This window comes from Oculina patagonica, chromosome 2 (assembly GCF_052425735.1).
Source record: "Oculina patagonica isolate OP01 chromosome 2, crgOcupat, whole genome shotgun sequence".
NCBI classification, from domain to species: domain Eukaryota; kingdom Metazoa; phylum Cnidaria; class Anthozoa; order Scleractinia; family Oculinidae; genus Oculina; species Oculina patagonica.
In genome coordinates, this window is record NC_135759.1 from 22815252 (window position 1) to 22868210 (window position 52959).

The 52959-nt window shown below is 38.5% G+C and overlaps 5 protein-coding genes across 7 annotated transcripts; 3 read left to right on the forward strand and 2 right to left on the reverse strand.

Moving 5' to 3' along the window:
• The first annotated feature begins 380 nt into the window (after positions 1–380).
• On the forward strand, positions 381–2199 carry LOC144643492 (histamine H2 receptor-like). Its single transcript, XM_078502757.1, has one exon. The coding sequence runs from the start codon at positions 433–435 to the stop codon at positions 1369–1371; it is 939 nt and encodes a 312-aa protein (XP_078358883.1). The 5' UTR covers positions 381–432; the 3' UTR covers positions 1372–2199.
• Positions 2200–6043: 3844 nt separating this feature from the next.
• Positions 6044–17491, forward strand: LOC144643520 (uncharacterized). Of its 3 annotated transcripts, XR_013568918.1 has the most exons (14): positions 6044–6201; positions 8441–8557; positions 10459–10539; positions 10664–10735; positions 11400–11621; positions 12067–12129; positions 12313–12422; positions 13146–13218; positions 13746–13821; positions 14068–14218; positions 15507–15583; positions 15957–16621; positions 16653–16682; positions 16714–17491. XR_013568918.1 is itself a non-coding variant. In XM_078502806.1 (12 exons), exons 1-12 carry the CDS (start codon positions 6154–6156, stop codon positions 16598–16600), a joined length of 1734 nt encoding a protein of 577 aa, XP_078358932.1. In that variant the 5' UTR covers positions 6044–6153; the 3' UTR covers positions 16601–17491. The 3 variants fall into 3 exon arrangements, 1 of the variants encoding a protein (XP_078358932.1); XR_013568917.1 differs by having other exon boundaries at positions 15957–16682; XM_078502806.1 differs by having other exon boundaries at positions 15957–17491.
• A 477-nt stretch (positions 17492–17968) lies between these two features.
• Positions 17969–30188, reverse strand: LOC144643586 (V-type proton ATPase subunit B). Its single transcript, XM_078502892.1, has 16 exons — positions 30090–30188; positions 29877–29932; positions 28723–28821; positions 26602–26695; positions 25985–26062; positions 25233–25314; positions 24967–25024; positions 24459–24560; positions 23833–23930; positions 22858–22981; positions 21900–21980; positions 21236–21305; positions 21057–21139; positions 20803–20907; positions 18827–18956; positions 17969–18748 (listed from the first exon to the last, which is right to left on the reverse strand). Exons 1-16 carry the CDS (start codon positions 30172–30174, stop codon positions 18603–18605), a joined length of 1491 nt encoding a protein of 496 aa, XP_078359018.1. The 5' UTR covers positions 30175–30188; the 3' UTR covers positions 17969–18602.
• A 5023-nt stretch (positions 30189–35211) lies between these two features.
• Positions 35212–36988, forward strand: LOC144643587 (uncharacterized). Its single transcript, XM_078502893.1, has 2 exons — positions 35212–35764; positions 36331–36988. Exons 1-2 carry the CDS (start codon positions 35446–35448, stop codon positions 36606–36608), a joined length of 597 nt encoding a protein of 198 aa, XP_078359019.1. The 5' UTR covers positions 35212–35445; the 3' UTR covers positions 36609–36988.
• Positions 36989–39484: 2496 nt separating this feature from the next.
• Positions 39485–50788, reverse strand: LOC144643589 (acyl-carrier-protein phosphodiesterase PptH-like). The gene is made up of 2 exons (XM_078502894.1): positions 50483–50788; positions 39485–42226 (listed from the first exon to the last, which is right to left on the reverse strand). The coding sequence occupies exons 1-2, from the start codon at positions 50721–50723 to the stop codon at positions 41505–41507; spliced, it is 963 nt and encodes a 320-aa protein (XP_078359020.1). The 5' UTR covers positions 50724–50788; the 3' UTR covers positions 39485–41504.
• Between the last annotated feature and the right edge of the window lie 2171 nt (positions 50789–52959).

The following is a 52959-nucleotide window of genomic DNA, read 5'->3' on the forward strand; positions in this document are numbered from 1 at the left end:
GAATGAAACTTTTTCGAACAGTGCTTTTTTAAGTCCTTTTCCTTGCAGTTAGTTCTTTTTCCATGCATTCAGTCACATGTATACACAGGCGTTTCTTTTAAACGAGACGAAATATGCCAAAAGCTACGAGCAAAGTTTGAACGGTTAGAAACAAAAAAAAAATAAGTTAACACAGCCGGTCTTTAATGAGCATCTGCCGGTAGAAGTGTCATGCTTTACCAGCGCACGATTGGTTACCTTCAACTCGTATTTTGCAATACCGCCACGGGCCATGCAAATTATCCAAAAGACGCGAAAAAATACTCTTTTTTCTCCCTTGGTCTTCGTGATCCACATATATTATAGTGTTTAGCAATCAGTTCATACCCAGTGGAAATTAAGTTATCTTTCCGGGTCTTTTTGTTTTTAAAAGCTTCTGTTTTGCAATTCATCATGGAACCTTTGCAGAACTCAAACTTGTCATACGAAAAGACTGACATTGTGTGTTTTAACATGAACACAGAGTACTTCAAAACTGGCGACTTCCTTGGCTGGTATATCGTAAACTGCGTGGTTAGCACGATTTTAGCAATCGCAGCAACAATGGCGAACCTGTGCATCCTTATAACCATTTGGAGAACGTCCCATCTACACACGCCTTCAAATGTTTCACTTTTTGGCCTTGCGATTTCAGATCTGGGAGTCGGCTTATTGACTCAGCCACTAGCTGTTATCAACACCGTGGCTAAAATCCAAGGATTTATCAGCACGGCTTGTATTACTGGGGCGGCCGTGGCTGTCTTATCGACTTATCTTTGTGGTGTTTCTTTGTTAAGCGTTACGGCTGTGAGTATTGATCGATATCTAGCGCTGTACCTTCACCTCAGGTATAAACAGTTAGTGACTAATAAGCGCGTTATAGCACTGCTCGTTTTGACATGGCTGTTCGTAGCTTTTGTTCTTCTAACGTGGTTATGGTATCCTCGGTTTATCTTAGGCGCAGGAATAGCTGTTGGTTCTATCTGTATTCTAATCACATCCGGCTGTTTCTTTCGCATCTACCTCATTCTGCGATATCACTTTAGGCAAATCCGAATTCAGACCCGACCTAAGATTGAGAATCAGGCATCGAATGAAGCACTCAACTCGACGCACTACAGGAAATCAGTCCTGGGAATGTTCATGGTTTATATCGTCTTACTACTTTGCTATCTCCCATACCTTAGCATAGCTTGTGTGGTTGTGGTTCAAGGCATAAACGCAACCAATCGGCTTTTATTCGAAGTGACAAGAACCTTAGTTTATGCCAATTCTGCTATCAACCCATTCATATACTGTTGGCGCCTCCACGAAATAAGAACAGCCGTGATGCAACGTTTACCTTGTGTTTAACCGGTGGATCTGATCGGCATAAGGAAGTACTATTTCAAAAACGAGTGCGAGTGTTTCATCACGATTTCCAAACACGAGAAAACAGATGAAAGCACGAGGCCGCTTCGGCCGAGTGCTTTCATCTGTTTTCGAGTGTTTGGAAATCGTGATGAAACACGATGCACGAGTTTTTGAAATGACTTCTCTAAAGAAACAATACAAAATTATGTAGTGTCGTATTTTTCCCCATTTTTCTTTAAAATGCCTTGTATGTGTGATTTGTTGTATTCAGTCGGCATTCATTGTATTTGTGAGCTTTTGTTTTTAATTATCCAATAGTTTCGCGTTGCACCAAATTTGTATTCTAAAAGCGTTGTGAACTTGAAGGGATTTACATATTGTTTTTGCCATGGCCGAAGGAAGGTTTCGCTCCCCGAAAACAATCGAGGAAGAAGAACTTTGCGTAGAGAGAGCAGTACCGAAGTCTACCAGATATAAAAATAAGTGGGCAATAGGGATTTTTGAGGATTGGCAACGAGTGCGAAGTGTCAATGTTCCAATACTCGAGGTTGGTGGAGTTTTTAAAGAGTATGAATTGCACAAAGTTCAGCCGCTTACACTAGGCTAGCTAGTAAGTGCGACAATTAGTGTCGATTCCAGCAGTGAGTCCGTGTCACGGAAGGTAGAAAAAGTTTCTCAGAATGTGGATATGGATACTATGCCAGTCTGTTTTGGCGACTTTAAGAAATGTACTGTAAACTTTAATTTCAAATGACTTAGGCTTGTCAGTTTGTAATTTGAAATGTTTTCCCTGGTCATTGTTTATTAAAAATTAATGATTCATGTAAAGCTGTGTTTGAGTAATATATGAATATGCAGATTAAGAACAATTTTTTCACTAGTGATGAAAACGTGATGAAACACTAGTGATGAAAACGTGATGAAACACTAGTGATTTTCAACTGGTGTTTCATTGAGTTTCCAACTCATCCACCTGACCCGAATGGGGCGCTCTGGTTGGCTTATAACGTCATGAATTATTAATGAGTTTGAGAAACTACTTTCCACTGGTATTCATGCACTACAATTCCCGTAATGGTGCAGTAAACATCAGTGTAATCGCTTTATACTTTACTCGGATGAACGGATCTACGGCCATTTGTCTAGCACTGTGCACCAACAGGTGTTTTCTAAATAATAATTCGAACAAGCTATTCTATTGCAGTTTTTTTTTCTGGCGTGGGAGGGAGTGGGGGGACCGTCAGTATATATCAGGAGTCTTTGGCGTGGGAGGGGGTGGGGGGACCGTCGGTACATGAGTCCTCGTTTCCCAGTCACCATCTCCCTCAAGGGTATGTTTGGAAGTTTCTTGATGTTACGGATAGGCGATGCGATCACTAAATGACGCAAAACAAACGACAAATAAGCAACACCCAAGCCACAACATGTAGTAGCTAACCAACAATAGTTTCCCCAACACCAAGATATACCCGTATGTTTGATTATATGCCCGCTCGGTGAAGAAATGAAAGATGATCCTTGGAAAATTCGACGCTAAAGGCCTATTAATTCACTATAAAAGTAAGTGGAATTGCACTGAAGTCAGTCAGAAAACAGGATCATCTGTCTAACAAAAGCGAAGCATTTTTCAGCACTTTATGTTAATAACTTTTACCAGTGTTTATCTTTTTTGCAAAGACGTTTGGCAGCTAGTCCCAGGAGGCAAGTTTGAAGTTCATTTATTTGCCACATATCTAACAATGTGCTTTAAACTGTTACATCATTCAGTAGCAGGAGATCTCTGCAAACTTTTCCAGAGATCTCCCTAGAATTTACAATTAACAATTAACTCAAAATGTCAGGCTGGGACATTTAATTAAAATTCGAAGTGCAAGAAATGCCTAAGACCCGGGGGGCTACTCAAAAAAGTTTTAAACGGGGAGGCTCCGCCCCAAGTTCTAACCCCTTACCCTTTTATATACCATTTCTCACAGAAATTGTACCCCTTTCGTATACCTTTAACTGAAAAAAGGTACCCGTTTCATATACCTAAGAGACATGGCGTGGACTTGAAATAGGACGTTTTCTTGTCATTTTTATGTAGCGCTTAATAAATTAAAATAATACAACCATAAATTGCGTCCGTTAAAAATATTTTAATTAAAGGCCCTTTTAAATAGCCAAATGACAGATTTCCATACCCTTTCGTATACTTAACCTCGTGAAATCCCTACCCTTTTATATACCTGAAGCCTGAAAAAGGTACCCCTTTCGGGCGGAGCCTCCCCGTATAGGCCATTATAGGGAGTACCCCCCCCCCCCCGGGGCCTAAGACAGGGTCGATCGATATTTAGGAACGTAGGTTCTAGCTCGTTTCAAGACTTCTAAGGTCGAAAAGGTTTCCGTATTTCTAACGAACGTAGGTCAATAATAAAGTGGATATTGGGCGTGAACAAGAACATTTTAAAGCTCTGGAAGCTAACATCGGCGCGAATTCACAGCTGCCAGTCGAGCAGTGCTCAATGGGTGTTTCTATAACTCTGTGAAAAGAAGGAATTAACGAGACTGTGAGGAGTTCTTATTTCTTTCGTGCAAATGACTGCATTCTCCAAATGGATCAGCGCTTGATGTCTTCTTCTCAATCCTGTGCATCGAACGAGCAGATATTTTATCTTTGTAGTCGGAGCTAGCCGTCAAGCAGGCTCGAGGCCTACTCGAAGATTGTTGGAACGCACGCAGTATCATGCGCTATTAGAGAGATTAAGCATGACGTTTATTTTTCCCGCGAACGGCAAAATTTCAACTTCTGCCACCTGCCGTTTGGCGTTCGTACGCGAAAATGAGTAGTTTTGTGTTTGTCGTGAATGTGGGATTTTTTCCCCTATTTTTATGAGGGATTTATTTTAGAATTTGATAAAAAAAGTAACAAAATGAAAGGCAAGTTCGCGTTTGCCGTTTGCCGTATAACGTCATGCTTAATCTCTCTATTATCGAATCTTTTGCGCTCTTCGCTGATCCGATTTGTGTCTATACAAACTTTAGCTAACTTTGAGTTTTCGCTCGCTTGACAAACAGATTATCAGTGTCAATCGCTTGTTTTCCGCTCGTGTTTACCCGATCACTGATAACTTTTGTCAGTTGAGAATTAAATAAAACTGTTTTTCCAACTCTTATCCTTTAATTCTAGACGACGACTATGGTTGTTTACATTTTCCTAAATTTTTAGAGTTCATTTAATTCAGAAGGCCTGCCACCGGGCGTTCTTTTTTTTCCGAGGCGACGAGAATAAAAAAAGCTTGACCACCGGTTAAAAATTCAGCTGTGGCCGTTTGTATAGAAGTAAACCTCTTCTTCCACGCTCGCTTTGCCAAAGAATAAATAAAATGCTGTAGATTACAGCCATGCACCCTTCATTCCTAAACGGTTTTTAAGTGTTTACCAAAAATATTAGTGCAACTTTTGTTTTAAACTGATAGGAAAAACAACTAAAATTATGCAGGTGTGGAGGTGGTTATCATCTTCATGTCAGTATACCTAAATACATGATTTAGTAAAATGACAGGAAATATGGACTTACCTCCATTGCATGGGATACCTCAAGATACCGATGTCTTATGAGCCGTTTAACTGACTATTTCGGGAGATACTAAGGCCTTAATAAGCTTTCAGTTGCACAGTTGAAGTAGTAATTGAATCCCGGGGGGGGGGGGGGTTACTCCCTATAATGGCCTATACGGGGAGGCTCCGCCCGAAAGGAGTACCTTTTTCAGGCTTCAGGTATATGAAAGGGTAGGGATTTCACAAGTTTAGGTATACGAAAGGGTATGGAAATCAGTCATTAAGGTTTTTGAAAGGGCCTTTTAATAAAAATATTTCGAGCAGATGCAATTTATGGGTGTATAATTTCAGTTTATGAAGCGCTACTTGAGTCTTGATACCATGACTTTCAGGTATATGAAAGGGGTACCTTTTTTCATGAAAAGGTATACGAAAGGGGTACAATTTCTGGCAAAATGGTATATAAAAGGGTAAGGGGTAGGAGCTCGGGGCGGAGCCTCCCCGTACAAAACTTTGTTGAGTACCCCCCCCCCCCCGGGAATTGAATTCATGCATTTACAATTTTGCCTACTTCATTGTTTTATAAGAAAAGCGCAATAAAAGCCTAACAACGTGTCTTGTCAGCCTGTATACAGCTGTCGATTTTGAAAAGTTATTACGAAGCTGATACTTGACAAGAAACAGAAGAAATACGTATAATTTAAATAATTATTGTTAATTCCAGCGACGGGATCATTCAATATGGCTCTTTTCATATCTCAAAGTTTTCTGTTTGTAGCTAGCCTTACTGTAATATTTCTACGGCCGTGTTTGTATTATGGGGAAAGAAGACCTGTTATCGGTGGTAATCTTGCGTCTCGTAAGTGGGTGAAGGTTATTTCAGGATTATTTTCGGAAACTTTTTTTTCTTTTTTGTGTTTTCAGGTGACTTTGTAGTTTCTGAATTCTAGTTTGGCCTCGAGGTTCAGGCGGGATGTCAGTTGCAATGAAGGAAGCCCCGCCCCCGCGAGAAAGGCCTCCGCGTAACTGCGGTACTCCGCGCGCCTTCCCGCGCGTTGATCCCGCGAAAGATCGAGTGCAAGGGGGACTGAGTGCTAGAGCTCAGGCTCTCATCAGCTATTCAAACAAACAAAAATTGCCACGCACCGGAGATCAGAGACCGATGATCCATCTTGTTTTTTGCTGAATGTTTTATGTCTTTTGCAATATATTTTGCTTTTTTGAGCCTCAACTGGCTTAGATGGAATGACTTTAGCGAGGAGTGAGAGAGAATGGGCCATTCTGGTGAACGAAGTAAGTGCTTTTTGTTGCAAATCAGCTGATCCATAAAGTAATGTATTTTTAGTCGATCGTTCGGCGCAAAAATTTGTGCCTCAAGAAGGGAAGAAAAATCTCGTTTAACTACTTTGCTTTACTCAGAGTTTTTTCTAACCTAAATTTGAAGCCAAGTACATTCATGCCTTTGAAAAAACGGAATTGTAATATTATTAGTTGGTGAGAAAATACCATTTTCATGGCCATGAATTCCGAACGACTGTTAAAATTCCCTGAATTGCTTGTTCGTGTTGAATAATTTGGGTTTGGGCGTTCATATTTATTTTACGGTTCATTAAATTCATCCACGCTAAGGTGGATTCCACAGTTAAAGCTGCTCTGAGAGAGTCCCTAAAAATGTAACGTGAATAAGTGTATAATTTTGTACGCTCATGTCTATGCATATGTAAGCTTACATTTCCTAATTCATTATTTACAGTAAAGTTTAGTTCACGCTGAAATACAATGGATGACATTGTTTGTATCAACAGCTGTTTGTGACCACAAACTTAATATTTTACCTTTTAAATCATTACAAATGAAAATTGCAAGGAACTTTTAATACAGCTTAATTCAAATGCTATGTGTGTATTGCCTGTCATTTTCATACCTTTTCATACTTTTTGCCTAATGGGATAATAATTACATTATTCAAGCTTAACGTAAAAAAGATATAATAAATAATTTCCTTAATCATAACTATAACAAAATTCTCAAATCTGATTGGTTCTTAGCACACCTATTTTTCACCAAATTGGAGTGCGCACAGCTAACGTGTCCAATAACAAAGTGTCCATTTACAAGATGTCCAGTAACAAGGTGTCCAGTAACAAAGTTTCTTGTGCTGCACATGTGCACGCTCTTTATTTAGTTCCTTATTGTGACGGAATACCCCTTGATATTCCTAAAACCTTCAGTTTAAAAAATGGCTGTTTTTGTCATAGTGAGGATAAATCCTCGACAGGATAAGCTTGTCTAATTTATTTTTCCCTGAATTTTGTTAAAACAGTCACATGTACATGTAACATCCATGCACATACCATGTATAATGCTGTGTGATGCCAGCAGCAGGGATGTTTGTCCAGATATGAGTATTTTTATTCCCAGGGCCCTAAATTAAATTGAAATTGCAACACAAGCAGTAGGGTCTACAGTCAACTCTCTCTTAACGGACACCTCTATAAGACGGACACCTCCATAAGACGGACACCTGGTTATGGTCCCTGCCGTTTTTCAGTCATTTTACTGTAAGAAAACTCTCTGTAAGACGGACACCTCTCTAAGACGGACAACGGACACTTTGAAACCGCCAACAGCCAGGCACTAAAAGTTATTTTTTCGTGAATAATACTTCAAAACTTGTTATCGACATATAGCATAGCAGGTCAGCGCCTTTAGAATACCAAATTTACCAAAAACAATCTGCTAAAATGCATTTCTTCTCTGCTTAAACTTGTAGATTTAGTTTTCTACTTACAGTATCACCGTTTGTTATTAACAAACAAGTCGAATCTCTGATATTATTTTTGTTCCACTTTATAGGTTTTGCTAATGTAAGCGACTAAAACAGACATGTATTTGTTGTGCATAGCCGTTTAGCTTTATCGTCTCAAAATTTCTGGTGTCACGTTACCTCGACTCTCTATAATGCTGACACCTCTATAAGACGGACAGTTGGGGCCGGTCCCGACGGTGTCCGTCTTAGAGAGAGTTAACTGTAGAACGTTTTAAGGCTTGTGATTGGTAGATTTCTTTCATGAATTTTGTCTGTTTCTGTTTTCTAAGGTTGGTTGATTGTTAATGCTTTTATCATATGACATCAAAAAGTGCTATCATAAGTTAGGTTTTGAACTTCAGGGTTTGTATGCTGACACACCTTATGGCTGATTCATGTATCATAAGTGTTTTAAGGGGTTTCACAAGTGAGAACTTGAAGGGAAGTTGTATACCTTATTGTAAGTGCGCTGCTTTAAACTCAGCCACCGCAATAACTATATATCATTACAAAGCTAATAAAATGTGCTATTTGATAAAAAATATTTTGCCAACAGCTCGGAAAATCCAAAATGACTGATGTTGGCTCTAGCGAATTTATCAGGTATCGAATACAGCCACACAAACAAATCTTATCACTTCCCCTGATGAAGGATGGAGTTTCAAGAACCCTTAATTTCTCTTTATTGATGTTTTATTTGTATCTCATCATTTATTTTTTCAGTATAACATTTGCAAGAAGAAATTAAGCAGTAAAAGAGAGGCTTTGAAGATTCTCACAGGTGACCTAGAACTGTGCCAAAGGGAAAGAGACATTTACAAAACAAAGATTAAACAACTGGTAAGCTGAAAATTGAGTCAAAAGTTTTGCACATTACAAAGCTGTGCTCTTAGAATTATTACAGGGTACCCAGGGGCTTTTATGTAAAAAATCTTGGGTGCCCAGCTCTTTAAAGCGTTCATGATAGAAAATTATACAAGTCGTCAAAAGATAAATGTAAGTCGCCTGTGGTACCCAGGTTCTTCCAGAGCACAGCTTTGGGCATTACAATGTCGCAATGTACATGTTTGGGGTGGTTACCATGATGTCATCAGCAAATAGTACTTATGTTAATTAATGGGTGAAATTATTCTTATCTGTCACGACCCTGCCCTTAGATCATTTCTGTTTGCCTCTCAATCAGTTTATTATGTGTAAATGTTTTTAATGAACAACAGAAACATGATGGAAAGTTTATCATCATGGCTCATTTTCTGTAAAATCCAGAACTCAGTTATTTTACACTATTGTCCTAAAACATTTTTCCTGAGGTTTTCCTGAGGTCTTCCTGACTGATGAACTGATATAATCAGTGCAGTTCAAGGAATCTTTGTTATTAACGGTAGCATTATTGAAGAGTTCAGTGCAAAAAGGGCGGACATGATTTTGGACTAAAAAGAACATAATAAACTACTCCAAATTTTGCATGTGGGTTTGTTTGCGTATGTAAAACATTGTATTGGGCGATTCCAGAAAATATCCGTACCATACCACGGATGGCTTCCACATTTTGGCCCACCTTGCCTTCGGAAATTCCAAAATACGTTATCCCCCCTTGCCCTCGGAATTCTATAATCGTTAGCCCCACCTCCCGTTCGGATTTTTCATTTTTTTCGTCAAGCCCTTTAGAATGCTCGTCAGGGTGCGCAAATAATTATGCCCAATGTGGCGTACTTTACATCAAATTATTTCAAATGACTCGATCTTTACATAGAGACAGTCATTATGACTCAGGAGATTCTGGGATGAAAATGTAAAAAAATAAGACTTTTCTCCTTACCCTTGTTCAAAAGATACAGCCTACATTAACTTAACATTGCCCCAAACTGGTGCAGAACATTAAAATAAAAATATCGTGTGATGCACGTGTGAAAACGCGGAAGATAATATGATCAAGTGCACTGACATATCCGCCATCTTGAATTTGAGCCTTCAGGGTCAGCAGTCGCTCCCAACCCACGTCCTTCAAAATGGCGTCTCGAAGCGTAGCAAAAGAGTTTTCTACTCCACTGAATGGACTAAATATTTTGTGGATCCGCTTTGACAAGAAAACAAAGAGCGAATAAAGAAGTTTATCAATGTTAAGGCCTCTGAAGCTTGATGTAGAACCCACATTTTACCAATTTTCTTTGTAAATAAACGCAAACACATGCCTGATCGATCGATACTTGTCTTGTATCCTGCTTCCGCGATGCCATCTTTAGTTCGTGCTTTATTTGCGAATTGGTAGTCCACAAAATAAGCATTTTCAAGGAACACACTTTTGTTGTCTCCTGTGGAAATCAAAGATCTGGAACTCCCCCATGCCTTTGGAATTCCAATCATAAGTATCCCCCCATGCCTTCGGAATTCCAGTTCAAAGAACCCCCCATGCCTGGGAATATTGTATGCAGAAAACTCTGTTTTCCAAGTCGGCGGTATTTTGAAGTTTCTTTCTTCCAAGTTAACAAAGAAACTACTAAAGATGCCAACTGGAAAAACCTAGTTTTTTGCATATGTTATTTCTCAGAAACAAAGCAAAAGCCGGCGAAAAATAAATTCATATTTACAATGTTTCACTTATGTCAACAAACCTGCATGCGAAGTTTGGAGTTGTTTTGGCAATGTTCATTTCAAGCCCAAATCACTACCGCCCTTTTTGCAGTGAGCCCTTCAATTATTTTCAAACTTGACCAGACTTGATCGTTTGATTTAATTTCTAGTTAAAAGAGGTTGACGATTACAAGCGTAAAGAAGGAGACCAACAAGTTCAGAAATCAAATCCATCAACACCTGTTAAAAAGGTATGAGCTGCACACAAAAACATATCTTGGGTTGAACATGTACTGACTACAGTCATATTTGTTCAACCTGCTCTCTTTTGAACTAAATGTTTGAACTGATATTAATTCTCTATGTTATTGACAGAGAGGAACGTCATTCTCTGGTCAAAGTGTGTGGGAACAAGAGCTTCATAATGTCAGAGAAAGGAAACAGAAGGTAAGTTTAATATTATTCAATCTACATTATTCATCAAGTTATAATACAGGTTTCATAATAATTAAATTAATATGCAATTACACAGCCTCAGGGAAACTCCCATGTTGCTTGGATGAATGTCCTGTGCCACCTTTTTATTACTTTACCCCCATTGTCCATAGTTTGTCGCAATTTCATTTGATGTACATTGCTACTTTTTGGGTCATGTCGCTTGGAATTTACATGATGTACCCTGGCAGGATCCCTTATTATACAGTCACTTGATTTGGCCAGACCTAAAAGCTAAGTCTGTCATTATCTTCCATCTGATTATTATGGGCAGATTTGATGGCCCATTGCTGGCTAGATTAACATGGTTTTGTTCTTTGTTGCATGGTCTAAGATCATTACCCTTTGTAGATCAGCCAAAAAAATGTATTCTTGTATCGAAACAATTTTTTTTATAAAAAAAAAAATGTCATTATCAGTGACATCAATACATTTTGTTTGCACTCTTAAAGTCTTAAAACATTTTATGGACAATGCCTGGCGATCATGACCAATGAACATTAACACTGGTCACTGTATAAACATTAGATTTTATTTTTACCAAACATAAAGTGCAATTGAAATTGTGAATGCCTAGAATACTGAACTTTGTTCATTTTGTTCTGACTTGTGACAGACCCTATCACAGCTGTTGTGTGAATCACGTGGGGAAAACAAAGCTTTGAATAAAGACCTTGCTGATTTGCGTCAACTCTACAATGACGCACAGGAAGATATTCAGATCCTGCGTGAAGCACTAGCTAAACAAAAGAACTGTAGCAATAAAATAAAGGATGGCACAGATGGTATGGATCCACGTCAGGATCTTATATCCCAGCTGGAAAAAAGCCAAGAAAAGGTATGATGAGGATATATATATATAGTACAACTATTTAATACTGGTTGTCACTTACAAGCATCAAGTTTGTGTTGCACAGGACAAATTGCAATGACAATTTTTTACACAACAATGTTGGAAACACGTTGCAAGTTTTAACATGGGTTAAAAAACTTGTTTTAAACTTAAGTCACTTTTGTGGAGAGGAGGGGCTTATTTTAGGCCGGTTTCTGGAAGAAAGTGCTGTTGTTGTGTTCAGCTTTAAGTGGATCTTGATCTGGCTTAATACATTTAACATTGGAAATTCTTTAATTTTCTCTTTTAACTTAAAATAGCTGATTGGTCAGTCGTTTAAAAAAAAAACAATTCAAAAACACAAACCCACTACAACCATAATAAAATAACATGTCTTCTGGCATTCAAGAATAAATTTTGATGCATGAAATTTGGTGCATATGATTTGTAGATGACAGAGTTAGAGAGAGACAAGCTGGCCATTGTTGATGAAAAAGCTGAGATTGCCATTGAGGTATGTGTTTAGTTGCTAGAAAATCTGTTTAGTGTGCTTATACATCTGTATTTTATCATTGTACTCATTTTAACCGTTTTGGTGGTGTTTTTTTGTCTTGAAACATTTAATTTGTATAAAATATACTATAAGTTTTTGTAGTACAAAGAGTTAAAATTATTTTTGTTGTGTATTGTTCCAAAGAGGGATCACTTTAAGGACAAGTCTGAGAGGCTGAATACACAGCTGAATTTTATCCTTGGTGCTGATGACAGACGATTGGTTGACATCGATTCTGTTCTCATGGAAAATAGGTCAGTTTAAATATTAACACTTTTCATTTTTTCCAATCAAAAACCATAACCATCTTGCTTGATTGGCTTCAAGAGATTCAGTTTTCTGTACATCATGTACATTTACATACATGTACATGTACATGTAAATACGTATGCCACTCAGACATAAATGAGAATTTATTTTATCATGATTAGTTGGGTATGTGTTGTAGTTTAAAAAGAATTTCAGGTCACAGTGATTTCAACCTAGTTCGATTTGTTGTATGTACAAACGACAGTACCTGGACATGTGTTCAATGTTCCTTATACCCAATCGATGTTCCTTCTATCAGATGTTCCTTATGTCCAATGCTCGTTTGTTATTTGTTATATCCAACATTCATTATTTCCAGATGTTCTTTATTGCAAGATGCACTGTATGTCATTTTCTGCCACATGTTAATGCAGTCCCAGCAAACGGCATATAATAAATTATTTTCAACCCCAAGTTAGAGTTGTCCTTTCATCCTAATTACAATTATGAAAACTGTACTTTAGGACCACCTATCCCTTGTACAATGGACAACATACTCTAAGGTCATTTTTACTTGTTGATGCACTGATTTGCTCTTCATCCACCCTCCAGTGTACATGTTTGCTGCGCATACATGGCATGCGTGTATGTGTGGGAATCTGTTCTCAGATAATTTCCTTACACCATAAATTTGCCTTTCTAAGATATTTACATAATTTCTTCTCCAGGTACTTAAAAGAGCAAATAAAGCAGCTAAAGGAGGAGAAAAATATGGCTGTTTCTGCTTTGACTAGATACAAGGTGAGACATGAAAAAAAAATCTGTTCATGTTCCGGGAAAGATAGTTACTGGTAACTGTTTTGTAATATTAGTCTTTCAGTTAAAAGTGAAGCTATACCGTACTTATTTCATAAGTGTAATAGTTATAAGAAATTAACTGTTTGTTGTTTTTCATTGCTCTTCAAATAACCGACTGCTTGGACAGGGGTTTCAAAATGTTTTGAAGTAGACATCAGCAACTGGAAGAGTAGGCGGCTGTGACAATGGCAGCTTGTTTGTCGCAAGCTAATTGCTATGACTAGAGTAACCGATGACATATTATCAAGTAGCCGGCAGAACTCCAGGGGTTGCTGGCTAGTTTTGAAAACCCGGCTTGGAACAGGCTAACAGTTAACCAGTTGGTGATTATGACTGCATTGTATAGTGTACGTCGTGCCAGTGGCAATGCAAAGACATTTTTCAATAATAATCAATATATGACTAATTTTGGTATCCATCTACATGTAGTTGTTTTCATTAACTTTACTGGGTTTTACTTTTCTTCACAGAACACTTTTGAGAAGTGTAAGAACAAGATTATACAAGCTCAATTTCAAGGGTCTTTTACTAATACTGCAAAACATGGTAAATACTGTACCCTGGTACACTGTACCATTAGATGATAGCGGTGTGGCTCTGTAGCTCTGTGATTGATTGATTGATTGATTGATTGATTGATTGATTGATTGATTGATTGATTGATTGATTGACGGACAGTTTTCTGCCATTTGAATCCGAGAAAATGTTATTTTGATAACAAATATTTTCAAAAGTCTTTATCCCTGAGAAAAAAATTGCTGAACTAACTTGGGTGTGTTTGTGTTTTCTCAGCCGTGCCTTCCCTCCTGTCTGAACTTGTGGGACATCTCAGCTCCCATACATCACCATCTACTGTAGCTGATCTACAGTTCTTGGCTAACTCGTTATCCGAGACGCTCTCTGAAAAGGACACCGCCCTACAGCATCTAAGAAGTGCTAACAAGTAAGATACAACCCACTTTGGTGGCTCTATTGTAAGCTCCCCTACTCTTATAAACGAACCCTAGTTTGTATGGGTTACATGTTAATGATCGAGACATGTCTTCCACTTGGTCTCAATAGAGTAGCAGCTCACCTAAGCTTGTAATTCTACTGTCCTCTAGTTTAACAGTTGCAATGATTTTGGGACTAGGCGCATTGTTCCTGTTGTTTGCTCTATTGTAACGTTCTCTTGAAGTGTAGCAAGCCATTCATGTCAGACCTTGCAAGAGCTGCTACCCGATCCCTTAGCCGGTGTGGAGTTACCTTATTATAGAAAATTAAGATGGTTTCCGCACAATTTTCGAGCAATACAGGCAAAAATAAAGTTACCAAAAAGACCTCTTAGCATGGCAACAGTTTTAGTACAGCTAACAAAAACCTGCCAAAAATTTAGCACTCAAGCTGACCCCGCGAGAGAAAAATGGATTTGAAGTTGTCTTTATTTCAGTTAAAACGGACGTCTTGCGCCAGTTCAAAACAAAATGGCGCGCGTTTAATACATTTTTTCGAGGTTTGACTTTAATTTTCTCGAGAATGCTTTAGAATTTAATTGCGGGGTCACTAAGACAAATGAATTTCGATGAGATCTTTTAAATAGTATACAAAATGTTGCCGTGCAATGAGTAGATTTTTGGTACTTAATTTTCGCACTCGTGCCGTTAATTAAGTGGAGCGTTAATTTCCATGACGTTAATTTCCATTATTTTGGCCCCAATTTTTCGTTACAGTACCGATGTTCTTGACTCCGAGAAAAAAGCATAATTTTATCTGTCACTATCATTGATACTGTGAAGAACGCTCAAAGTTGGAAAAGTACCACGAACATTGTTTTCGTTTAAGATTATACGCCTACAAGTGTTGAAATAAACTTGTTCCTGTTGTGTACGTCGCGTTAATTTCCTTCATTTTGAAATGTTACCCCCTCTTTCGCGTTAATTTCCTTTATTGGGAAGTAATTTTTCCTTCAATTCGCGTTAATTTAAGTCGCGTTAATTTCAAATACCTTAATTAACACAAGCGTTAATTTCCTATAATAAGGTAAGTGCAACCGAAAGGTGCAAGACATGAATCGTACATACCCTGTGGTTTACTGCCCTTTTTAACAAGTAACGTCTCGGTCATGATATTGAGTGATAATAAAGTCTGGCAAAGGAGTAACGCTCCTAGGTCTACAATACTTTATTTGCCTTGTAATCTAAACGACGAGATTGTGGTGTCATTCTTATTTTTCTTATCATATCCATTATCAGGATTTTAGGACATCGGGTGGCAGAACTTGAAAAGAAACTGAAGACTTTAGAGGTGTCAGGCCTGTGGTCTTTACAAGGTTGGTGCCAACTTGTGAACATGTACGCCCATGACAAAGTCGTTAGTGTGCGTTCCCTTATTTTGAATCCTTTTCCCAGTCTTAAACATCCACTCTGTAAGTGTATTGATGATAAAGAATGTGCACTGCACCCATGGTGTGCACTCAACCTTGGACAAGGCGTACAACTTTGTTTTCAGCCGTTTCAACATAATACGGGGCTTGCGTTTATTGTAAGTTCTCGTCTTCGTGGTTTTTTTTTCGGTAGGTTTTGTGGTTTACTCCGGTTACGTTCACCTCTGCAATAGTACCTTGAAGTGGCATGTTAGTATAAATTTTGATAAATTCTGTACACCATATCTGTTTAGTGATACGTTACTTGATTTTTTGTCAGGTCACCGAGGATATGGTTCCACAGAAGCAGATAAGCTCAATTTTGATAGGCTACAGGGGTTAATCCCTGAAGAACGGCGATCAAATGGTCACAGCAAGGAGCGTGACACTATGGAGGATGCGAACAGGGGGAGTGAGCCGGACTCACCTTCATCCCCCGGGTGGGATGGGAGCCCCCGGAGTCCCGTCCTGGATTTGCGCTCCTTTCAGGGTGTGGTCGAGGAGGGGGTGCTGGTTAACGTGGCAGGGAGTCCTGGCGAGGAATTGGAAGATCTAGGTTGCTTCCCATTGGAGGATGATGGTGATGGTCATACTGACGATGAAGTCGAGGATTTACACCCTCAGGAACTCGCGAATGAAAAACCCGCGCACGAAGAATTGCCCGAAGCAGAACAACAAGAGAAACTCTGTAGCGAAAAAGAGCTGAGGCGCGAAGAAGATTTCAATGACGAACTTCCTCAGCGAAACAGCGTTGATAGCAGTGAACTGAACCGCAAGGACGAAAATTCTTCAAAGCCCTTGTCCCCAGATTTGAGCGATCATGAAAATCAAATATTAAGTGATGACGATGATCCCGACCACAAACCCGTATCAGATGCTGAGCTTGATAACTTATTGAAATCAATCAGTTCAGATGAGGGGTAGTTATAGCTTGTCACGCACATGTTTTCGTGACTGCTATGCTGTCACGCACATCTTTCCGTGACTGCTATGCTGTCACGCACATGTTTCCGTTACTGCAATGCTGTAACGCCGAGGGGTCACGCAAATGACCGCTTGATGGGTATTGCAAAGCGTGTGCATGGTAGTGAAATTATGTTTACAATGTGGCTCCTTATACGAAAATACGCCACTGAAATTTTCATCTAGGTTTGTACCTGTAGAAAGGTGTGGTCGAAGCAACTGTAAACTATCTATTACGGTCACTGGCTGGTCAAATCCCTTTTCGAGCTGAAATTTCATGAATTGTGTATCTAAAAGCTCTGAACTCTAATTTCCTTCATGAATTTTTCTTTTATATGGTACGGTGCTCAGCTCTGCTATAAACTAAAAGTGATCTCCTCGCGATCGGTGACATTATTAGCTTCGTAGATTGTTACTGGGGCTATATCTCACAGACCCTTAAATTCTCTTAGGTTATCCTTCTCAAATACCTTGTGTTAAGTGCGAAAATACTTTTTTAATTTAGAGAAGTTTGGGGTTGGCAGCATCAATAACCTGTGCATTAGTATTTTTCTTCGTTTTATCATCCACTGGACTCGAGAACATTACGAAGCTTTCCTTTCTAGGACTATCAACTGACAGTAGTCGATAATTGCGGGACTGTTTCCATGTTTTTACGTTAGAAATGAAAAGGGCCTTAAACTTATATTAAATCATGGCCTTAAATATTTAATATTTTGAAACTCGTATTTAATGGCGAGTTTATATTGCACACAAGGTGTGCCAAGTTATGAGGAATTACCACAATTGCAGAAGCGATTTCTGCCTCAAATAATACATATCAGAAAACATTTAAAGTTGTTTTCTTTCTCAGGTTGTCTCCGTTTGTTTAATTTGTTTATACTCGAAGGGGGTGGTGGGAAAACGCGAGAGGAAATGAAATAGTGTGGTTACCTTCAGTGGTATTACTTAAGGACACCTACCACAAGTCCTTACTATACACAATCACATTGACTGTATTTAAACAAACTCCCATCAAGGGAAAAATTGTGGGTAGTACGGTTTTTCAAATCGCCCTAGTTACTTTCGCCCGTTAGACTTTCGGGCAGCCCAAGATGAAGTAGTAGTAGTGCTAGGCCGTCTTATCCAAAACCTTTTTGTAGGAAAGCGAAAGAAGTAGTAGATTGGCCAAACTTTTTACCACTTTCTTAGCCTGCGTAGCAGGCGTCGAAAGGGGAGGGAGGGGGAGTTGGGAAGAGAGAGAGAGAGGGAAATGTGGGGGGGGGGGGGGGGGGGGGGGGGGGGGGGGGGGGTTTTTGCGGGGGGGTCCCCCCCGCCTGCCACGCAGGCTACCACTTTCTGTGTTTATTAACTCAATTTGTAGAATATTTTACATTGGATGATTATTCGTACAAGGGAATCAATTATTGAGAAGCAGAGAAGAGCTTAGCCTCCTATGCAGATGTTCTTAGGGCTCGTCACTGCGTAGGAAGCTAAGAGCTATTCTATATAGCTAACTGCAACGCAAACTGTTCATAGTTATTTTTATTTCCAGCAACGGTTTGCAAAGCGGCCTACCCTTGTTAGATTTCTACCTAAAACTACAGTTATAAAAGAATTGTGTCTTGAAGTAGAAACTTTAGCTGCAACTACTTGTTCAAATTTCAGATTACTTGATTATCAGCATTATGAGAGTTAAAACTTGTTGATTGAAAAAAAAGTGACATTCCTTATTTCACAAAATCGCTTTTTCCGCTGGTCTCTGTGACCGATAGTAAAAGCCTTCATCGAAACCGCGAAGACCCTATCACGAAATGTGCGTGTGATTTCTGGGGGTACCCTGTGGTTGTTCTGTTTCATTTTCTCTTTTAATTTTCAATTTCACCACGCACCAACCAATAAGTCACTCCCGGCGTTAATCATAACAGTCTCTCAATTTCAAATAGTCTTATTATCAATAATTATTAATTGCATTTAAAGAAGTCTATTCCGCGCCGCCTCTTGCGTCTCTCGGGTAATACTCTGCCAGAATGGATTGTGGAATTCGCTTCAACATCTCTTTGGGGAAAATTCGCAGCAGCGACCAGCCAATATCCAGAGACTCGAACACGGAACGGTTTTCGTATGTTCCTGAAAGATATGAAAAGACCCATTTTGAGCCTGACAAAACCCCTCTCATTACAAGTGCAGAAGTTTATTTTCTCTTACCTTGTGTAATAAAGTTCTTTTCAAACTTGGACAAGAATTCTAAGTAAAGCAAGTCCTCAGATGTGAGAGCTTCTTCTCCCACTACAGCTTTCATTGCCTGTACATCCTTGCCAATGGCATAGTTAGCATACTGAAAGAAAAAATCAAAAACACAAATACATATGCTGTCCACAAACGCAAACTTAAGGAAATAACACAAAGAACCAATCTGAACTCGAAGAAAAACGAAAGTTGAGCCAAGCGCGGGAAAACGCGCATAAAAAATCATGTTCTTGACTGATTAAAAAAAAACTAGCATGTTTGCTGGTTGGAGGATGTTGTCGGAGTTATTTACAACCAATCGTAGAGCTTAATGATGTTGCAAAACAATGACGTAGATGGCGAACAATATTCGTTTGCCCGAGCGGGAAATTTCCAGAGTCAGCATAAAAGGAAAGTCTTGAGGTAACGAAAAGCGTGTTCTATCATTTTCTATGCATCTCAGTCTTTTAGTCCCAGGCCTGCGCAAATTTTAATCCGTGCGTGGCTCCTCAGCATGGTTCAAGATTCTGGTAAACACTCAATCTCGAGCCCAGAGTCCGTCTATATCGGTCAGCGGTACGGGACGGACTCTGGGAAACTGGAATTGATCAGATCAATTTCGGGTCGATTTCAGGTAGAACCTTGGTCTTCCGGTTTTTTATGCGCATGCTCTCAGGTCTAAGCGGAAGTAAATTTCCCAGAACGGAAGTAAATCGAGAAAATTGAACTATTTCTAACACAGTATCGACAGAACTGGTGTTTATCGAAGCAACAAAAGTAACAAAAACGTTCTGCAGTTAACAAAAGAGAGAGTCAACAAAAGAGCGTCTGGTGTTTTGATTTCCGTTAGTCTCTTTCTTGAGCATACTGCTTTATTGGTTTTAAATCAAAGATCTTGTTTGCCTTCCAAGATTCCGCCTGACTGTGTGCATGTGTTCGTTGTTGTTTTGCGGACGACAGTGAAGAAATTTACATAATGCACAACACACGGACAAGCTATTGTTCTGTTGATAAAAAATTTTGTTTGGCGACTTTCGTATATTTCAAAGGCTTCTCGCTGACAGCGCATCTTTTCATGATAGATTGCATGTTTTCGAGCAAATAATTTTTTCCTCGTCGAATGGCGGTAATATTAATAAAGACGTTAAAGGCCACACCGGTCAACGCTATTCAAAAGGTTTAATTAGCATTTCGGTGACTCAGCTCGTGCACACATTCACGCAATTCACGTGCACACAATTGTACAATTCCTTTTTTTCAGCAAAACAACAACGCGTAATGTTCAAATTCTGCGTTATTAGTTATTATTTTGAATCGAGCACTGTCTGCGATATTCAGTTTTTCAACCGTAACGGAGATTTGAAAGAAAACAGTAGTTCTAGCGAGATTTGTAAGTCAACTATAAATTGAGTTTTCAATCGACCTTATCCTTGGTGACGCCGTCGTTGTTGTTTTAAAACTCCGCTCAGAATTGACGTTTAAAGGAAGTCCTATTTTATTCAAGGTATCTTTTGAGTTCAAAAAGAATGGTAGAATTAGAAAATACTTCATTTATGTAGCGCCATATGACGAGTTCTTAGGTGTTTCACAAAATTAAGGTGATACACCTGAACATTTGACCATGGAAAACAAAATATGTTTTTCCAGGGTTTCCGGTTTGGTTTACTTCCGAAGAAGATTTTCAGACTTCCGTGTTGATTTCTATTGTTCTGTGAGGACCAGTAGGACACTGAATTAATATTCAGTTTCCAAGAGTGAGTCCCGGCGACCCTACCGCTGACCAACCGCTGATGGATCGCGGAGCCGGGGGTCACTCTGGGCTCGAGATTGGTAAACACTTCAGATCAACTGGTCACAGTTTTCCGTCCCGGTTTCATAAAGTTAATCGTCATTTTTGGACAGCCGATTGGAAACTGAAGCTTCCTATGTTTAAAGAATCAAAAGAGACATCGTACCAGCTGGTTAGAAACGTCAGCATGATCCTTTCTCGTCATTCCTTCACCAATAGCAGACTTCATCAACCTTGACAATGATGGCAGTACGTTGATAGGAGGATAAACCTGGTAAAAAAAGATTTAGCCATCGAAAGTAAGTTCACATATTGAAACTTCTGTTTCGAAACGTTAAACTGTATATAACGGCACTTCTCTTGCTTTTGTGGTAACACGAAGTTGTTAAAACTGAATTATTGAACCAAACAGATGCATACTTGTCGGTTATGCAGTTGACGATCAACGTAGATCTGTCCCTCTGTAATATAACCTGTCAAATCCGGGATTGGATGGGTGATGTCTGATCAAGAAGAAAGAAGAATAGTTGAGACACGAACGTACAACATAATGTACGGTGAGTATTGTAACGTGCAGTGTTGTAAAACCAGCACCTTACCATCGTTAGGCATAGTTAAAATGGGGATTTGTGTGATGGAACCATTTCTTCCTTCCACACGTCCAGCACGCTATGGAATCAACAACAAAACAGAAATCAGTCATAAAATCCCTTGATTTTACATAACTTAAACTAATTATGAAGCAAATATCATGATATACTACTTATTAACCGAGAGTGAGGTCATTACAGGGGAATCTCAGACCGAGGCCTTGATGTCATTGACCGAGCGATAGCGAGGTCAATACATCAAGGCCGAGGTCTGAGATTGCCCTGTAATGACCGAACGGACGAGGTTAATAAGTTATTTATTATATGGCCTTTTAGCGCTATTCTAAACTGAAATATCTAAAAAACACTGAGGTGAAACTCGCTCTCGCTCTCTGTGGCTCTCTTCGTCGCTCATACTAAAGAAGTATCGGTATGCTAATATTTTTCTTTCAGTTGTTGAAAAGATAGTTGCATTTTGTCGGTATTTATTGTCGTTCTCGCAATTGCGCTAGTAGCTTTTACTCACAACTCAAAAAACCATGTAAAAATGGCCGAGTCGAGAAAATTTTTCATAATGCCCGGTCATTACAAGAAAATAATGCCCGCTCAGCAGCCAATTAGAGCGCGCGTACTATTGTAGCCATATAATAAAATTATGTAACTGTACACACACCTCATAAATTGTGGCCAAATCAGTGTACATGTATCCTGGAAAACCACGACGACCAGGAACCTCTTCACGAGCTGCAGACACCTGTAAAGTGAAAAATGAAAGTGGCAATAAGCATTGCTTTGTTGAGTCTTTTCTTGGTATAGAGATAAACCACGAGTAATACTGTTCAATTAACTATTTTGCAAATTGAAATTTAAGAAATGTTTCAAAAAATTCAGTCCAAAAGGCTAGAACGTAGAGCAGCTGGTTAGATACGTGTACATAAGCAGATCATTGCACGCAGAAAGAAGTATAAATTAACAAAGATAAAAATTTAGCAGTTAAGTTAATACCATTACTTTGATTTCGCTTTGTGAATTCAGCAAGGTGGATTTAGTTTTCTACAAAGGGTCCAGCTTACATGTAATGGAGACGGGTTCAACGTTAAAACAGTTTTATTACACTCTTTTTTTTATAAGAATACAGTTTTTCCGACCCAGGCTGAATATTCTTATTTTTCTGCCGATTTTAGGCTGAAATATTCTTCTGAACATTCTAAGAAAATACCGTTTGACATTTCCGTTTTAGCAAGTTTTGGGTAATCATGATAATCAATTACAAGAATTTTTATTTTTGGTGTCCAGATTTGTATCGCGTTACATTGTGTACATGTACCATTGCGTTTCGGTGCAGCCTGGCCGTTTTGGCTTTACGAAGCATTCCTCGCAGAGATAAAGTGACGGAAATGAAAATACCTGATTTTGTTTCAACTAAAAACTATATTCTTTTTAAAATCTCAGCCTCGGGTTTATTCTTAAAATATTCTTAAAAATTCGCAAATTTCAGCCTTAATATTCTTACAAACTAGATTCTAAAAAAAAAGAGTGTATTGCTTTTCCTTTTCCCCTAATCTGACTCCCAGCCTTGACAATGCCACTCAGTATCAAGTAAAAACTTCACAAGCTGTAGTATACTGTACCTCTCGCAAAGCCTCAGCATAAGAGCTCATGTCAGTAAGGATAACCAAGACATGGTTTTCACACTGGTAAGCCAGAAATTCTGCTGTAGTCAATGCTAGACGAGGTGTAATGATACGCTCAATTCTGTGAAAACAAGATTAAGGTCACACCAGTTAATGGCCTTAAAATATAAACTGCATACAAAAGTTTATTTAACAAATTTGAACTACATGTATTATGAAATGAATTAGGAAAACCAAGAACTAAATCTGCAGAGGTATGATACTGAATGGGCCCTTTGCAGCTAATGGCCACATTGTACAAAATAACATCTTGCTGAAGGGCAAGCTCCGCTCTGGGACACCCAAAACAAAGAATAGTCACAAACGACTGGTTGAAGTCGTTTTGTTTTGGATGTCCCAGTGCACTGCTTGCCCTCCAGCAATGTTCACCGCGGTCAAACGTCTCAGGCAGGTTTTCTTTCCATTTCGCCGTTTTTTGTTCAAATTGAAGTGATTACGAGCAAGGATAGATAAAAATAGTTGCCGAGTGAAAGCATAATCCCATTCCCTCAGGTAAACCAGTGTTTTCACTTTTTAAAAGGTGCTTTGACAAATGGCGCCGACAAGTCTGCATGTCGCTATTTTCAAACACGTAGAACTTTTTTAGTAAAGCTCCAAAAAACTTAGTAAACCCTTAGGATTAACCCTTAGGAAAATTAAAACCTTATCTTTGCAGTACTTTTCTTATTTTTTGCATATTTCTGTCGTTTGACCACGGTGGACCAGCAATGTGTTATTTTGTATCATGTGACCATTAGCAACAGTACAAAGGGCCCATTACAGATGAACCTCGCTTGAGCAGACACTTTTGGGACCTGAAAAATTATCCACTTGAAGAGGTGTCCGCTTAGGACATGTTACAAATGCAGTGTTTGAATGTGGCTTGGTCTGCAGGAGGTGACTATTAGCTGGGGTTCAACTCTAGTGTCTTACGTTGGATCATTGGCAAGATTGAGAAACAAGCAAACATTCTCCATGGAACCATTTTCTTCAAAGTCCTGCTTGAAGAAACGTGCTGTTTCCATGTTGACCTATAAAGAGTAAAAAAAAAAGAAAAATAATAATATAATTATGGTATTGTTTTAAACCTGATCCAGGGATGGCAGAGCATTTTTTCAGGTGGGGGGTCTGACTAGTGACTTGAAGTGGGGGGGGGGGGCCTTAAGAGACTCTTCTCTTAGTAAGTCTTTATTTTTTCGGAAAAAGTGAGGGGGCTAAAGCCCCCCCCCAGCCCCCGGCTCCGCCGTCCCTGTGATCTAATCATGGAAGTACAAGTACACATAGAAAAGGAAGGACTGATAAAGTGCCTTTACATGAATGTGCATGGTACTAAAAAAAAAAGTGGCACACATGCTTGAGTCACGCATTAAGACAATGAATTTGTTCATGTTTGTGTCTCTTTCTACCCTCTGAATTTTGAGGAAACAATATTGTGAAGAAAGAAGCAATTGTACCAGAATACATGTACTAGTACAAGAACTAATAATAGCAACACTAAGTGGCAATTATGAATTACAGCTTGACTGTAAATTAATGAAAACTTAATGTAGTCTACTTACACCCATAGCAGCAAAAACAATGGCAAAGTTGTCGCTGTGGTCATCCAATACTCCCTTTTTAAACTTCACCAAACCTGCTTGTCGACAAATCTGGGCTGCAATCTAATGCAAATTCACAAACACAGTCATTAAAATACTCTACATGAAACATTTAATGACCGATTTGTAGTGAAATTGATGTATAATAACACACAGGAATAAGAATGGCTTTAAATGTTTTAATTCCAAACGTTACAAGCAATTGCAGACTGCCATCAAAAAGACACAGACTGTTGTTGTACTTTAATTGTTACAAAATCAAGTAAACATACAAAAGCATTTGATTGGCTGAAATCAAACTGGTGATCAAAACGACATGGGCTAAGGCATGTACAATATAACATAATGCAATTATATGTAGACATGATTAAATGCAACAACTGCACAATCCATTAAAGAAAAAATCTAATAATGTAATGGTCAACACTCGACAGTAACACTATTTTTGCAATTGGCGCTGTTAACTTACATCATTGTGAGGCAGACCTGCTGCAGAAAATATGGGAATCTTTTGGCCACGAGCAATGCTAGAAAAACAAAATTAAAATTAATACATTGGAATTGTGAAGTGAACTTTATAGCCCAGGGTTCTTCTGGCAGTTTGTCCATGCTGTGGACAAAAGCATTTTCTGATCAGACAAAAGTATTCTGCATGTTTGAAGAAAGTGGAAAATAATGAGGTCAAAGCAAGCACAATCAACCAGCCACAATCCCTCAACGTGTTTAAACTCTAACCTGTTCATGGTATCAATAGCTGAAATCCCAGTTTGAATCATTTCTTCAGGATAAATCCTGGACCATGGGTTGATTGGTTGACCTGTACATGAAGTAAAGAGTAGGAGGTCCTTCAATCAATAATTATTACTAAATTAACAAAAGATCTTGCAAAGAAGTACAAAGCTACTGTGCAGAACAGTTGTACTAGCTAATAATGCCATACAATCATGTTCATGTACATTCACCACACTCATGCTGGCATGCCTCATATGCATGCCAGCAGCAACATTTACAGTTAATAAAGTCATGCTTTGATGGCCTACGTGTACATCATTAATGTACTATCTAATGATATCTAATGATTTATTAATCAAATTAATCCTGCGCCCTTAAATGTACAAGTACCGGTAGTCACACAAGGCTTCAATTTATTAATTAATGTCTCATTACTGGTAATCAGTGGTAACTTAAAACTTTATCAAGTATCCTAAATAATTTTGGTTTATAGCTTTCTAGAATAAAAAATTTTCTTTCAAACCACATGAGACATTTTCTGATTAAATAAATAACAAAATATTTCAAGCTATCTGCAAAGATTTATCCTTTCACACTATAACCAAAGATATCAATTCTATTCACAGAATATCCTTCTGGTCTTGGTCTTTCTTTTTCAAAATTTGTTACCATGTTTGTAAGTACAATTTGAGCCCTAGACCTCACAAAGAACGAATTTTGACTGTGCCACATAAATTAAAAAATAAATACCCCACCTTGAATGTCCAAAAAATCCTCTGCCATGACTGCAGGGCCTTTATCGATTGCCTTTCCAGATCCATTGAATACACGTCCTGTACAACCATATTAAAAAGTTATTTGTACAAAATCATGAAATGCTGAATGGGATAAACACATTCGTAATATCTTAATGTACAAAACATTAGATAAATACATGTACACCTAATTGAAGAAACGTTGACCCTATGAAAAGCATAAACCATGAACGGTATGACCCAATGGTATTCTGGGTACACAGCCTTGGTATGCTTGGTGGTATTTCTTTTATTGATATCAAGACATTTTCTTTCTTTGGGAGCCTTAAGAGCATGATTAATGCAACCTGTCTTTTCTTCATCAAAGAAGAATTGTTATTCTGATTTCCCAGTAAACATTTGGGCCGCATCGTTCATGGTTTTTGCTTTTCATGGGTCAACTAGTCTTCAATCAGGTGTATAAAAACTACATTGTACATGTAGGTCATTTCTAGAAACGTGATGTAATGTACATCTGTAAGTTTTTTACAGTTTTTTGCTACACTGAACCTGTTACATACTTAATCATGATCAGAAATTTCATGTACCATGTAAACAAAAAATAATGATTTGCTTACCCAGCATGTCTGATGACACAGGAGTACGTAAAATATCTCCAGTGAATTCACATGTAGTGTGTTTAGCATCAATACCTGATGTTCCTTCAAAAACCTGTCAAACAGACGTGCATGATATTCTTTTGTATTCAAGCATCCACTTGTATCACGTTTATGTAACATATGTTGGAGGTGCTATATAGCTGAGTTTATGCTTTAGGGATGCATTGCAATGAGGTGAAAAGAAAGGGGCGACAATTCTCCAGCATCAGTTTACAGGGCACCAGTCACATGTTTTCAGACAACTTACTGATCAACCTTCATGTAATTTAACCTTCGTTATATAGGTTTTCCCTTTAAACTCTTAAACTAAGCGAAAACTCCCACATAAGTGAGGAATAGTAGTACCAGTACTCTCACTGACACACTACTACTGTGACATATTCCACTGCAGATTATTGCACGGATATGCGCATATTTAATAAGTAAAACAAAGAATGGCACGGTTGATATTGTTTCGCATGCTAAAGCTTTTATCTAAGAGAAGTGTGCTATTTGGCACGCTTAACGAGCGATATGACACGCATGCGAAAGGACACGCGTGCGATAAGACACGCTTCCCAAACCAGCCTTCGTTTGTAACTTTTACATCCGTTTAACTTCTTCATACTAAGATAAACAAGCTCGCATAACTTACGTACTTACCCGATGAACGTGCATAACAGTTAGCTAATTCCAGATCGTACGAGGCTTATGCATAAGGCGAAAATAAAACAGAAATAACTTCGATTGAAACCACGATATTTAATTGTGCTTTAAAAATATAGACTGCTCGCAAAAATTCAGTTCGTCGAAATCTGATGGCAAGTAAACTTCGCAAGCGATTTGTAAACCCACGCCCAGACCACTCGCGGTTAACGGGAGGAAACTCTGGGGCTAATGGACGGGGGAAAAAGAATCCGCCGGCGAAAAAGGTGAATGTGAAACGTTATAAATTTTAATCTTTGAAACGAACGCAAAATTAAAGAACAATCAATGGCGAAGCTCGCTGCTCAAACTTCGCGCTCGATCGCTAGCTATTTCTAGTAGCTCGCCGCCCGAACTACACGCTCGATCGCTCGTTTTTTTGCGTTCATTCCACGGATTTAAAAGAAAAACAGAGAGAATGCTCGCAGTCTATAATCCCGTCCCGATTATCTGCCTTGGGCGGGAAGAGTAGTCATTTTCCCGTTTCCTGACCAGCCGATGCGCGGCCACGAAACACTGGGACCAAGGACTATTTTGTCAACATGGCGGGTCAGTCGGCGGGTGAAACGTAGCGACAACGTTTGTGACAATAAATTTGGCTTTAGTTTCTAACGTAAGCTTTCGCTGGTTTTATCTCCGATTTTCTGTCGTTTACTTTGAAATTGATACTAAATTAAAAGGCTCGGTTCGTTGAAAGTTTGTGATTCAATGTTTGTTAGTTTCGAAAGTCGGCTTATACGGCTGCCGCTACAACTACGCTTATTGAGCACCGACCTTGAAAAGCTTGTACGTGTGATAGTTTTACAAGACGAGAGAACGGTAAGTTAAACGTTTCTCTTGGACACGGCTAGCGTGTCATTTTGCACACTTGAATTACGTGCTATTTGACACGCTGGCGTGCCATTTCGCACGTATAGTGCTCGACACGGAACATTGTTCGATAAGACACGCGCCATTGTTTTTATCGTGCGATACTAACAAAAGAAAATTTTTAATTAGGCGTGCCTTCTGACACGCTGCTCGGAAGCCGGCGTGTCATTTTGCACACTGCCTATTGTTTAGCGTGCCATTTTAGCATGCCCGTGCGTTCACCTTTTTCACTGTTTTCCCGTGGAGGGTCACATTTTAAAAATATCCTTTGTTGCTACTTTATCGCAGTTCCCGTCGCTGTCGGTAGTTGAATCGTAGGGAAATTGCTAGTCCTTGTCGGAATGTAAGTTTTTCCAAAAGGTTTGTCGTTTGTCACGATTTTATTTTATGTGCTGTCGCTTCTTTTTACTCCGTGTCGCTTGTCGGAATTTAACCTGGCAGGGCCTCTATAGATACTGGTGATAATGTGTATATGGGCCTGATGATCTGGTAAAGATCACAAGACTACCATTCCTTTCACTGTACCTGTACTACAGCTTTGGATCCACTGACTTCCAACACTTGACCACTTCTTTGTGAACCATCTTGCAGTGTTAATGTAACAATCTCTGCAAACTTTGGAAACTATATAAAAGTAAAATAAAGATTAATCATTGGCGGCGGAGCAGGGGGCCAGGGGGGCTGTAGCCCCCCCAAACAAAAATTTGGGGGATGGGGCTCAGCACCCCCACGTTTTGGTGCTGAAAATATTGCAAGTGCAGCGTAAAATTTTTTTGTCAAGATATCCGTCTCATGAGTGAGTTCAAACATCTTCGAAACCTCCTTGAAAGTCTTCGGGAAACTTTTCTATCATTCGAAAAGTTCGGAAAAAAAAATCGGAAATGTCCGAATGGCCTTCGAACAACAATCGGAGAATTTGGAAATTTTCAGTCTAGGAACTGCTCAGAAAACAAAAAGTTGCTAGAGCGGAAAAAGGTGGTCCAACCAAATATGAAAACCTGTCAAGTATTTTTGGGACAGTCTTAGCCCGCCCCCACATTCCAAAACGCTCCGCAGCCTCTGTAAATGATGAAACTTTTTTATGCCAAACATACCAGAACTGTTTGATTGTTTCCAGACCTTACCAGACACAAATTTTGCACGGCTTCAATATGCAATTAAAACTGCTCAAAAACTGGTCGCTATTCTTTGGTAATTTTTGAACATATGTTTAACATACTGCAAAATAAATAATTAACCAGTTTGAAGTACAACAGTTTAATACCAGGTCTTCAACGCAAGTTCTAACAGTAGATTGTAGGAAGACTGAAAGACATGCGTATGTTTAATAACTCTTTCTATGTTTGTTTCAATTTTCTTCCCTTTGGGAATATATGAACAGAGGATATCACATGATCAGGATATGATCAATTCGGATTATTACAAAAAATATCGAAAAATTTTACTCTTGGATGTAAATAATCAAGTACCTTTACCGTGTGTAAAATGAATTTAATTAAGATTTGACATCCAAAAAAATAATAAAAACAATTCCGAGCGAGTTTGATTTAAGCTTAATTTAATTTAATTTAAGCCTGTATGTGCAGGTATTAAAAAATTCAAATGTAACATCGTATTTAATTCATGACCCGTGATCTCGATTAGGAAAAAGTTTCAGTTTTTGTAAACTCAAATCATACCTTCACATCATCCAAGATCACTAACGGTCCGTTTACACCAGAAACTGTTCTGTACGCTGAAAATAAAACCATCAAAACAAGCGATCAACATGTGACCTACAGAGAGAGAGCTCGGGGCAAACATGAAACTTTATCGATAAAGGAGTAAAAATTACGACGACCAGAAATCGAATGATACAAACAACTTCTTAAAAAGAATATAAAATAACTGACTTAGTCTTGGCTGTGAAATATAGTCTCTTGTTACGGCGGCGGCGTGTTCTTTCGAAGCTCCTTCTTCTCCCGGTGTCGGCGCCATCTTGGAATTGACCAGATGCATCACGTCACATGACAAAGTGTCAATAAAAAATGTTAGGGTGGGGAGGGTCGGGATAGCCCTGTGTCATCTTCCGTTCACATTGAACAAAACTCGTTCCGAGAAAACCGAGTTTGTATGATTATTTTCATTAGTACGCGACTACAAGAATAGTTTTATAGCTGCATACTGAAATTACGGTAGCTATAAGTTGAACATATCAACCCAAAAATGGCAAGGAGAATTGAACCAAGCGAAAAATAATTCAGAGAAAATGACCCATTTCCTAGACAGACCGACTAACTAACTAAACAAACTTTAAATGCAGGGCTGATCAAACAGCTAGGGAGTTTCAGTGAGTGTCGCTTTTTTAAACGTGGCTCGAGGTTAAGTTTCATATAACGAGGTTTTTTATAATTTTCTGCAGAAAACAAAAAAAAGAGAATGCGAAAAACTTATATTCAAAACTACACTCTTTTTATTTTCTATAGGAATATTATTTTTTCGGCCCAGGCTGAACGGAATATTTTTTTTTTCTGTCAATGTTAGGCCGAATTCTTGTGAATATTCTGAGATTAAAACCAATGACATTTCTGTTTGTGCTGTATGCCATACATATTTTATTATTACATGTACCGTTCGAACTGTCATTGGCATCGAACATATCAGTAATAATATGGCTAGTGCAGGTTTATCGTTTTATTCGCTAGTTTTGCCGTTTAGAGAAAGGAAGAATTTTATACGGTTTAGTTAAAAACATATAATTGTATTGAATTTACAAATTTTCAAACCACAAAATTATATTCTTTTGAAAATCTCAGCCTCGGGTTTATTCTTAAAATAATCTTTTTTCCCGCAAATTTCAGCCTCGATATTCTTATAAAATAAATATTGCAGAAAAAAGGAGTGTAATGATGTGGACGTTATGTTTGGGTGTAATTTAATTAATTCACATAAATTAGATCATACACAGCTCATAGCTTTAACGAAATCATTTTTAGAGAGATGACATGCAGATTAGTGTAATATTTAGCGCCAAGGTTTCAGCAATGTGTTTTAGTGTAGTCAGTAGTTGTAGACTTCAATTTTGTAAACATTCAATGCCTTATTTCTTCGTTTAAATGGCCCAGAGAACTGTTTTTCAAATTTGATATCTTCCTTTCAGTCAACCTACAACATGACTAATTTAATTATAAATCAACGTTTTTTCATACAAGTTTATTTTGGACAAAAAGACCTGGAGTGATGCCGCATTCCCTGATTTTGTACACCCGACACTCATACTGACTTGCTTTCAGGGGAAAAGGTTAATCAACCCTATTTCAAATTCAATTCATTCTTCAAAGAAGCGCGCTAACTAGCTATGTCCGAGGAAGGGCGCACCTATAGCAGATTGTTGTATTGTGCGGCTCATGTTAGGTTTTTTTTTTTAAGTTTTTATAAGATAAACGTGGCCTTAACTTATATTGTCGCGAGGAAATAACTCTTATTTTGTGTTCTCTGTACGAGATAACGGTTGTCAAAATTGACGATAGGCTATCAGTGGTCCAATATACTAAACAAAAAGGCTAGGCGTTAAATGCAGGTATTTTAATAAGGCACTGACCCTGCCGCAAATAGTAATTTAATTTTAATTTAATTCAACGAAGTTTTAATATTGTCGCCCGCGACTTCATGAGCGGCGATCTTCATTTTCTTGGAAGATTACGGTCCTCGTCGATTATAGAACCGCGTTCAGCCCTGCTTTGTTTTGTTTTTGTTTGTTTTTTTGTCTGGAGCTCATGGGTACTTAGCTTGGTAGCTCTGGCTATGGAGGATTGTTGTTGAATGTAGATAAAAAAGAGGATGCGCTCCGCTTGGCTAAGCATAGTCCTTTATTTCACTGATTTATGGATCGCCGCGCAAAATGCGAGAGAAAGCGGGAGCTCAGCCACTCGCTCGACATTCCAAGCTTGAGAAAGAAGTCAAGACTGCTCCGGCGAATTCAATGTGTGTTACACAAAACGTGCGCAAATAAGAAACTTTTTTTCAAAGAAATTTTACATACTTTTTGGTTAAGATAGACGCTTTGCTATACATCGGTTTCCACAGATTCAGCACAAGGGCCGTACGCTTACCATGTTATATATGAAAGCATATTTTAAAAATGATCAATAAATGTTGAACAGGGCGGTGTATATTGGGCGATAATTTATTTGTTTGCATTAGAAAAAATGTTTAATAATTCCGATCGGCGGTAATCGCTAACCTTACATAACTGAAAGCATATACTTGTTTTAGAAAAAGCTGCCTTTTAATTATTAATACACAAGAAATGTTCTAAACTAAGTAGAATTTAACTTTACATGTGGTCACTCTTCTCGGACAGTAACACATTTTAAAGGATTTTGCAGTTAAAACGGCTCTAAATTAGTTTAAACTTGCGCAATCATAATTGTAAAATAATCATGGAAGATATGCAATAAATTTATTTGCACTAAGACTTCTGTTTTGCTTTTGCGAATTTTTTCCACACGAATTCATTCTTGGACAGAACCGTGGCGCCTCCCATTCAGGCAAAGGTTTCATTGAAATAAAAAGTTATTAAACACATAAGAATAAAACAATAAATCTAGAACAGTAGGATTTCAAAAGAAAAAATCGAACAAAGAACATAATCAAGTCTTTTTTCAAACACGGGCACGTGTACCTTTAGTTAATTTTAAACAATACAAGTTTGATCAAGCTCATCATCGTAGCATTTAACTATGTTATATCCTATATTCGCGAGGAGGAAACCTTTAATCTAGAAGTGGTCTCAATAAATGAATTATAACCTTACAATTGAATTTAGTGGGCGCAAATTAAAGCCTGTTTTAAAGAGTTTTTTGGCTAAAAATTTGTTTCTCAGTGCCTTCTTCACAAGGTCACGTCCGAAATGTGGACAAAAAAAACAAAAACAACATAATCAGCCGCCGAACTATCGACTCAAGTCAATATTGACTTTTTTTCACCTGACGTAAAATAAGCGGGTTTTCAAAAGGCACTGGTTTCTCCGCCAGTATATACAGCATTTATTCACTGGATAGAATATGTCCTTAAGGCTCAAGCATTTTTATTCGACCTGAATCAGTTGCAAAATTAATCTCTTTTCTCTCTTGTACCCCAAAAACACACAGAAGTAATCGATTTGTTTTCATGAATTAAGAACACTTGATCGCACGTGCCGCATACTTCTAGAATCACCTGCTGCCCGTGTTTACCTGGTGTAATCTACACACAGTCGTCGATTACCAATAAATTCATTTTCGCCGTTTACTATATTGTTTTCATAAGACGCTCGGAGTTGTTATTAAACCATCAATTACTCTGACACTTTAGAGATAACCTTATTTCGGTTGGAACTGTTCAATTTACTTCAGCTTTGATCATTGGCTCTCCCGGCCTACATCAAACAATTGTAACTGATTGTGTATTTACGGCAGTTTGTCAGTAATTCTAGGCTCGTAAAAAGACTATTTCCTGATGAAAGTCGTTTTGTAAGTAATGAGTCAAATGTCTTTTATTTTAAGCTTAAGTCATTTTAACTCTTCGATGGTCGATCTTTTTCAAAATTGATTGCAATTTTAGATTTAAATTTCCAATAATCGTCCGGCGATTTTCTAGGCATGCTAGGTCTCTTCAGTATACTAAGCTTCGTCAGTTTTCCTTCTTTGTTCTTGATGGATATTTTTTGATCGTTGTGTTTACGTTAACAATTTTCATACCCTACCGCCAATCTTTATGAAATAAATGTAATAAAAAATTAATAGTTGTTCTTTTTATGAACAACTTGGAAAAGCATTCTGGCCCATTCCCTGACACCATTTATCGGCTCAAATTTAACAGAGCTTATAAAATTGTTTGTAACTCGAGAATTGAAATACAGGCATGAAGTTGCGGTGAAAACGCTACAAAGTAAAGGGATTGTATGTTTTATAAGCGGTGTTCTTTTATTTAAGATTTCTATAGAAAAAATATTATTAAAAACGAAAGGGCGTGTAGTTTGCAAAACGGCCAGCCATTCATGACCATAATTCGTTGCAAAGGCCATGCAAGACTTTTCGACTGATCTAGTAAAATAATGTCCACCAACCGCAACATAAGCCGAGTTCAATTGTGGAAAAAAAAAAGTTCCCTTTTCTCCTACTTGTATAAATTACCCACTCAAAGCATAACCAGCTCATTGATTCCGTTTTATTAGATTAAAAATAAAAAACTTTCACCTTGTTTGTTAATAGAAGCCGCAAAAGTTCCACGCCAAACTGGCGGCGGCCATTAGTGCTTTTGTCCAAACTCAATTTCCAAGCTCCTTTTCAGAGCATCCGATAATTAGCGCCGTTTTTACGAGGATATTGCTCGTCCACAGCCTGTGATTAGAACCGAAAAGCGTTTAATAAGCGCACTTATTTGTTTGCTTGTAAACGAGCAAATTAAATTATGTAGGGTAAGTGTGTGAGTAATGGTCCTTGCAAAAAACGTTCGATCTCTTTTCTACGATTTCTAGCGCATTCTGAGTAAGACTTCTTCGAGCTATTCTTTTTTCTTGATACAAGTGTCACAGATGGTGAGTGAAAACACAAATAAAGTCACAATGAATAAAAACCCGGGGAACTTAGTCTTGTTTTTGCCCGTTTCACCTGCAGCCATTTGGCGGAAAACGCGATTAATTTCTCATGAAATTTCTGGCAACTGTTTCGCACCTAGATACGACTAACTAATGAAAGAAAATGATTTGATTTCTAAGAAGTGTATTTTTCAAATTATGACCAACTAAATTGTATGTTAACTATTCATTATTTTAACTTTTGGCAGACTGTCTTTTTTTCGAGAGAGAAGCAAACAATGTTTCTTTTTAAGCTCGCACGCGTTTTCGTTTTCGTACTTTTCAGAAAAGAAAAAGATGACTTTTGAGAATCGGTTGACTTTAAGTGCGATTACTGTACGATTTACAATGAATAACGTCCTTGGATTAAAAAAGAACTAAAGAACAAAATATTGCTGGTGTAGATTGAACAGCGTTACATCCGATCCTCTGATTAAGTTATTATTACACACAACTCAATGCAAACAAAGACCAAAAATGATTATTTCTCACTTAATACAGTAATATCCGTTTTCATTTATTCCTTTTATTGACCTAAGCTTACATAAAAGACGCACTTATAAACGGTCGATATCTCAGAGTTATCACATAGAGCTTCACCCAGGACCAACCCACGGGAGATACAGAAACAGAGCAACTGAGCTTCCAAGATGTCTACAAACTTCTTTTACTACCGATGCCCGTGTCCTTCAGCAGATTGCAACGGAGCCCTTTGTAGATATCAAGATATCGTAACTGCCCCGGTACCGAACCAATACACCGCTCCATCTTGCGCACATTTTACGCCGGACAGGAAGCTTTTGTCGTATCAAACGACTACTAAAGAGATAACAAGCACAGCAGGTAAATACGAATCCATGTCAACTCCAATGACGATTACGAGGGATAATTTTCGCTGGACGCCATACCCCAGTCAAAGCAGGATAACGCAAGAAAGTTCTACACCGCCCAAAACGGCCACGGAAAGACGTAAGTTGATGATATCCTATTAGCACTAGCTATGAACATGTTAAAGTGTAAAATCTCACCGTATCTATCAATCTTTTTTACGCGAGGAATCCTCGCAGAAAATAAGAAGATGACATTGCATTAATGGCAATGTTGTGATAAGTGTTCTTAAAGTAAAACTTATTGATATTTATATCCTCATATGATGAGGCTTTTAACTATTGAAATCAAACGTAAAATTAAAGAATCAAATGGAATGGTGTTTTATAAAAGCTCGTTGTTTTAAACAGTTCAACGTAGATTATTGTAACTCATCGATGGCAGACGTTGCTGTCGGAACACGTTTCCAAAACTAAAAAGCGTTGTCCTTTTTCTTAAAATCATGGGAAGCCTGCTATTAGAAAGACCTTCCGAGTAAAAGCGGTAAAATTTCAACTGAGTTATCACTGTTACAAAAAAAGTGCTGTTGAACATTGCATTTCACCGTTGAATAGATTTTGTTTACAACGATCGAAGTAGCCGTAAGTGAAAAGTCCTCAAAGAAATATATTTTAAAATTAAATTAAATTATATCCCTTCGCCTTCAGCTCCAAGCAGTACTCCAACACAACAAGCAAGCCAGAAGACGCCAGGCAGACGAACGCGCCGAGTGCGCACAGCGTTCACGCCTTTTCAGCTTCTTTGCCTCGAGACTTCGTTTGAAAAGAACCACTACGTTGTAGGCTCCGAGAGAAAGCAGCTTGCGTCATACCTCAAGCTAAGCGAAACGCAAGTCAAGGTGTGGTTCCAGAACAGAAGAACCAAGTGGAAAAGGCAAGCGCTTGAGAACCATGCTGATCTCCATAAAGATCCTCTTACGCCATGAAGAAGTTTCACAGAATGTCAGAAACATCAAGACTTAACCAGTTCTGAAAGAAATTCGATGCGTCGAGGAACTGCCAACGGTATAAACCGTTTGAATTTTACTTCTTTTGCTTACTGCACGATAAAGTCGCCGGTGTAAATAAGTATAAAGCACAAACTAGTGAAAGGTTTCCTTGCTGCAAAACTAAAGAGTAAAAATTTGTAAATATTGCAAAACACGATAACGTGGCAAAAGACAAACAGTTTATTTCAAGAACAACAGATTTTTGGTTTGTTCCTGTGTCTGAATTTATGTCCTATACAAAACTGTAAGTTTTTTTTGGCCAACGGAGTTTTTTAACATAGAAAATTTCAAAATATTTACAACTTTGTACGTAGATTCATACTATATACTACGTTAATTTTAAAGAAAAGTCTTCGCATTTTTTAATTTTCATTTCCCTCATATGCTGTTATCTTCGCCCTTATATCGATATTTTATAAGCAAGCTTTGGCCCGTGATACCAAGCAACCGGGGAGATCTCCCATATGAAAGGGACGGGGATGCTCGTCGTCTCGTTCAGGGATGTGAATAACGGATTTTGGTCACACTTAGGGAGTTCAAGACAGAACGCCAATGATTTTTAGCCGTCAAGGTCTCGTTTAGGGTCATCATTAAAAAACTACTGTAGCTCTTATTTGTCTGTGTTTTGAAATGGTATTTTAAGGGCTGCAGTAAAGTTTGAGTCACGCCCAGATTGGTCTACTTTTGGGGTTGAATTTAAATTTTCCGACGAGCATACCCGTCCCTTTCATAATGAAGTCCTCCCCTTCCTGGGACCAAACATTAGCATTGTAAAAACGTATTTTTCAATTCTACATTACGTTTACACTAAACGTTGTAAAGTTAAAGATAATTTCACAAATGTACAGCTAAAACCTTAACACAGCAAAACCACGAAAATAAAATAATGCACTTTCGTACGAATGAACAGTCTCATATATGAACAAACCACATCTCGACACATCCATTCATTCGTCCATCCATTGCCGGTTTGAAGGGCAGTTCTGAGAATTCGGTGGTAGAAGGGATATTACATCAAGACAATGGATGCTTTCCATTTGCTTAAAATGTCCTAGAAATTTCGGTCGAAAGTCAATTGGATAGATCCGTCTCGGTTCGGTCCAACCGGAATATTTGGGACTACCTCTGGAGGTGGACCGAAATTTACCGTTCCGTTTTGGCAAACTGCAGCCTAGTACCTAGGCGTTCTCTCTTGTTTCGGTTACCGCGCAAAGCCTGTAAGTAAGTAAGTAAGTAAGTAAGTAACGTCTTTATTGCCCCCGCAGGGTTTTGGCCCAGAGGCCAAAACCCGAGGAGGCATCATTGTAGTCCGCGCGAATATAGAGTATATATAGTATATACCAGGAAAATTCTCGATTTGATCAGTTTTTGCCCGCAAATAGTCTCGGGAGTTGTAAAATGCCGACAAGCTGAAAGCCCGCAAGTAGGTATCGGGAGTTGTAAAATGCCGACATACGGTGATTGGTCAATGATGACGCAAGTAAACGATGATTGGGTAATGATGACAGCCCAAGCATGAGCACGTGCACGGATGACAACAAGCAAACAAACGACGCTTGTAAAGGTTGATTAGTTGGGCAGAATTTTGAAAAAGATAATTTGAGGTTTTATTCGAGGCCTATTCATTTCACAATGTCTTAAAGCCGAAAGCAATGCAATTGTTGAAAAGACTTCGCGATAATTAACTAAGTAACTCGCAGAGAAGAAAAAAAAATCCACATTTTTTACATCTGAGTGGCCGAAGAAGAAATATGTCTAGGAACACGTACGAACATATCAAGCCATATCTTCAAATTTGTCTGCGATTTACGATAAGCAAGCCTTAGTCCAAAACCGCGATTTACCAAGCGCAAACTACTTGAACGGAGAAAAGCCTTGATCAGTCTATCTCCGGACGAGATTTACAAGAAATTTAAAAAAAGATCTCGAGATAATTGTTTAAGACTCGCGGCAGGCGAAACCGGAAACCAGAAGCGAGCAACTTTTAGAAAGTCAAGCGTTTTCATTGTCAAAGGTGAGAAATTCTTTCGTTATCCTTTCCTTTTAAAAGTTGATCGTTGTCATGAAGCGTGATTTACGATAATATAAGAAAGCCTTTGTCCAACTGACCGTGATTTACCAGGCACAAACTACTTGAATGGAGAAAACTTCAAAAGTCTTGATCGGTCCACTACCGGACGAAATTTTAATTTTACAAGATGATATGCGGCAACAAGAAAAGAAATTCAAAAGAGATCTCGAGATGCATTGTGATTATTTAAAACTCGCGGCAGGCGTTTGCTTTGACAGAGGTAAGAAATTCTTTCGACATCCTTTTCTTTCTAAAGATTGATCATTCTCATGTCATTCTTCATGCTCGGGCTCTCAGCCCATATATTTATAAAACAATTGGGCCGGCTCAAATGGTAATTTTAAAACGTTTTGCTGTTTCTAAAGTTTATCCTCGCTGAGATCAAGACTTTACCACAGTGAAGTGAGTTCGATTCGAGCCCGCAAAGCGGCCCATTCAAAGCGACGAAGTCGCGAAAACGTGCCACGCAAGTCGCGATAGGTCGACCGTCCCGGCGTGTTAAATTAATAAAGACGGCGGACTTTTTCTAAAGTCTAGCTTGAGTCTAGCTGAGATCCCCCACCACACTAGCCTGCGAGAGCAGACGCATTTCCAGCCGTCGCTTCTCTCCGGCCGGAAATGCGTCTGCTCTCGCAGGCTACCACCACACCAAAACATGACAAAATGATGTCAAGATGCTGTTGCGTTCTTGTAATTAAATGGTTTACCTTATCATAATTAATAATCATCCAAAATAGAAAATTAATTTCCAATCAAATGTCTGAATTGTAGAAAAAGATGAACAGCAAAGAAAAACCGATAAACATCGTCGAAACTTCGGGGGCAACCTAGTGTCAGCTATTTCTAGTTTATAGAGGGTAGCACTTAATAGCTATAAAGCTAACAAACTCGTGGCCCTCCTATTTACAAGTATTAAAAAATCTAAGATACACAATAAAAAACCTACGATATACAATAAAAAACCTACGATATACAATAATATATAAGAAACGAATTATCAATTAAAAAACTACTGACGTCACCGCCCACGATTGAGCCCAGGCTCCCTTGCGCCAAGAACCCCTAAGGAATACGCTGGACAAACTGCCGATGGTTAGTTGCCTTACTTCAGAAGCTTCTCACAGATGCAGGGTACGCGGACTGGGGGAAAGGAATGCAAAATGGACAGGACGGTTCCACTCGATTGGCCCGGTTTAATCGGAAAATGTCGTCTCCATTTTACAGTCGATCCCTGTTGGTCAGACTGGTCGGAATTTGAAAACGGAAAGCACTCAATGTCCCCTAGTTGATGATTTTCTAAAATCTTATCACCTGTCTACTTGATAATGTCTTGATATTGTAAGGAGAAATTACAACGCGACGCGCCATACCGTGGCCACCCAACAAACTTTTTTACAAGTGTTTTATCGTAATATCACTATATGTTTGACGAACACGCCGCCTTGCAAAGTTGAATACGACCAAATGGATACTTGTTACATCGTATTTATCAACAAAGCACAGTGAAAACGTAAAATATTGCAAGATGACACTTGTAAAAAGTTTGTTGGGTGGCCACGGTAAGGCGCGTCGCACTGTAAAAGTGGCTAACTATTGGGAAATACGGAGTAAACTAGTTACAAAAGTTCTTAGCCTATTAAACAACCCTCCAAGTCAGTTGCGACCATATTGTGGTACGGGGGACCAGTACCACAATATTGCTGGGTTTTGTACTACGATTTCCAGTTGAGTACGACGCGAACAAAGTTTGGTGACGAAGTTTCAACATAACAACGGCATTGTTGTCAAGGGCAAACTTCTCTGTTACCATTGGTAACAAATTTGTTTTTGTAACTGCCTTGCTCGACAATCTCGATGCTTAAATAAATAAAAACACTACAAATATCGTCAGCAATACTTTATTACGCTTTCAAATAAAAAATATATACACAGAGACAACGATAAAAGAAACAAATAACGAAATATATTATGCCTTAGCTGTTTTATATCGACGGTAACAGATCTGTGTTGAGAGTTGACGTTATGTTTAACGTGCGTCACTTTACCTTCCTCGTTAGAGTTACTGTTCAACTGAAATTTTATCGTTTTCCAACTCCAGGGATTTTCTAGCAGCTTTAAGAATTCCTTCAGCTTTAAATAATATATCTTTCTCAAGTGCAAAATGAATAATTCGCGAACTGAAATGAAGAACATTTAGCGTTTCGTAAAGCTGACAAAAGCTAACACTATTTCGGATCGAAATTTCAAAATATTAGCCAATCAAAAAATCGCTCAATTAAAACTGACGCCATCTTGGATCGAAATTAGCCAATCAAAAAATTGCCCTGTTTCCCGAGAGGTCCTCCTTGTATAAAAGAACTTTGGCGGTCAGTACCTGTAACGACAAGTTACCAATGGAAACAGAGAAGTTTGCCCTTGACAACAATGCCGTTGTTATGTTGAAACTTCGTCACCAAACTTTGTTCGCGTCGTACTCAACTGGAAATCGTAGTAAGCTGATCTTTTTATTCTTTTTGTTTCTTTATTTTAGTTTTTTTTTTCGTGAAAAATTTCGCGGTAAAATTTCGCCTCATTCACGCTTTTTGGCACGTTGATTTACAGTAAATAATATCGTGAGGACTAAACTTTTCGATTAGCGACTTTACCTAATAGGTAGTCGCAAAATAGCCACCAAGGAAAAAAGTTAACTTGGAGGGTTGCTATACTTTATCATTCATCACTGCCTCCACAGCGTCACTATCGACAATACTTGATCGGTCCTCTTAGGGCCATATTTGACGTGGTCCCTTGCCCTCGGAAAGGCCCCAAATAACTCCCATGGACCTTTCCCGCGGGTAACCCAGGCAAAAGGATGCATAGCGCACGTCGTCGATGACGCGGTCCCTATTGCGGTGTTGATGGCCATGAACGTGTACCTTAGAGCCTAACTTTCTGATTTGCTCTTCTATGGTTTTACATCCTGCAAAACGCGTAAAATTAAACTGAACTTGTGATCCTTGAGCCCTGGGATTGTCTAATGAAGGAAGGTTTAATCGCTTCCTTTCCTCTTGAACTCGCTTAATTTCCTCATCTGAGGCTGGGATGAGCTCAACACGAGGCAGAAAATGGCTAAATGATATAACTGGCGCATCATAGTCTCTACTCACAATGTCCTCGTTCAGTTTTGCAAAGTACTGCGCGACAGACCCCTGAAGGGCAGGCCACTTACAGAGATGATTATCCATCCACATCTTGTTAGACAATTCTGCATCTTCAGTGTCCCTTCCCACAAATAATGAGTTTTGGAGATCATCTTCGGGTTTGGCATACCAAGAAAATATTGGCACAACCCAGGCAGCGGTATTGTTACAGCATTGGACCTTTATTGGTCTAATACGGACATCATCAATCGAGTCGCAGAGAGCCAAGATAGCATGAAATTTGGCGATGGAATTTTCGTGGCAGTAAGCATTCGCTACCTGACGAATCCAAAGCTCGTGATTTCCTAAAATTAGAAAGCAAACACTTGCAATTACCTACAAAGCAAACATGTCAAATCCCATTATTCTAATGCCTTCAACTCCTTTGGTTAAAAAAATATAGTGGAATATATATACATGGCTTCAAAATAACCTTTTTATACCCTCTTAGAACATACGCCCTCTCCTTAAAAAATCTCATACATGCGCTATGGGTGTGTCAGAGCTGTGTCCATAGGCATAGAGAAGGATTTATTTTAGACAAGGTTCTCATAACTCTGATTCAACTTCAGCCCAAAAGTTACTATCCTTCCATACCTTTTTTAGACTAGATTTAATAAACGTGTATATCTGTACCCTGACCTCAACCATATTCCAGTTTTTTTGCTGGTTTGTTCTTGTTTGATTTGTTTTTATCCCCTTTTTGTTCTAATAGTCCTACCCCATACTTGACTTTGTTCCAGCCCCATGTGATCTTTACGATTTCCTTATGTATAAGATTTAGATACACTGTAGATAAATTGCCCAAGTTTTATGGGGAAAGTTGAGGGAGGGTGGGGGAAAGCAGAGAGCAATTGGGTGGTGTTTATGTTATGTTTATAGAGTGTTTTCATGGCAGCCACATTGGAGTAGTCAAACAATAAAAGATATTTGCATAAAAAGGATTTTTGTCCCCAAAGGAAAATCATTTTATTGTTTCACTCCTAAAATGTGGCCGCCATGAATACAATCTATACCTCTTATTAACTCAATTGTTATTTATTCCCCTATGCACTGTCTTTTAATGAAATTAATTTAAATGAATTAAGGTAGTAGGACATGAAAAACATTTCTAATCAAGAGCATATTATTGCCAATATAACATAACAAGCTTCTGCTTTTTGATCTTTATGACAAAAAATTTGTCCAAAAATCTGTCCAATCAATAAACAGCTTTTTGCGAGTGCAGATGGGCCCTAAGCCAGTAAATAAATAAATCATGATTGGTAGTGAAAACATGTCCATTATCACAAGCACAATATCATGGGCTACACCTTGATACATTGAATATGTAGGGAGGTGTGCTACAGATTAATGTATTAAATGCAATATTTACCCCTATAGAGTTTGTCTGAAGTTTCAAGACTCTGGGAGAGAATTAACAGATTGCCCCTCACAAAGTAGTGCCACTGACTGACTGTGCAATGTTTATGATCTGAGTTGCCTAATAGCTAGTGTAGAGTTTACACATGCATTAGGTCTCTATTCATTTCTGGTAATGGTAGGGGTGGTGAATGGTCCTTCAAAAAATGCGTGTCTCCCAAAATTTTAGCAAAATTTCAGAGGTTTCGTTGTCTCGAATTTTTGTTTGATGCCACTTCTCGGAGTCTATTTCTTTTGCAAGGCTACAAAGGTCTCGCAAAATCTCGCATTTACCATTCGACACCCCTAATGGTATTTGGCTATAAAAATGATGCTCATGGCAAAGTGATGATGCACCTGCTTTTCAATCAGACAAGTCTGACAACACAGTTTTCCAGAACTGAGAGAAATAATTTATTATACAGAAACACTTTTGGTGAAACTTATAGAAAAACCCTTAACCATTGAAGTCTGAGACGTAATTCTAGTACCATTGAGTGTGAACAAAGATAATTAACATGGAAAGATAAAAGGGATATCCAAGGAAAACATGACCCAGGGGACTTTGACTCCCTCAGTCACCCCTTAAGGAAGATAATCAAGTTTGCTCACACCCTACACACAATCCCCATGACACACCTGTAGCTTACTCCCAGATTTTTTTTCAAGAATCAAGCTGTTTCCTGAGATGAAGTCAAGGGTAATATAAGATTTACGAGAACTGAATTAATGTGCTTAAAAATCCCTTCCTTCAATCAATATACATGGATTTATTCCCAGGTTAAGATCAGCAGAATGGTTTCTCTCAACATTGTGAAGTCAATTTTTCATTCATCATGGGTAAGAAAAGTCAGAAAGGGAACAAAATCAAATTTTGCAAACCTGCTTAGAGTAATAGAGTCATGGGATTTCAGTGGTCAACATTGGTATAAAAAGTCACTCCTTGTTAGGCCCTCTGAACATGTGGATAAGCTTTGACATCATAATTTACAAGAGGTATTGCTTCACAATCACCTAATAGCCCTTAATTGCTTGTTCACGTCAGACTGACAAGTTTACAGCCCAGCCTTGCTTTCAAAGTGCATTAGCCTGTAAATTTTAGCATGAACGAATTCCCAAAGCAGCAAAGTTGAAAAGAATACCCATGTGAAAACTTTATGAATGTGGCAGAGGGTTGAGTTCATGTAAACAAGGCTTGGTGGTGAAATTGAGTATATGACATATTTATCAGTAACCGGTTGTTTCGCCTACGAGTTGTTTCGCTAACGACCAGTTCGCTAACGAGTTAGGTCGCTTCGCTAACATCTAAAGTCGTTTCGCTAACGAGCTGTAAGTCGTTTCGCTAACGTATTACGAAGATTCATATTTTATAATATGTACTAATAGAACATAACAATCCGCATTAAAGACCCGTTGAGTTTGACGATGACATCAAATTCAGCGACGTAAACACGACAGTTTAAATAAAACATACCGTAGTTAAATATGTCTCCATGTTTGTCCGAAAAAGGGCTGGAAGTCAAGTCCCAGTCCTCCGCTTAACATAAAAGACTGATCTAATTTAGCGATGTTTTGTAATCAAAGCGTCTTCATAATTGAATAAAAGTTTGGCGAGGTTTTGTAATCGAAGCTAAGCGTCTTCACAATCGATTGAATGTTTAGCGAGGTTTTGTAATCAAAGCGACTCCATAACTGATGAAAAGATTGGCGAGGTTTTCAAATAAAAGCTAAGCGTCTCCATATAAATCGATTATTATTTTTTTCGATTGACAGACCTCTTGTGTGTGTTGTTGATATTAGGTTGATATTACGTTGAAGCGAACAAGTTAAAGGTTAACATAAAGTTAAGTTTGCCACGCACCATAATTTTATTTTGTTCAAAAGGAAGTTGTTTACAGTTTAAGTTTCTTAACAATACCAGTTAATCAGTGGCCTGCGCAAGGTAAGTGTGATTTTTTTTTTCAGATTTGTTATCGACTTTTCTATTGTTTATACTTGTGACTTTCTGGACAAAGAAAGCTAATTAGTGCCTCGCACTGGAAAGTGTGATATTTTCTTTTTGTTTTTATATTAATAAATTAAAATCTTTTAACAAAGGAAGTAAGCAACATTAGCATTAACCAATCAAATGACCACTATTTCGATCCTACTTGAGCAAGTGTCTACCCATAAAAGGCCCAGAAAAATTTTTGTCGTCATTCGTTCATTTGAACTGCAAAAGAGAACTAAAAGGAAAAATGGGTGGACACTGAGGGGTGGCACAACGCACTCAATCGTCGAGCCGGTGGCCACTCCGGATTGCCATTATATACCCTAGTTGAGCTTCTCGATAAAGAGGCTAAACTGACAGCAGTTGCAATTAGGCTCGTGTCTGCCGAAAAACTTAAGCGTATCCAGAGAAAGAAATACAGGAACCTTCAGGCAAAGCTGTTCGATAGCTGGGGCAATTACGATAAAAAAAAAAATCTCGATGATTTGGTAAGTGCAGAATGCAATATGGAACAATTGAAAGTATGATGTTTTATATATGTTCGTGTTTATTTGCTTTATTTTACTTTCGGAAAAACTGTTCACAGGCTACTTGTATTCTTTCCCAGGTGTTCCTTACGCTAATCTTTGCAAACGTATCACGACACTTTTGTTCGTTTGTAACAAAATACCTTTGTCTTCCTTGAAAATGCGATAACATGAAACTTTTGTTTTTTGTTTGTTTTACGGCGGCATCGATGACATTTGTTTAATTTAATTAAGTTACGGTTTAGACTGCACAAAAGACGATTCTCAAAAACTAAAGAAACAAATCTAATCAAAAAACATATTTTTCGACAGGTTTTTTAAAACGCAGTACAGCTAGGATATTTGTTTCCTGGTTATCAGGTGTTCATGCCGAAAATCCCGGTGCAAGTTTTTGCATACCTAATTACGAAAGCGATGTGAAAGTCTCAAAATCTAATTTAATTAATTTGCGGTTTTTACTTGGCGCCAAGAAGTCTGCAGGAAGCCTACCGCAAACACGCAATACAAGCGATGTTCATGATAGTTCCAGAAAACAACGTAGACTAATCTGCGCATGCGTTTGGTGTAAATTACGTTGAGTAGTACCACAAGGAGAGCAAAGGGTTTTCTGAAACAAATATATACGTTTGAGATCTTCATATGAAAGTAACGTAGATGTGCTCCAGGTTTTACCTAGGGGTACGGTCAGGTGCTCCCCACCCCCACCCCCTTCACAAGAAATAATTAATTAATTGATATTAATTAATTAATTGACTATTAAAGTTTACACCATAGCGCTTTAGGGGTTTAGGGGTTTAGCGGACGACAGCCCCAACAAACCATCACAATAGTGCATTCTGCACTAAAAACAGAAGACCATCGACCAGCTCCTGAAGACCTGCGCCCGCCTTAACGGCCCGGCTCGTGACAACTTGGCTCGTGCTCAATAATTCACTGATTGTAAATAGGAGTAAGGCAGTTCGAGAAAAATGTGTTTAGGACTTAGGCTTCGAGAGAACAATGTTTGTAAATAGTTTGATTTGTAATAAAATGTGGTTACTTTGATTACTTTGTTGTTTTCATTTACTAGCGTTAATCTTGAACAAAAAACAAACAAACTAGAATTGCTTCTGAAATGTAGAAATACTTATTCGAATTTACAATGCACAATTTGCCTTCTGGGAAACAAAATGGCAGTTTTAAGTCTTGGAAACAAGACGCCTTAAGCTTAAAGCTTAAAACCGGGCGGTTAGTGTTTAACTATTTGATTAGGCAAGTGCAGCAAAAACTTTTAAAATACCATTTAATTGAGAAGCACACAAGTCTGTGGTTTGTTTGTCCATGCTTGAACAAATTCCTACTTAGGCTTCCAATTTTTTGTTAATAAAGAATAATCTCTTTATTTTTAGATTTTAGTTTTTACCTAAGGATAATGGAAGATTAGATTATTAACATTATCATACACTTAACAAAGTGCAGACTACTCATAAAATTTTGAACAGCTGTTCTGATAAAAAAACCATGAAAAAAGGACAAAGGTTGCGCGATACAATCAAGCATGGATTTTTATTCAACACCCCCCCCCCCCCAACCTCTCCCCCCCCCCATTTCCTCTTTTCTTAGCCATAATAACCTTCGAATATCTCCCCTCCTACTCCGTCCTCCCCCATTCCTGCAGCCTTTGACTTTACTCCCTCCCATCACTCATTCTACTCTTCGGTGATGGCGCCAGCCGAGAAGCAGTTTGGGGGCGAGTAGCTGTGACACACAAGTCTGAGGTTTGCATAAGTTATGCAGTTTCCGTGAGTTGTAATATGTCAAAATGTCCTTCATTACATTAGCTGCTTTTATCAACATGCCTGGATAAATTACTGATTATTACGTTTTGTGTATTTCTAATCTTGAATAAATGAACCCAAATCAGTTCGTTAAATACTAAGAAGCGTTCAAGGTTTATTTAAAAAAAAAATGTATCACAAACAATAAAGGGAATAATAAAAAATTAGAAAGCTTTTTAGCTTTTAAAAATGCAAGCTCTTCAAGTCAAGCTGATTCTTCGATCGAAAAACCTGCCTATGTGCTGCATTTTGGGAAGCAGTCACGCAAACACCAGTTCTTGCTTGCGTGATTCATTACAGGTAATTTCTCTCTCGCCGTTCGGTTCCTACTGAAACTCAAAACCCTTGAATGAAAAACCAAAAAATATATTGATTTCTCGAAAAAAGAGCGGAGTAACCAGAAAATTACAGTATTGGCTCCTGCTCAAATAAAACGAGTCACATAAATAAAATTGAATAAAATAAAACGAGTTACATAAATATCAAGAATAACAGAAAAACCTCAAAACACAATTAAAAAAGAAAATAAAAAGACTAAAAAAGGGCATGCATTAGATCGCGCGTCACGTAGATAACATATGCTGTTAAAAATTCCAACTAAATGTGAAAAAAGAAAAAAAAAGATTCAAGATGAGGTCTAGAAACATTTTAATGGCATTAAAAATTTAAATACTTTAAAGCCGTAAAATTAGCCAAAACGCAAGTTTTTTTTTGCCGTCTATTATTTTACTCGATGGCTTTACCGATCCAAATTCCATTCTAGTTTTTAGAAATTATTATATTACTAATTTACATTTACATTTTTGTTTTTCTAAGCTCTTGAAAAGTGTGCGAGTAAAGGTTTTACTTCAAGAACCAAAACAAAGTTATTTTGTTGTGCAAACATTCAATTCGTCTGTGACACACGACTTGGTCGAATGAATATGGACAAAATGGACACAATTCTTGCTAAATAGAAAACATCTTCAAAGTAGAGTCTGGCCCAAAAATGCTTTGTCGAGCTTTGGCTACCAGCCGTTTTTAAAAGCAGAAGCTTGCTGCAAAAACATTGCGTGACTGACGTAAAAAAAAGCTTTGTCAAAACAATCACCGGTTTCGCACTCTTGTTCTCGCTTGAGTCGAACGCTTGAATATAAACACAAAAATATACATTTCACGCTTAACAGAAATCAGGGTATCGGGCAAAATTTTAAATAGGAGAGTAATCTTAGCTCCTGCTGAGTAAATATCAAGAGTGCGGGATTTGAATCCTGGCCAAGAAAGCGGCCAAGCAAACTACTACGACAAACACGGTAAATCAAAAACATCACACGGTACCTCAATCTATAAATAGATGTTGTTCGTTTCAAAAGCCTAAAAACCCAACAAAAACGAACAAATGAAAGAAACATGAACAAAGGTTTCAAACGGAATTTTTATTTAAGATGGGGTCAAGAAACATTTTGAAAGGCTTAAAGATTTAAATTTCAAAACCGTGAAATTTTGCATGCTGTGGTAGAATTTAATTACATGTAATTTCCCGCACCAAGATTTAATTTTGCAGACCATTTTTTTTACTTGCTCACTTTACGGATTTTTTTCAAAAATTCCATCATAGTTCGTAGAAGTACTATACATTAACATTTTTTTCTGAAGTCTTGGAAAGTGTGTAAGAAAACACTGAAGTAAAGCTTTTTTATCAAGAACTCAAGTGCTCAACTGTGCACGGATGAAAAATTATAATTCGGAAAGTATCTTCAAAGTATTCTGGCTAAAAATGTTCTGGCTACCAGCCGTTTTTTTAAAGCAGTTTAATATGCGTAAAGCTTGCTTCAAAAACATTGCGTGACTGACATAGCGGTTCGGCAGTACTCCCTTGAGTAAAACGCTTGAATAAAATAAAAACATATATTTCACGCTTAACAGAAATCAAGGTTTTAGATAGAATTTTAAATAGAAGAGTGATTTAATAGCTCCTGCCGAGTAAATATCAAAAGTGCGTGTTTTGAATCCTGGCCAAGGAAGCGGCCGAGCGGGTCTGGAACGATTTACCGACAAGACTACTACTACGACGAAAAAATTCCGGGCGATTTATGAACCGGGCCCAGTCTCCGCCCGGTTAATTAGAGCTCACTTACTTCAGGCTTTCAAGCTTTTAAAACTTTTTGAAGCGATTCGAGTTTGTCTCGTTAGCGAAACGACTTTAGACGTTAGCGAATCGACCTAACTCGTTAGCGAACTGGTCGTTAGCGAAACAACCACAATTCTATTGATTGCCCATGGATCATGGAATCTCATTTCATTTAGGACCCACATTACCCTTACAGGCTCTGGGAATGAGATAGACCTGTGGGACCATGAATCAACTTCAAGGGCGTAGCAAGGGGGGCCCTGACCTGAGGGTGCAGGGTGCTGCCCCATCAACCCCTCAACCCCATGTCCGGGAATACTCCCATATATGGGATAGGGTATGGATTTTGAGGTTCTCGGTCCTTAAAATAGGGTATCATTTTTGTTCCTTTTAGCATTGTGTTCCCGGTGTGATCCTTAGACAGGGTACTTAAATTCTATTTGGAATTGGGTCGTCAGAGATCTTCTCCTCTCCTTGAATAGGGTGTCATTTTCAGTCTTGGGCCTTAGAAAGGGTATCAATTTTCACTTTAATTATCCTTAAATAGGGACAGGGTTAAAGAACCTTCGCGGCACACCCCTATCCGAAATTTATGGGAGTATCCCCCCCCCCCCCCCACGGGCCCCCAAGCACCACCACCACCCCAGAACCCCAACCTGCGGCTCTACATGTTCGATAACTTTTTACTATCACGCTATCACGACAATACACTGTACCTGGAACGTAGCAAACCTTCAGGAACTTCTGTGCGAGAGACTGTAGAACTTGTTTTAACAGAGACAAGTTATCAGTGACGTCACCAGCCAGTATAAGCACATCATTTCGGTATTCACTGGCGGACCAACTCTCGACCAAACGTAGATTTTCCGGTATATCAACGTGAATATCTGAAATCGCAAAGATCCGTGACATTCTTGATGTTATGGAGCACAAAGCCCGGCTTGTTTTAAATGGCATTTAGAAACAAATCACTCATTTCCATGAGATTTTCGCAAATCAAGATACAACGATCAATCGTCAATCCCGATCCGCCATATTGATATTTCCTTGTTACCAGGCTCTACTCCAAATTTAACATGGCGGCTAGCGCCTCGAAATCGAAGAGATTAGAAACTTTTCTTGGTATTTGAGATCAAGCAATAGTTTTGCGTTTTGTATATGGTGTCTATGGTGTATGTAATTATGAGTGTTTTTAATAGTTAGGAAAGGATATCATCTCCCTACAAGAAATCTAGGTGAGCATCCTGATAGTGGAATGTTTAGAAAAGGAGCTAAAAGGGGTTTGTTAGGGACGGTCCTTTACAAAAGCGATGGGAGGGATCGAACAGGGTGGTTTGCCTGTGGTTTTATTAAGGCAAATTCATTCAACCCGACCTCCCTAACGTGCAAAACCTTTTTTCTATACGCCGATGGTGATAGAAAATTGACTTTCAAGTTTTGCCTACTGGCTATAATAAATGTATAAAACCTTCGTCACCAACATTTGTGTATAGGGTGAAGAAAACAATCAGTATAACAGGTATCAAGTAACAATACATAGCATTTGATTTTAGCCATTTCTTATATTTTTTAAAAGCTATAATGATCAGAAATTTATCAAATGATCAACAACGAAACATTTTCAAAACAAAATTCAAGCAAAGGGCTTCACCCGCAAAAAAATTCCTCGACTAGCTATTAGCGTAAAAAAGAATTCGCGCAAGCTGAAAATTTCCCACCCCCCTCTCCCTGGCGTGGGGGAGGTAGGGGAGTAAGTTCGAAGGCCTTTTGCGCGTTTATAATTTTCGAAAAATTTCGTGGTGAGTTTTTGGGATGATAAGTTTTGACAAGGACTTTTTGGGGGAGCGTAACAAGGAGGGTTCGCAAGAGTCCTCTGTCTTTTGCTTTCCTGAACAGAGACAGAGATTTATTGTCATAATTCCCACATCCCCCTTACTAATAACCCCCGTGAGCCAAAGTGAGACGCATCATCATCATCATCATCATCATCACTTTGTTCACCCTCGGATTTGAAGAGTAGCTTATACAGCTAAGAGTAGAGAGAGTGAGCGTCCCGTCTGGGCCCGCACGCACCTACAACAAGACAAATGCAAACGAGGATTGCAACCCCTTTAGTCCTTCCCCTTGGATCAATCGATTAGATCTCACATCCCGATGGCAGCTTTAGTAACCGATATTTGTTTGTTTGTTTGTTTTGTTATACAGTTTACAATTTTCAGTTTACAATAAAGCGTACGACATACCAAAAAATAATCACAAAGATACAAATGTCCTCCCCTTGGATCAATCGATGAGATCCCACATGCATTCCGATGGCAGCTTTAGTAACCGATTTTTTTGTTTGTTTGTTTGTTTTGTTATACAGTTTACAATTTTCAGTTTACAATAAAGCATACGACATACCAAAAAGACCAGAAAATCATGAACACAACGATACAGATGTATTTGTATCTTTGTGCTTTAGTAACCGAGGTTTTAGAAAGTATTTAGCATCTGTTTGCTTTACCCCTTCCTGCGCGACCAGCTTTCGTAAACAACCTCCTCCCGTTATACCGTGAACAAACGCTATTCCAAAAATCCAAAATTTCCTCAGTCAAATCACTATAGTCGGAATCTCGTAAGCAACCAACTCTTGTAGGTGACTGCGATCTCTTTTATAGCCAATTGCTTAAAATTTCTACCTTCCGTAAGCAGTCTCTTGACACTCGAGACCCTTAAGAGACACTCGAGACCCGTATAATGAGACAATAATTTATGACCCCCTGAAATCACCAAGGCTCGCAAATTGCGCTTGACCATCAGTGGCATTATCAAGCGCATGGGAATATGCCTGGGGGCAATGCTTTTGCACCGATTGGTTGATACATAAGTTTGTTGAACCGGTAACTACAGTCAAACCAGTCAAACTTCACGTGCGTGACCACCTAAAACGTCAAACACAGATGGCCACCCACGGGAGGTGGTCGCTTTCGATCAAGAGCTCAGACTATAGGGAGTCTGAATATGCACGCATGTCTAAACGCACGCATAAACCTTGTTTAAAACCACACATTGAATTTATTTACGGTATCCTAAGATAAAAGACAATAAAGTAATTTGTCTCAAACGAACAAATTTGCAAAGATACACGACAATGTTCAAACACGTGAAGTGAGCGGGTGTCAGAATTTTTCCAAAGGCAAGTGGTCAATCA

Coding starts and splice junctions, on each gene's coding strand:
- LOC144643492 (XM_078502757.1), top strand. CDS start 433: ATGGAACCTTTGCAGAACTCAAACTTGTCATACGAAAAGACTGACATT.
- LOC144643520 (XM_078502806.1), top strand. CDS start 6,154: ATGACTTTAGCGAGGAGTGAGAGAGAATGGGCCATTCTGGTGAACGAA. Junction 6,202..8,440: donor GGGCCATTCTGGTGAACGAA/GTAAGTGCTTTT, acceptor TTATTTTTTCAG/TATAACATTTGCAAGAAGAA. Junction 10,540..10,663: donor CATCAACACCTGTTAAAAAG/GTATGAGCTGCA, acceptor TGTTATTGACAG/AGAGGAACGTCATTCTCTGG.
- LOC144643586 (XM_078502892.1), bottom strand. CDS start 30,174: ATGGCGCCGACACCGGGAGAAGAAGGAGCTTCGAAAGAACACGCCGCC. Junction 21,306..21,899: donor ATTTGGCCACAATTTATGAG/GTGTGTGTACAG, acceptor TTGATTCCATAG/CGTGCTGGACGTGTGGAAGG. Junction 18,957..20,802: donor CTGACGTTTCTAACCAGCTG/GTACGATGTCTC, acceptor TTTTTCTTTCAG/TATGCTAACTATGCCATTGG.
- LOC144643587 (XM_078502893.1), top strand. CDS start 35,446: ATGTCTACAAACTTCTTTTACTACCGATGCCCGTGTCCTTCAGCAGAT. Junction 35,765..36,330: donor CAAAACGGCCACGGAAAGAC/GTAAGTTGATGA, acceptor CTTCGCCTTCAG/CTCCAAGCAGTACTCCAACA.
- LOC144643589 (XM_078502894.1), bottom strand. CDS start 50,723: ATGCCATTTAAAACAAGCCGGGCTTTGTGCTCCATAACATCAAGAATG. Junction 42,227..50,482: donor GAAGGTTTGCTACGTTCCAG/GTACAGTGTATT, acceptor TTCTAATTTTAG/GAAATCACGAGCTTTGGATT.